Below are 57,500 nucleotides of genomic sequence, written 5' to 3'. Positions count from 1 at the left end.
AGAGAGGAAGGGGGACTCTCTCTCTCTCTCTCTCTCTCTCTCTCTCTCTCTCTCTCTCTCTCTCTCTCTCTCTCTCTCTCTCCGCTCCTCCTCCTCCATGATGTGTGTGTGTGTGTGTGTGTGTGTGTGTGTGTGTGTAAGAAAGAGAGAGAGAGAGAGAGAGACCAAAAATATTACCACAAGAGAACAAAACCAACAAAAAAAAGAAAAAAAAAACATTGCTCAGAAGCCTAACATCACATCCTTAATTACATTCCAGTTCTTCCTTTTTTTTTTGCTGGCTTTCGTCTTTCTCATTTAATTTATTTATTTTTTATTAGCTACCTCCACCTAGGAAGTTGGGGAGGTTATGTATTCACCCGCGTTTGTCTGTATGTATGGCCGTCTGCCTGTCTGTCTGTTTGTCTGTCTCTTTGTACGCGATATCTGAAAAAGTTGTTGTGGGATTTAATTAAGTCTGATGGAGAGATGGACAGTTGGTCAAGGAAGAGTTGGTTAAATAATGAGGTGGGTCCGGAGATGGATGCAGGAATAAATCAGTAATATTGGTGTTAACGGAGGTATGCGTTCTCAGAGATTGTGTAACAGGGTAGAATATGACCGTACAATTAATTGATCGTGTGAGACCGTAAATGTATTGGTCTAGTAGGAAAGAAGAACTATGGAAAGTCTTAAATTTATGCTTTTCGGGGTATGCGCTCTTAGAGATTGTGTAACAGGGCAGGATAAGACCGTAGAATTAATTGATTGTGAGAGCCCGTAAAAGTATTGGTCTGACAGGAAAGATGAACTACAGAAAATCCAGAATATAATTGGCGTTGGGAGAGGTATGCGTTCTGTGAGTTTTTTCAAGGTGTATTAGTTCATCACCTTTATTATTTATTTATTTATTTATTTATTTATTTTTGAGGGTATATGAGTGAAGATATTAAGTATAACAAACATAGCAGTCTTATTCCATACTTACGCTAAAGAGGGTTTCTGAATACCGCTCGAGTGCTATGTTGAGCAAAAGTGAGCGTGACAGGTGGAAGGTCTCTCTCTCTCTCTCTCTCTCTCTCTCTCTCTCTCTCTCTCTCTCTCTCTCTCTCTCTCTCTCTCTTTTTCTTCGTTCTGTTTTCCTCTGTTCTTCGTGATAATGATTTGAACTTCTTCTTCTTTCCTTCCTTCCATCCTTCCGTCTCTCCATCCTTCCTCCGTTCCACCCTTCCTTTCCTCCCTCCCTTCCTTCCTTCCTTCCTTCCCTCCCTCCCTCCCTCCCTCCCTCCCTCCCTCCCTCCCTGTATTATCGTTTGTCTCCTCCCTCCTTCGCTCCTAAGCACTTGACAACCTTCCTCTCTATTTCCTCTCCCTTCCTGCCTGTTTCCGCTTCCCCTCCCCCGAGAGAGAGAGAGAGAGAGAGAGAGAGAGGGAGAGGGAGACAGGAATGTGGAAAGTCATCTAAGGAGAGAAGTCTGGAAAATGGAGAGAGAGAGAGAGAGAGAGAGAGAGAGAGAGAGAGAGGAAGGAGACAGGATTGTGGAAGGTCATCTAATGAGAGAAGTTCGAAAAATGGAGAGAGAGAGAGAGAGAGGGGAAGGAGACAGGATTGTGGAAGGACATCTAATGAGAGAAGTTCGAAAAATGGAGAGAGAGAGAGAGAGAGAGAGAGAAGGGTGGGAAGGAGGAGGAAGGAGAAAGGAATGTGGAAAGTCATCTATAATGAGAAAAATCTGGAAAAATGGGGAGAGAGAGAGAGAGAGAAGTGAGAGAGCGAGCGAGAGAGAGAGATTGGTAAGTGTAAAGCGTTTGACCCAGATTCAGTTCCGTAAATGCTTCAATCTAGCCAAAAGCGAGAGAGAGAGGTGCTTTCACGCGGTGGCACCTATATAACCGGTTGGCTCCACTGCTCGGTTATACAAACATCCCTCATCTCCCTCCCTTTCCCCCGATAGGATGATGGTGGACTGCAGGAGGAGGGCAACTTCAGCCTGCAGACCACTGGGTTCACGTTTAGATGAGGCTGGGGTTGCAACTACTATTACTACTACTGCTATTATTATTATTATTATTATTAATATCATCATGATCATCATCATCATCATCACTACTGTTACTACTAGTACTACTACTACTACTACTACTGTTATTATTATTATATTATTATTATTATCATCATCATCATCATCATCATCATCATCATCATCATCATCATCACTACTACTACTACTACTGGTACTACAACTACTACTACTACTACTACTACTGTTATTATTATTATTATATTTTTAATATTACTATTACTACTACTACTACTCCCACTACTATTACTATTACTACTACTACTACTTCTACTACATTAAACCTTTCACTGCTATGGCATCTTCTCCTCCAATCCTGTGATAGATTATACAATTTTTCCTAATCATTCTTTGAAAGTCGAGGATGTTATGTATTCACCTTTGTCTGTCTGTGCTCACTCTGTCTCAAAAAGTTATTATCAGACTTGAGTGAAATTTGGTGGACAGGTAGGCAGTGGGGGAGGGAAGAGTTGAGTAGATTTTTACGTGAATCCGAATGCAGAGGTAGGAATGAATTACAAGTTTGGGTGTTGCCGGGGGTATACGCTCTCTGAATGCCCTCTAATGTTCCTGTGACTTTTTTTTCTAGATCTTTTACATGTGACCTTTTTTCTTGATATTTTTTTTTTTTACCTCACTTTTTTCTTGTCAATTTTACCTGTGTCTTCCATCGCTTTTTATCTTCTCTTTTTTTTTTGTTATTTTTGTACCGTTTTTTAAATATTTTCTTTATTTTTTATTTGTGATCCTTTTTAATCTCTTCTTGACGCTGTCCTCGCTGACCTCTTTCGTGATCTCATGTATTTTGTTTCTTTTGCCTCCTTTGACCTTTGACTTCTAGGTAAAGTTGATCTCGTATTTTATCATCCTTGTTTTGTGTGTGTGTGTGTGGGTGTGTGTGTGGGTGTATGTATGGGTGGGTGTGGGTGGGTGGACGTTGTGTGTGGGGGGGGAGGGTGAAAGTTTTGTGTGTGGGGGTGGGGGTGTCCGTGGAGGGAGGGACGTTGTGTGTGTGTGTGTGTGTGTAGACGTGCATATACGTTTGTGTGTATGCGTTCTTCATGTGCATTCACCTTGAGCAACGAACGGTACAAGATGACCAAGCATTACGTACACATTACAAATACACAAAAAAATATAATACACATACTTCATTGTGGTGGTGGTGTGGTTGTGGTAGAAAGTGTGAGGAGACATACTTGAAGGTGGTTTGGTTCTGTGGAGAGGATGGAGAGTGAGAGACTGACAAGGAGAGTATATTGTGAGGTGGAGGGGGTCGAGGGAAGGAGGGTAAAACGATGAGATGGAGGGATAGGATGGAAAGGAACAAGAGTGAGGAGGGTGTGACTGGGAGAGAGGATAGGGTGACGTGGAGGTGATTCGTATGTGGCCACCCTTCTGGGATAAAACGTTTGGCTCTAATTAGATGTATTATTAGGGAGTTCTTGGCTGAATAAAATAGTCTGATGAAGCAAGAATTAAAGTTAATACATTTTCTCTGATATAAAGGGTTAAGAAGGACATTTGTGGTGAAATCTCAAGTAGCCTTTTCAGTCCGATATAAATACACACACACACACACACACACACACACACACACACACACACACACACACACACACACACACACACACAAATAAATATATATATATATATATATATATATATATATATATATATATATATATATATATATATATATATATTCGGATAATTTTTTTGAGATTAAAGAGAAACATAGGTTGTGAAAGGTTTAATACTCGTAAAGGCAGATTACAGCCCCACCACTACACATGGTTTTTCCAGAGTTAAATATATATATATATATATATATATATATATATATGATTGATCCTTAGATATCAAGAATCAACTGACAATGCGTCACAGCAGTGGAGTTAAGTTGGTATTCCTTTCGTTGAGGTGACTGAAGTGGTTTGGCGTCAAGGTTAAACTTAATAACAACTGGTCTCTGGTTGTGTGGTGAAGGAAGCCCTTGAGGAAATGGTTGCATCCTGTCCCCGTGGGCTTGGCAGTAACGCCTCTCTCGATTTGTTGCCTATAGGTGTGTGTGTGTGTGTGTGTGTGTGTGTGAGAGAGAGAGAGAGGGAGAGAGAGAGAGAATCGGAATTTGCGATATTTTTGCTTTGTGAATACTCCCTCGCATTGTTACATCAAATACAATAGTGTCTTCCGACGTGGGATAATACTGTTGAGAGAGAGAGAGAGAGATAATAGGATAAGTATTCTCGTTGCTTAGGCCTTAGTGAGAATATTGTACCACTTTATTTATTTATTTATTTATTTTATTTATTTTATGTATTTATTTTCATTATTTTTATTCATCCATTTTTTGTGTATATTTCGTGATTCATTTATTTTTTATTTTCATTGTATTTATCCATTCATATATTTGTTTATTTTTTTTTATTTATGTATTTTCAGTTGTATTATGTATCTTTGAGTTCTTTATTATCAGCGTCCGTGTTCTCGCCCATTAAGGAAGCTCCCTCTCACCTCATCCTTAGCGATTTATTTTTCGTTACGGCTGGTTAATATCAGTGTTTATATTATTCATATTGGGATAAAAGGATTTTTGAAACACTGAAGAGAGCCGTAAGGTGTAATCAGCAAAATAAATAGCTTAGGAAAAAGTGTTTGGAGGACTTTCCGTAATCAGCAAAATAAATAGCTTAGGAAAAAGTGTTAGGGGACTTTCTTAACCGACGATCATATGGACCTTAGTATTTCCTTGTTTATTTATGTTTTCCCCGTAGACACACTGCAGGTTGCATAAATAGCAGACTAGAAAATATTAAGATGCTAATGATATCAAGTTTAAAGAGAGAATCGTGATTTGTTGTAGGTGGGGGCGCCTACCATCCACTCACTGGATGTAGTGCTGCTCTCGGGTGTCTCCCCTTTCCTCTCGTCCCTCCTTTCCTTCCTTCCTCTTCACTCTTTCTTTACTTCCTTCTTTCCTCGTCCTTCTGCCTACGGGTGACTTTACACTCTCTTTTTTGTCTTTCTTTCCTTCATTCTTTCCTGTTCTTTCTGCCTATGGGTGACTCTGCGCTGAGTAACATGCCAAATGGTTTCCTGTACACCAGGAAACATTTACTATGCTGGGTGGTAACCATATAACCAAATTATGGCGCCTGGTGGTTTAGTGGATAATTACGGCGCTCCAGTCGGATTGAGCCGGTGTAGGTTTATATCCAAGGGATGGTTGGGATTTAATGCTCACGTAATGCCACTCAGGGATAAGTGAGGCTGGTCACTCATTAAATGTCAGGACGAACTTGCCTAGCCCCGGGCTCCTACGCTTCTTATGGGGCAACGTAGGATTGGATGATGGATGGATGGATGTTTTAATAGTTGTAAATGCTTAAAAATTACGGTGTTTGTATTTTTAAAAGTCTTATTTCAAAGGCGATACGGAGGTGGAGGCGTTACAGTAGGAAGTCGGGGGTAACTTCCCGGGCAAGGCTAGGCGTCGCTAATGTTGGGAAAACCCGCTTTTGTAGCAGTGGCGCCTAACAGAACGAAAATAAAAGATAGTTTGGGTTCCATTTCACGTCATATGTGTACATTATAGGGAAATTACTACGATGAGTGACCATATTATAGCGATTTAACTTCTGTATATTAGTGTTTCAAGATTATATATACCGCTGTGCCTTATAACGAATGGATTTCGTATTTATGAGGTACCGTATCATTTATGGAGCATAATTTGTAGCTAGGTATGAAGAATGCGAGTAGCCTTCATGTCTAGCTGTATTTGTTGTTAGTTCATCCCTCCCCCACAAAAAAAAAAAAAAAAAAGTTCATTGCGTTGCCGAGCAAATGCGAGGAAAGCAACCTTGACTGAGGCGATAGTTCCGTCCTTCAAGTGTGTGTGTGTGTGTGTGTGTGTGTGTGTGTCCCGGATCACCATACTGTTAACCCCTTCACAACGGCGTATTTTGTGGGGTGGTCCATATCTAACCCTCATCTACCACTCCGCCGGGCTAATTTGAGTGTGTTGCGGGAACGGCCTAATGTTTTCAGTGTGTATCCTGCATTATTTATTCATTCTATACCGGTCGTGTAACGGATGACATAGGTTATACATCCACGAATGCTGATGCAGATTTTAGACTTTTTTTTTCATAATGTGGGTGCAGATGCGTGTGTACCCTGCATCCTTTATTCATTTCCTACCAGTGATGTATTGGATGTTATATGTGTACATCCGCGAAAGCTGATGCGGATTTTAGACGTTTCATATTGTGGATGCAGCTGTGGATTTTAAACATTTATACTTTGCGGATGCAGATGAGAGAGGGCGGTGTGAGCTGGAAGCAGGGCAATGAAATGTCGGGGGACAGGGCGACATGGAGGCTATTTGTTTGTAGCCACCCCTTACGGGATTAAGGCGTCTGGCAATAGATAGGTAGATAGGATGCTAATATTTAACTTTCACATCCTCGCGGGTGTGGATGTATATGCAAATCTTTAAAATGGTAAAACTTTTTATTATTTTGTGGCGAATTATGAAAAGCTGTTTTGTTTTGTCGTATTAATTTTTACAAGTATTCTAAATCGGAGTGGTCCTTGTCTTTAAGTTCAATATTTCCACAGAATTACACGTTTAGAAGCTGCCCCACTTAACACACCATATTTATCTGCTTGTATTTCGAGCAGAGTGAATGGATGTAAGTGTTCTGCCTTGCTCACTAGAGAGAGAGAGAGAATTGCAGTATCCAGCATGTGCGTTTGTTTTGAAGCCATATGGTAGCGTGGAGAGGCTGCGAGTCGATGGAGAGAGAGAGAGAGAGAGGAGGGGTATGAAAATGAAAGATAAGAGATGTGTGAGGTAGAGGAGGAGAGAGAAGGTGATTGAAGATGAAGGGGGAGAGAGTGGATGGAAGAAGAGAGACAGGTAGGGAGGAAAGGAGTAAGGGAGGTAGGAGAGGAAGAGAGAGAGAGAGAGGGCGAGGAGGATGGAAGGAAGAAGGGACAGGTAAGGAGAGGGGCATGGGAGGTAGAGAGAAGAGGAGGGAGGAATATAGGGAGTGAAGGAAGGAGGAAGGGAGTTATGAAGAGAAGGAAGAATGTAAGGAGGGAGGTATAAAGGAAAGGACGGAGGGAGAGAGAGGAAGAACAAAGGAGGGAGGGAGAGAATGGTAAGGGAGGAAGGAAAAAAGGACACAGGTAGGGAGAGAAAGAGGAGGGGAGGTAGGGAGGCAAGTAAAGAGGTGGGGAGAGGAGGAGGGAAGGAAGGGGAGAGGAAGGAAGCACATGAGTAAGAGAAGTAGAAGGAAGAGAGATAGGGAGAGGAGGAGGGCAGGCGAGAAGGAAGGAGAGGAGGAAAGAAGGGAGGGAGGAATGGAGGAAAGGAGGGAACTTAAAGGTGAGTTGGCAAGCCTTATAGCACGTGACCAGCGCTCATTCATTCCTTACCTCTCCTACAGACATGCTTAGGTTACCATATGTCTGTCTATCTATCTATCTATCTATCAGTGTCTGTCAACCCACCAACCTACCTGTCCACTATATCTATCAGCCTGTCTTTCTTTATCTGTCAACACACCTACCTGCATAACCTCCCTGTCAGTCTGTCTACCTGTCTGTCTAACTCAATGTATTTTTCTATCTACCCACCTGCTTACCTAACCCACCTATCTGTCTATCTATGAGTATCTGTTTATCTATCCATCTGTCTTTGAGTATAGCTTTTTCCATATGTCAACCCATCTATCTGTCTGTCTGTATATCTATCATTGTTTATCTATCTGTCTATCTCTCTATATCTGTCACCCCACCCACTCATCCACCTCCCTGCCTACCTACCTACCTACCTACTTACCTACCTATTTACTTTCTTTACCTACCCATCTACCTGCCTCAATCTAATTGTTTATATGTGAGTGTATCTCCTTATATCTATCTACTCACCTACCTATCTATCTATCTCTACCCTCCTCCCACCCACCCACCTACCTACCTACCTACCTACACATCTCTGTCTATATCAGCGTATCTTTCTGTTTACCTGCCTTCCTATCTGTCTATGTCTGTTTATCAATATCTATTGATTGTGTCAGTCTATCTATCAAGCTGTCTATCTATGTATCGGCCTGTCTCCCTGTATCTATATCTATCTATCCATCCATCCATCCATTTATATCTGTCTATCATCAGTCAGTATCTAACTACCTGTGTATATCTATCCATCTATCTGTCAGCCAATCTATCTATCCATCTATCTACCCATCTATCTCACCAAACATGTTTAACACCAAACAGTAATTTATGTCCTAATGAAGAGTTGCGCCCGTCATTAAACGACCCTCATTATGTTTTGTGCATTCATTACGTTAAGAGCTAATGGGGCGTGGGTGGGGAGGTGACAGGATGCGGAGGAGACAAAAGTGTGTGTGTGTTTGGAGGGTGAGTTTGTGTGGGTGTGTGGTGAGTGTGTGTGTGTGGAGGGGGGATGAGCTACTGTATGTTTGTGGATGTTGGGGGGATGAGTTTGTGTGAGTGTGGGTCTGGTGTATTTGTATGTATGATGTGGTATGGTGTTTGTGGTGTGGTGTGTTGTATTGTGATGTAGTGTGATTTAGGGTAGTCAGGTTTGTGTGATGTGGTTTGGGTTTGTATGGTATATATCATGTCATGTGATGTGGTGCAGTGTGTGTGTGTGTGTGTGTAAGCACGTGAGTGAGAGGTGCAGACATGGAAAACACATAATTTGCAATTTTAAAGGGTTGCTTAATTAAACTTTCATGTGATTCTAATTAAAAACTTAAAAACTGTAATTTTTATGCGTGTGAAACCCACGGCTAGTTTTTGCAGTTACAGTCCATTGCTGTTTGTTTTTATTTGTGTTTTTGCAGGAGAGGAGTCCCTTCATGTGGTGGCACTGATATAACTGGGTGACTCGACAGCCTGGTTATATGTGTCCCTCAGTTACTTCCATATCCCCCAAAAGGAGGATGGTGAAATGCATAAGGGCAAATTAAGCCTTCAGCCCACTAGGTGTATGTTTCAGATGAACCTGAGTTTGCAGCCATTGTTACGAGGTGGAGGGTTAGTGCCCCTTCCCATAAAACAAATAAATCGCCACCCCTTACAAGATTATGGCATCTGGCAATAGATAGATAGATAGATTAAAAATATAAATATACATGTGTTATAATAAGAAGCAGTGTAGATTCAGATCATCGGCAGCCAATCAGCAGCCGCGATTCAAACACACCGTACTCAGCCCAAGCATCTCAGGTGCACAGGCCAATCTAATAGACTATAAAAGACGTCATTTTGCGCAGGTAGGTACTAATTGGGTGCTTCGTAAAGTGTTAGTGTTGGAGTGTGGTGATATTGGCACTGATTTCTTCTCCTAGTGCCACAGCTGCTTAATTGGGATTGTGGGGGGGAGAGGGTGACCAGGAGAGGAAGGAAGCAAGGAAGGTAGAGGGAGAGGAAAGGAAGGAAGGAAGGGAAGAGGAGGAAAGGAGTTAGGATATGGTTTAGAAATATCTTTCCTTGATTATTAGTTAAACTACAGTCTTACTTCACGTGGCCATTAACCGAACTGAAAAGTGGTAGAGATCATTTTCAGATCTGTCTGATTGAGCAGACGCATCAACCATAGGCAAGCAACTGCCCCTGCAGGGTCATCCCACACAGTGAACTGATGTTCCCCTGTGGTTGACGGTGCCTCACTACAGTAAGACACAAGGAAATTGTGGAGGTTTCGTTCCTGAGTGGACACTTCATTTGTGTGTCTCCATCCACTTAACTGGGGCACCATAGTAGGCTCCACATCACCCCAGTATTTTTGGTTGTATGGTTACACCAAGCATTGTAAATGGTTTCATTGGGTACTGGAAACCATTATACTTGTCACAAAGTGTAGAGCCACCAGAAGTGGAACGAAGGGTAATAAAAACTGACAGTAAAGAAAGAGGGAAGTAGGAAAAGAGGAAGACAGAAATAGAAATAGAATGATTAAGGTGATGGAAGATGTTGGCTTCACTACATTGAGTGGATGATGCTTGCCACCACCTGCCACCCACATGCTGTAGGGAAGAGGCTGAGGCACAGGGGGTGAACATGCATTGGTTTGACTGAGGAGCATTTTTTGTAGTAGTAGTAGTAGATGTTCCCTAGGTAGTCTGGCCGAACAGCCCCGAGTCCCTTAGGAAGGCCATGGCCGAGACCAGGCTTTCCCACAGAGCTCTCAAAGAGTGTATGTTGTGTTGTTGGCGTAGGTGATTGTGTGCTATGCAGTCTTCCACAAAGTGCTTAATAGTATGGGGTGCTGTGTTGCATCCTGGACAGGCATCAGCGATGGAGTCATCCAGCCTCTTCTGGTAGCTTAAGAGGGCTGGATGGTGCCCACATCTCAGCCTGGCCAAGTGGACCCTGTCCTCATGAGGAAGATAGGATTCAGAAGGGTGGATGTCAGGAGGCCGTGCATGCAGCTGTGTGTTGTCTTTAAGTGACTGAATGGAGCGGCAAGTGATCTGAATGTGGATATGCTTCTGGAAGCTGGTCTGAGGTGGGCGAAGGGGGAGAGATGACAGTATTTGTGTATGGTATCGTGTGCTGGGTGTTGTTTTGATGTTCCTTGGTGTGGGAGGATGTGCTGCCATGTACTGTAGCGGATGTTGTGGGTTTGTGGAGGCTGCAGCAAGAAACTGGGTGCCTCTGATGTCTAGGTGATCCTTGACTTTGAGGACTTTGGTTTCTTGGTGTAGGTGGTCTGTGGGTGTAGTAGCTGTGCAGCCTGTGATTATTTTTAGGGCCTTGTTCTGTATGGTCTGTAGAGTGTTGTAGTGTGTTTTTGTCAGGTTAGAAGCCCAGGCAGGGCTTCCATAATTCATCACTGAACGTATGTATTGTTTGTATACTGTGGTGGTGGTTTCTTTGTTGTGTCCGAATGTTGTATGGGCAAGTGACCTCAAAGCATTGAGTCTTGGTGTTATTTTATTTTTAATGTTTGTGATGTGTTGTTTAAATGACATTGATGTATTGTATGTTACACCAAGGATTTTGTGTGTGTGTGTGTGGTAGGGGAGTGTTGTTTATGGTGAGGTGTGGGATGTGACTGTGTTCTGCTGTCCAATTTATGAGAAGAATCACTGTAGATTTGGCTGGGGCTATTTTGAGCCTGTTTGTGGTGAACCATTCGTGTAGTGTGTTGAGGTAAGGTTGAATGATGTGTGCAGCTGTGTTTGCATTTTGGTGTGTACATGTAAGTGTTATATCATCTGCATAGGAAGCTATATGTATCTGTGGTGTGTGGGGTGTGGGTACGTCGTGCATGTATAAATTAAAGAGTGTAGGGGACAAAACAGATCCTTGGGGGACGCTGTTTGTGAAGTTTCAGATGTTAGAAGACTGACCAGCAAATGTTACGTGTGCACATCTGCCTGCTAAGAAGTTTGCCAGCCATCTTTTTGTGTTATTGTGCATGTTTGTGTTGAGTATTTTTTTTGTAAGGTTGTGGCAGGGGATGGCATCAAAAGCTTTGCTAATGTCTAGTGTGACTAGGAGTGTTCTGTGTGGTGGCCTAGCTGAATTCATGCCATCGAAAACTCTCTGTGTAAGGTCTGTAAGAAGGGTGTTTGTGGAGTGTAGTGACCTAAAGCCATGTTGTGACTGGGCTAGGAGAATGTGAGGTGTGACTAGTTGTAGTATCAGTCTTTCAGTGACTTTAGAGGGGGTGCAGAGGAGTGTGGTGGGGCAATGTGAGGAGGGTAACGTGGGGTCTTTGTTGGGTTTAGGGATAATGATGATATTGCCATGCTTCCAGATGTTGGGTATTATGTTGTGTGAGTAGCTGTAGTTTGATATGTTGGTGAGTGCTTGTATGCCTTGTGGTCCTAGGTGTTTAAGGTGAATGTTGCTTATGTTGTCTGGTCCACAGGCAGATGAGTGCTTGAGGTTGTTAATGATGTGCTTCGTCTGATTGTAAGTGAAAGGTGCTTAGTCTGGGTCTGTGGGGAACTGTCTCTTACGTCTGATGATACGTCGGTCTTCCGGATGGGGGGTTAGATGGCTGACTTGTGAAAAGTGATTGATGAGCGTGTTTGCTTGTTGTTTGTTTGAGGGTATGGTGTCTGTTGTTGTGATGGCAGCGTGTGATTGTGTGGTGTTGCTGTTGGAAAGTGTGATGCTATTTAGTGTTTTGTAGAGTTTGCTGATGTTTGTTCTGTGGTCAAGTGTTTGGAGGTAATTTTTCCAGTTTAGTGTTTGCTGTTCTGATATTTTACTGTTTATCTGAGTGTTGAGTTCTTGTATTTGTTGTATGGTGTCTTGTGTATGGGGTGTTGGGGAGTGTCGCAGCGTGTCCCGTTGTCTGATGAGGCCTTGAATTTCTGGTGTGAAGTTGGGGTTGTGTCTCTTTCTGTTGCCTTTAGGGGTGTGTCTTTTGTCTGCATTTTGTATGATTGTATTGAAAGTGTGCACAGCGGTGTTGATGTTTGTGATGGGTGTACTGTTTAGTGTTTCGAAATGTTGTTCTGTTTCAGTTACAAAGGCCTTCCAGTTGGCTTTCTTATAATTAGTGTATATGTGTTTGTGGCCAGCTGGGGTGATTCTGGTTTTGGTAGTGATGATGATTGGGAGGTGATCAGAACCTAGGGTTTTGACCACTCTCCATGATGTAGTGGGAGCGAGGTTTGGGGAGCAGAAGGTGATGTCTGGAGTTAATGGGAGGAAGAGGGCTTGGTGTGGGATATGGGTATGTTGGTCTAGACTGTTTAGTATGAAAAGATAATCGGTCTGGGATTGTAGTACCAGCCCTTTGTCTGTGTCAGGGTTGTTGACATGCCAGGCCGACGACTTGGTGTTGAAATCACCACCCAGGATGATGTTGGGTATGTTAGTGATGTGGTGTATCTGTGGAGAGTAATTGTGTGGTACTGTGGGGGACAATTGGGGGGGAATGTATGTGTTAGCGATTGTTATGTGTGATTTGTTTCCAGTGCTTATTTTAATTGATTGTATTTCTGTTGTGGTATCATGTGAAGGGAGAAGTGACTTTGTGTGTGCACTGGTATCTACGAAGTTGATGGATTTGTGTACCAGGGTGATGAGTCCACCGCCACCGCCGTCGGCCCGGTCTTGTCGAATGGTGGTGAAGTTATGAAATGTTGGTGTTTTCTGTGCTCTGTGTAGTTTTGTTTCTTGTAAGATGGCAATGTGTATGTTCTGTTGTTTGATGAATTGTGTGAGTTCATGTATTTTGGTGTTTATGCCAACTATGTTTAACTGAAGGATGTTTATGTTGTGTGTATGATGTGTGTCGGCTCGCTGCAGCACGGGGGGGAGGTGGTGTGGGTGGAGGGGAAGAGGTATGAGGAGGTTGTGATGGAGGTAAGGGTTGAGGTGTATTAGGATGGGTTGGAATGGGAGGACTTGGGGGACTGGATGGTGTGGGAAGGGTCAGTGGGTTTGGCTGTGGAGGTGTAAAGGAAGTAGGAGTAGGATTGGAAGGGGGGTTGATGGGTGGGGGGAAGGAGCATAAGGAGCAGGTCCAGGTGTTTGTGTAATGTTTCCTGGATGCAAGTGTTGTGCAGGTGTAATGGGTCCAGTTCTTGCAGGAGTTGCATTGAACTGAACCCTTTGTCTGTCAGCTCGACGTGATAGGTTTTGAGCATGTTGGACATATGCATTTGTTGTTGGGTCCTGGATTGCTCCCAATGTCCCTGGCCAGAAGAAGTCGTCGAGAAATGACAGCCGGGGTGTCATTTCTCGGTGTAGAAAAAATGTTGTTGTTGTGTGTGTTGTGTTGGGAGATGTGGTACTTGCCCGGGCAATCGAAGCCACTCCCAGGTACTTGAGCCCCGTGAGGGGCCGGGGGGGTTTGCAGTGGTTTGGCCCCCATGCTGTCCTCCTCTTCTCTTCGACAGCCTCTGGGGGGTAGACCCACGGCGAAGACGCCACCGTTCCAGGTCCAGCATTTTTTGTTCCAGATGGTAGTGGCAGACAGGAGGGAAGGCTTAAGAGAAAATATGGAAGCCCAAAAATGTGATGTGGAAAACAAGAAGCATGCCTCTCTCATTACCAGCTATCATCTTTATTAATGAAATGTCTTGGTGTTAATGAATATTTATTTTTCATTATTATTACTTTTTTTTACAGGTGGTAGCAGCAAACAGGAGGGAAGGAAGGCATAGGAGGGGAAAAGAAGAAACTCCCCCCAAAACCAACACGAGAAACAAGAAACATGCCTCCCTTGCCACCAGCCAACATGCCATTGCTGTCAGCAGTGGTGCTGACGGCCATGGCAGCCATTTTAGTGCCATGTGCCAATGCCTGGCCGGGACACGTACGACGGGGAGAGCCAACACAAGCTGCTCAGGGCTCATATTTAAGAAAGATTAACATGCCTGGTGTCACACCCAAAGTGGTAAGTAACAGGGATAGGAATGATCAAAGAAAAATGCCAAGACAGTTGTTTAAAAGTGGCAGGGACAGGAATGGTTAAGGAAATGTGCTAAGCAAGGATACTGTTTAAGAATAGGAATATTCCAAAGATGCTAAGATGAAGTTGTTTTACTGTATTGTTTTGGTCACAGTTAGCATTAGACTGTCAAGACATTATTTGACAGGGAGAGCCAACACCAACCACCTCATTGGTAAGTGGCAGGGACAGGAATGATCAAGAAAGGATGCTGAGACAAGATTGCCTTATAGTAATGTTTTAGTCGCAGTTAATATCAGACTAACAGACACTTAGTATTGTATTATTAAGCATGAGGTTGCAAAAGAGAAGAAAGACATCCAGTTTTGTATATATATATTGAAGCGTATGGTGGAAGAAAAAGACCACTTGGCTAATAGTACTGTATTGTATAAAGGGGAACACTAACTTGAAGTATTTACAGGCAGATGCATACTTGTGTACAGCTGTGGCGCTCAACAGTTCAGTGGAGGAGTGGGTGGTGAAATATGACCCTCTGGCATCAGCTAACAGGGCTCACCACATGCTGCTTTTTGGCTGCTCAGATGTCGACCAAAACCACCTCAGAGATGGATACTGGTAAAGATATACAGCTAATGAATAAGATATCACAACTTTTTCTGTTATTACATTTTAAAAGTGTTGACCAAAACTGTCTTGGAGAGTGATACTGGTAAGATGTACTGTCGATTAAAAAATATATTAACTTTTTGTGTCTACATATATCGAAACATTGGACAAAGCGCTTGATCGTACAGTAATCTTCAGTATCTCATAAATGTTTATGTTTGTTGCAAGAGGATTTAATGAAGGGTTGGTAGTACAGTTGTGGACATAATATCATTCTCCATATTATATGAACACTTACAAAACTCAGAAAATATTCCGAGAATTTGCTAGGGTTCGAAGATCATGTTAATTTCAAAAGTCGTCTCTCACAGTTTAATTATTAATCATTTTGAGGTGTTTGAGTATTTATGCCTGCAATTATACCTAACCCAGTGTATTTTTCCCTCTCCTTTTAGGGATTGTGGCCACCATGGTGTGTGTGGTGGTGGCCGCATCATGTACGCTTGGGCCAAGAATGCTCCTGCCACCGCCCTCCCAGACCATGTAGGCTTCAGAGTGGGCGGCACAACAGGAATCAATTACCTCACACTGCAGATCCATTATGCCAAACCTCTGGATGATGGAGTTAAGGACAAATCAGGGCTACAAATGGAGATTACTCAGCAGAAGTGAGTTAGAACTCCTGCAAGAACCTTAAATCCAGAATCTAGAATTGCAACAAAAAATCAACTTTATTAGAGTTCAGAGTCTAGAATTGCTGCAAGAACTTTTACAAGAAATTAAATCCATAATCAAGAATTGCTACAAGAGCCTTTATTTGAATTCAGAGTCTAAAACTGCTGCAGTATGTGGAATCCATAATCAAGAATTGCTGCAATAATCTTCAGAAGAATCCATAGTCCAGAATTTGCAAGAATCTCCAGAGTTTAGAATTGCTGCAAGAACATTAACTAAAATCCATAATCTAGAATTGCAGCAAGAAACTTTACTGCTTCAAAGACCTTTAATAGAATCCGGAGTGTAGTGTGAAAGTTACTGAGTGAAGATATATATATATTTTTCCTATTTTACCTGGCACTGGGTTGGTATTTCTCTTACTTTTGTGTTTTGCTCCTTATTCATCATAGGATCGAGTTTTTGAACTAGATGGGTAAGATATAGCCTTCATTAACACCTGTACTACTCAGAGACCCTTCCTAAGTAGACTGATATATGCAGGCTGAAATAATACAGTAAGAAAAATGACATACTCTGATTGAAGGGATTAAAAATGGAAAGTTGACAAAGAGTTATGTTGATGAAAATTAATGTATGAACTCTCTTCCACAGGCAGAAGTACAAGGCTGGAATTTACCTTTTGGCAGCTGCCGGTATTAGTATTCCTCCAAACACTCCAAGTATGTATTAAACTTTTGTGTTTAATACTGCATATGACATTGTAAAGCATCTTGCATTACATAATTTATGTACAGGAAGTGACTTAGTTATTAGGGGCTTTATGCCATAGTGAGAAAATTTTGATGGTCTAAATAATGAGTGAATGGATGTATGGGCTTTTTAAAAACCCTGGGGACTTTTGAATACAGTACTGTCATTTTGTTTTTTCCTGACATGACATGTAGTACTATACTGTACTGTATTTGTAGTGTAATTTATTTTTGGCTTACTGTATATTTTGTGTATTGTATTGCTGGCATATTATGATGTACCATATATCCTGCAGAGACACATGGGGATGTGAACTGTGTGTTGGGCTTGACTGGTGAGCCTGTGGATATCAACATCTTTGCCTACCGTGTTCATGCTCACGTCCTTGGCACTGTCATCACTGGATATATGTTTGACCCTACTGTGAGTGATACAGTTATTATGTACAGCTGGAAACAAAATTTTACTGAATGTTTCACATCTCACTTTCCTTTTGCTGGCCAAAATTTCTAAGCTGAGAGAGGAACTGATATGTTTCTCTGGCCATAGGTGATTGTCTTTAATATTTCACCTCTTCTGCTTCTCAATTTCGTCAGTCGGCTAATATTCCCTTGTTGAGCAGACTTGTTAAGTTTTTCTGCCCGTATATATTTATATGTATTTTAATGTCATCTGCCTCTCACTTTTCGTTGCTGGCTAATGTTCCTAAGTTGAGCGAGGACATGGTATGTTTGTTAAAATTTGTCCAATGTTTCACATCTGCTTTTCACTTCCTCTAATGTCTGATATTCCCATGCTGAGAGAGGAGTTTTCTCTTTCCTTGTTTTCCGGACCCTGCTTGACCCCATCCTTAGGTGTGAAGAGAGTTGGATGATGATGATGATGATGATGTCATGCCTTTCACACTTCACAGACAAGGAACTTCACATTGGTGGCAAAGGGCAACCCACACTGGCCACAGGCATTCTATCCAACCTCAAAGATTCTTAGAGTGCAGCCGAGTGATATCCTCCATGCTCGCTGTACCTGGGACTCCACTAATCGCAACAGGGTTACAGTAATTGGTGAGCCTTATCCTTGTTTTGGATTTTATGGATTTAATACAGTCACTGCAGTTGTTGTTATTGTTGTAGTTGTTATTGCCACATTCCAAGGCTTGTCAGGATGTGAAATCGGTGGACTGCAGGCTGAAGTTGGTCTTTCCTTCAGTTCATCGCCTTCACTTTGGGGGAGAGGGAGAGAGTTGAGAGATGTTTGTATAACCAGGAAGCGGAACTGTCCAATCTTATTAGTGCCATCACATGTGGGCAGCCATTACCCTTGTCATAAATTTACTGCTTAAGTAGCCTAGCCCTGGGTGCCTGTGCTCCTGATGGGCCTTAAAAGACTGGATGATGGTAAAATTGGGTATTTTATTCATACTAACATTTGATGATTTGATTAAGCTAAGTGAAACATAGCAGTCAGAGGCTTCAACAGTGTCAGTAAATTTTGTCTTCTGTTGGTAATTTTTTTTTTTTTCTTCTTCTTCTTTTTTCAGTGCCAGATAATTTTGATCAGTTGAGAGAAATCTTTAACAGTCAAAGAACTAAAGTCAGGCTTACTAGAGCTTAAGTTACAGTGTACATAGAATCAGAGCCCAAGCTGAGACAAATCTTTTTTTATGTCTGAGATTCATTATTGACCCATCAGTTTCTAGCAACTCTTGGGAAGTAATTAGCTGGTTTGGGCTCTTGGTTTAACTTCCAGTCCACAGAAAACACCAACAATGCCCATGGTTAACCACAGTATGAGAAATCCTTTAGAGGAAGCATGACATAATATGATTGATTGATAAACTCTTTTGTAATGGTAAAAATATGTCTTATTGCAGGTAGCACATCAGCAGACGAGATGTGTAACCTCTACTTAATGTACTACACGGACCGTGACCGTGGATCTGAAGCTGGTGGTTGTGGTATGGAGTCCTTCCAAGACCTCACCTTGAACCTCCCTGCTGGCAGTGACACACCCCTCCCTCCCAACCCACTCCTTGAGGAATATGCTCATGGAGAAAATAAGCATAAGGTATGTTGTAAGACACAGAAGCAGTCCATAGTTTAAATCTGTGATCTGTTTGTCTGTCTTTCTGTCTCCTTCCAGATGCCTTAATCCTGGGAGGGGTGGCCAAAAATAAGTTGCCTCGACATTGCACTTTCATCCATCATTAGACAGCTCTCCATCTCACACTGCTCCCACTTATATAGCTTTCTACCCAATCCCACCACCTTACCCTTGTTCAGAATGTGTCCCAGAATACAGTATTACAACTTTTTCCATTTGATGTGAACTGTATATTGGAGGGAAGTCATCCTTTATAGATCTTACCATGACCTTCCCACCTAACCTGCTCCTTGAAGTTTATACTTAGAGAGGACACAAGTACAAGGTTCATTTTAGGGATATAGATATTTCTGTGTTTCAAAATATTGCAACTTTTTCCTTATGATTGTTACTGAGTGTGTGGCTTAATTCACTGGGTGTGCTGTTAATTAGTTTTCCATCCTTTGTATCTTTACTGTATTTGCTTTCTGTACCCTGCCTCACATTATCCCTAAGTGGAAAAAGAAAACAGGTTGATGATGATGATGATGATGATGCATTTCAGTTTGTGGGAATGCAATATAGAGGGCCATTTTATATTGCAGGAGAAGGCGTTCGCCTACAGCACAGTGAATGATGGCACAATTGAACTGGAGAAGAAAGCACAGTCCAGGAAAGACCCACAGCCATGTAAGATTTTACTCACTCTTTTGTTTAGATTCTGACTCTTTAGATTCTCATGAGACTCTTGGTTAAATTCTTCCTAGTCTCTTGTCTAGATTCTTCTCAGACTCTTGTTTAGATGATACTGAAAGGCTTTTACAAATTCATGAGGAGATAGGATAGTTAGTAAAGATCATAAAGTGTGACCTCAGGGATAAGAGACTGAATAGGGAGGCAGCCGGAGATCAGTGTGGGGAGCTGCCATTAGGTGACCAAGGCAGACAGATGCAAGCATGTTGGAGCCTTAATGAATGATATGATAGACAGTACAGTAGAAAGAATGGAATGAAAAGTGTCACTGGATTGAAGGAGTTAAAATTGATTGTGTAACTTTGATAATAATTACTACTTATATCTCCACTTACCAACCAAGAACTGGCTGCACAGTGAAGGCAGAGTCAGTTGTAATATTTATACAGTAAAGAGGGATGCCATCATGTGGTGGCACCAGTAAAACCAGTAGGCTGAACTACCTGGTTGAATAATTGGTATAAAGAACTGAGTGATGGAGGAATACTGTCTGTCATTGTGGATTATGTCAACAGGGCAAGACTATGAATACGAATATGGTGATTATGGATTCCAGCCTCAACGACCCAGACAGCCAAACCTAACCTGGGGATCCTCTCGTTTTGATCCGTCACTTTCACGGACAGGTGAAATTTGGATGCAGACGATCTAGATGTCCTTTATGCTTCCCTGACTTTTTTTTTTTCATATATATATATATATATATATATATATTTTTTTTTTTTTTTTTTTTTTTTTTTTAATATATTTGAAAACTTCCATGGCATGCTTTTTTTTTTTTTTTTTTTTTTTAAATACAGTATTTTGGTTTAAATGTTGTAGATTGCCCCATATTGTATGTTCCTGTGGTGCTGTTTAGGAGATTTTTATATTGAGGTTTTGGATTTTTTATTTAGAATGTTTTATAAGATGTTTTATATGATGATGATGTTTTATATGTTCTGTATGCTTCCGTCACACTGTTTTGAAGATATTTTTATTGTGCTGATGTTATCTTTGCGTGCATGACTCATTCCTTTCATTTTGATCCATCACTTCCACATAGAGATGAAATTAATTTTGATGCAGGTGTTTTAGATTTTCCATACACTTGCAGCCACTGTCTTGGAGATACTGTATTTTGATTTTGGTGATGATGTTATCTTTGTATGCATAATGGATTAGAATCCTAAGATGAATTATATTTTATGTGCAGTTATATTCATCACGGAATATGTTTCATAGTTTAAATGTGTTGTATGTTACAGCAGAATTTTCTTTTTATTTATTTTTTCAGGTTATTGGTTAGTGTTTATAGTTCATTATATAGTTTATTTTTCAGATCATCGATTGATGTATATAACTTTTGCATGTTTTAAATTTTCCATGTTACTGATAGAGGTTTATATCTTTGCATGTTGTCAAAAAAATGTTACTTTGGTAATTTTTGTAAATGTTGCTCATTGGTATTTATGTTGCATGACATCATAATCCAAGAATTCATTCAGGCTGTTTTTGACAGAGCAGTTTCTTAAATTGTATTCTGTACTAATGATTGTTATACTGCAAATGCACTACGTCATTTTCAAAACTGTAATTCTTGAATGATTGGTATCTCCCCTGTCATGAGGGATAAGGGAAGAACAATACTGTAGTAGCCTAGCCTTGGGCCCCAACATTTACAAGGGGGTAATACAGGATTTGATGTTACTGTTTACCAACAGATAACGGCAGATATGGGTCACATCCCCCTAGTGGCGGGAGGGAGTATGAGGACACCAGCAGTTACCCCAAGCCAAAAAAGCTTCCGGATGTACACTACATGCCGCAGGACACTCACACACCAGCTGTCGCACAACTGCCTAGAACAGGAAAGAAGCTTAAGGGCTCAGGTTGGTGACCACATCTGTCTGTCTTTAATCAGATGGATGGGAGGGGCTACAGATGAATTACTTGCATGTCACCCTGTCCTCCGTCATCAAGCTACTCTCTCCAATTCACACCCCTCTCTCTCAGTTACTTTCCATGTAATCCTTGGTCTCCCCTTCCTCATTTCATGAACTACTCGCATACGCACCTCTAGTCTGTCTTGCGTTCCACATTCTCTCCGATGCCTTAATCCTAGAGGGAGTGGCCAAATTATCTCTTGTATCCCAGGACAGTATTATACAAGGTGGTAGCCATATAAACAATTGGACATCTGGTGCTTTAATAGACAAAGGTGCTCAGATGGATGTGGCCTATAAAAAACTGCAGCTGGGGAATGGTTGAGATTTATTGCTTACATGTTACTACTTAGGTGGGAGCATCTAGCCACTCTCACCTTGAATACTTGGATTTTGTAGCATAACCTGGGGCTCCTGTGCTCCATATAGACAGTACAGTAAAAAAAGGATGATAGATAAAGAAACTAGATCTTCAAAGAAGGTGACATACAAGTGCTCCTCATTAAAGGTAGTGGATGAGTTTTAAAATATCAGCTATTTCATACCACTTTAAGTTAGTGAGAACTGGTAAATCAACTTCTCTGTCAGCATTGGAGCATTAATACTGTGTGCAGTTTTGCTTTCATTTACTGAAGACTTATAGCTTGAAAGGGTTTCCAGATGGGTTTCTTGTAACAGTGATTGCTTGTATAAGAAGAAGTCTCTGTATTAAACAGATAGCCAGATGTCTTAATCCTAGAAGGGGTGACTACGGACAAAATGCATCCATGTCATCATCCTCCACCATCAGGCATCCCTTTCTCCAGTTCACACCCTCTTCTCTTATGTACATCTAAGCCCCATCAATCCATCTCATCCTTGGTCTTCTCCTCTGCCTCATTCACATCCAGTCTCATAATCAGTCTTTCATTCTCCATTCTCTTCACGTGGTGAGACTGTGTTGTACTTTAATGTTACTGTTCCCTGCTCAGCCTTTCAGGTGGTGTTTGGTTGGGACTCTAATGATGTCAAGGAAGGGTATGAGTGAGTGACAACAGTGATAAAAGTGTTAAAGTATTGATGATGATGATGATGATAATGACAGTGACATTGATAATGATAGTGCAAATGACAATGATGGTGATGCTAATGGTGAAGACATAAAAGGAACTTGGTGTACTGTATGTTAATTTTGTCATTTCCTTCCTCATTGTTTTAGGTACGGTAGTGTGTGGGTGGTGGGGGACTGGTGAGGAGGAGGGAGGGTATAGGAGAGAGCAGTGTTAAGATGTTTAGGATGATGATGATGATGATGGTGTTGATGATGATGATGATGATATGATGATGATAAGGAGGAGGAGAAGGAGCAGGAGCAGGAGGAAAACAATGAAAACAGTGATGATAATTATGATGACATGTAACAGGAACTTACTGTATCATACTTTAATTTCTTCTCTTTCCTCCCCAGCTTTTCAGGTTGTGTCAGGCTGGGGCACAGACTTTGAGGGAGGGTATGGACAAGTATCAGCAGTATCGGTGGACTCAGGCGGTGATGTGGTTGTGTTCCATCGAGGGGAGCGGCCCTGGGATGGCTCCACTTTCCATGCTGACAACCGTTTACGCCAGCAGTCTTCACCCATCTCACGTCCAACCTTGATTCACTTGGCCAAAGACTCTGGCCATGTGCTTCATCAGTGGGGAAAGGATTTGTAAGTGGCTCTCCGTAAACCCTTCATTTTGATTATTTTAAATTTTTACGTATAGATGCATTTCATGGCATGCTGCTGATTAGTTCTTCCTTCCCTCTTACCCTTTGTGTGTGTGTGTGTGTGTGTATTTACCTATTTGTATTTACCTATTTGTAGTATACAGGAATTGAGCAATGCTCGTGTTGTCCTGTCTTCATATCCACATTTATCAAGTCTACCTTTACACACATGAATGTTTTTCTCATGCACCACCTCTATGTCTAAGTCGTTTCAAATATTTAAGAATATACCTAATTGTGATATACACGGAATGTACTATGCTCGTGGGTTTCCGTCGCTGTTTCTCAATAAGTCGAATTTAACTTTAAACTCGTTTAAGTTTTTAGACTGGACGATCTCTTTGTCCAGGCTATTCCATAAGTCTATACTTCTGTAAGGAAAGCTATATTTCTTGATATCCTTCAAGCAGCTTGACTTTTTCAATTTCATTCCATGTCCTCTTGTTGCTCTCTTATCCCATACAAACAGATCTTCTTTGTCAATTTTATCTACTCCCACCATGGTCCTGAACACCGCTATCATGTCTCCCCTCTTTCTCCTTTCCTCTAACGAAGGCAAATCCAGTTTTTCCAGCCTCTCTGTATGACAGGTCTGTCAGACTGGGGACCATCTTGGTTGCTGTTCTTTGTATTCTCTCAATCTTGTTTATATCTTTCTTTTTGTGTGGGCACCACACTACCGCTGCATATTCTAACCTGGGGCGGATCATGGCCACTATCAATTTTTTCATCATTTCCTCATCCATATAATGAAATGCTACTCTTATGTTAGTCAAGAGCTTATAAGTCTCTCCAACTATCTTGTTAATGTGCTTTTCTGGTGACAAACTATCTTGGACCAGCACTCCCAAATCTTTCTCTTCTCTCCTTTTTGTGATTAATTCATTACCCAAAAAATAATTCAGTGATGGTCTCCTGGTACTTTTACCCATTTCCAATATTTTACATTTCTTTACATTAAATTTCATTTCCCACGTCCGGCTCCAATTGTGTATCCTATCCAAATCCTCCTGCAGTATTTACAATCCTCCTCAACCTCTATCTTCCTCAAGATCTTTACATCATCAGCAAACAGACTCGCATAACTGTTCACTCCATCTACCATATCATTTACGTAAATCAGGAACATTACTGGCGCCAACACTGAGCCTTGAGGGACTCCACTTGTTACTTCCCTCCATCCAGACATCTTTTCCTTTATTACTGTCCTCATTTGTCTGTCTCTCAAAAAGTCTCTCATCCATTCCAGAAGTTTCCCCTTTAGTCCTCCTATATATTCTAGTTTCCACATTAGTCTCTTATGAGGTACCTTGTCAAAGGCCTTCTCTAAGTCTAAGTACACACAATCCACCCAACCATCTCTCTCCTGTACCACATCAATCGCTCTTGAGTAAAAGCTCAACAAGTTTGAAACACATGACCTTCCACTTCTGAATCCAAACTGACATTCAGCCAAAATATTCATCTCTTCCAGATATCTTATCCATCTGTCTTTCAGATTCTCTCACACAATTTTGCGACCATGCTGGTTAGAGACACTGGTCTATAATTCAGGGGTTCTTCCCTGTTTCCTCCCTTGTAAATTGGTACCACATTTGCCCTCTTCCATTCTTTTGGCACTTTCCCCTCTTCCAGTGAGCATACAATTAAGCTGTGAATTTTATCCGCCAGTTGTTCTCTGCATTCCTTCAGTACCCAATTAGAAATTCCATCAGGTCCTGGGGCTTTCCTTACATCTTGAGTTTCCAGTAATTTATACACTTCCTGCACCTCCACTTTTATATCTTTCATCACCGGAACATTTCTAATCACTCCCTCCCCTTCCACAAGCTCCTTTTCTTTAGTGAAAACTGACTGGAAACGTTTGTTCATTATTTCTGCTTGCATTGCCGCATCCTTAAAGACCCCTCCATCTACTTTCAGCTTGGTGATTCCTTCCTTTTGTTTCAGTTTGCCATTAACAAATCTATAAAACAGTTTGGGTTCATCCTTGCATTTGTCAATTATACCTTTTTCAAAATTCCTTTCTTCTTCCCTACGTATTCTTGTGTATTCGTTTCTTGTTCTTTTATATTCTTCCTTTGTTCTGTCATTACCTCTCTTCTCCAATTGTTCCACGCCTTATCTCTCTTTTTTGGCAATCATACACCTTCTATTAAACCACTCCTTTTTCCTGTTTTCTTTCCCTCTTACTCTTGGTACAAATTTTTCCACTCCCAAATTATAGAGGTCTAGAAAGATATCCCACTTCCTCTGTATCTCTCTTGTTTCTCTGAATTTTCTCCAATCCGCATTTTCAAAAAAGTTTCTCAATCCTGTAAAATTTGCTTGCCAAAGTTGTATCTTCCTGTCTGTGAAGCTCGTCTCTTGGCTCGACGTTTTCCTATTAACATCTGGAACTCAATGACCACGTGATCACTTTTTCCCAAAGGACAGAGATATTCCAATGATTCTATTACATCGGGTTCTTTGGTGAACAGTAAATCTAACCTTGCTGGTGTGTCCTCACCTCGAAACCGTGTCTCTTCTTTGACCCACTGCGTCATCACATTATTCATTATTATATTTAATAACATAGTACCCCACGAATCCTCGCCGCCTCCCGAGTACCATTCCTCCCAGTTCACCTCTTTACAATTAAAGTCACCCACCAAAATTATATTATTGCTTTTCTCAATTATTTTTGCAAGTAGCTAGCCATATCTGACAACATCTCATGGTATTCTGGCCATCCTTCCATGCTCTCGTCTTTGGGGGAACATACACTACCGCCATATCTCTCATAACATTCTCTCCAGTTTCTAATTTCATATATATCACTTCAGCCCTGCCTTCTCCCATTTCCACAGTATCTACATTTATGTTGTTCTTCACTGCTATCATCACTCCTCCTCCCTTTTTTTCTTTCCTGTCTTTTCTCCACAGTTTGTATTTACCATCTCCCAAATGAACATCAATATCTTCTCTTAATTTGGTCTCTACAAGGCACATGACATCAGGTTCATGTTCTCTCAAGAAATCATTAATTTCGATCCTTGTCGATATGAAACCATCAACATTAGTATATATCACCTTCAAATTATTTTTGACATTATTAATACCCTCTTCTCTCCTACTCTCTGTCCGTACCACTTCTTCAACTTCTGATCTTTCACAACCATCCCCCCTAGTGTCCTTCACTTCTATTTCCTTAAATACCATTTCCTTACTTTCATATCCAATACTCTCCAAAAAAAAGTATTACGTTCTTCCTCTGTCCTCTTATCATTTTTTTCCTTTACTTCTTCCTTTAATGATTTTAAAACTTCTCTTTCTTCTTCATTCAGATCTTTTCTTATTATAATATTTTCCATCCCCGCCTCTTTGCTTAATTTCCAGGTCACTTTAAGTATCTCATTTATTACACTTTCTGATGTAAACTTGACTCTCATTGGTCTTGTTTCCCCTTTCTTATAAGGCCCTATCCTCCTTACCTCCTCAATTTCTTTTACCCACTCGTCTCCTTCGGGGTCAATCTTGCCTAATATTCCTCTCACCATGTTCGTGTCTTTCTCGAGTCTTGCGAACCTAACCTTTTCTTCCTCTTCCCTGTTTCCAAATACTACCACACATCTGTTCCTTTCTACAGTTTCTCTCACTATTTTCTCTTTTTTCTTCAGTATTTTCACTACATTTTCTTCCATTTCTTTCTTGTTCATTTCCCTTTCTTCCTGGATGATCTCTCTTAAGCTGACCACTTCTTTCTGTTCTTCTTCTACGTGTGCCCACTTTGCCTTGTGTTCTTCTAGTACATTACTCACCTTCTCCGTTTTATTAGTACTCTCATCAAGTTTCCTCCTCAGTTCAACATTCTCCCTCTTCAAATTCTTAATCTCTTCATTGGCTGTTTCGTTGGACTGGATTAGACTCTGTATGGTGGTTTCCGTATTTCCTGGCACATCCTTTATCACTAGATTCTCTACTTTTTTTTCGAGTTCACTAATCCTCATAATTAATGTTTTCACCAGGTCCATGACATTAGTATTAGCATCAAATCCTTGAAATTCCATTCCCTCATTGTTTACATTTTCGGCCATCTTTAACGTACCGGTAAAGTACCTAAACAGCTGTTACCGAATAAGCCACAAACATTCATGTATACTATTGCCAACAAATCTTTACATTTTTGGTAGTCTACCAACTTTCATTATTTTAAATTTAAAGAAAGACCCTAGGAGACAGGACAGACAAAATTCCTGAAACTACTCAAGGTTAGGAGCGATGCCTGGGACGACCTCTCTCTCCGGCTGCTCGTGAGTGTGTGTGTGTGTGTGTGTGTGTGAACCTTTCAGTGAGAAAAAGAGGCCAGGATGATGTTAATGATGATGATGATGATGATATTACTACTTTGCAGCTTCTATGTACCTCACGGGATGACATTGGACCAACATGACAACATATGGGTAACAGACGTGGGCCTCCACCAAGTATTCAAGTTCCCAGCAGGCTATGGGAAGGGCGAGCCTCTCATTACCCTTGGCACCAAGTAAGTTTATAAGCACCTCATTGTAAGTAAAATCTGGCGATCTACAGGGTGCCCAAAAAGTCTGGAGTCACAGGGATTTATACTTGATGTTTTTTATTGCATATTGTACATCTACTGTTATTTACAAAATGTGCTCCACCTGTCCATGCTGATGCTCCACACACTTTCTGAGCTACTGTATTGTGTTTATTTGGATTCTTCATAGTGTATTAGGATCAGCAGCAGCACAAACCTCAGTAACTCTCTCAAGAAGATGATGAAAATCTCAGATTTTTGCAGGATACATCTGTACCTTCAGGAACTGTCAAATTGCAGAGTCCAGTGTTAATGACAGTTTTCACCAGTAAAGAAAAAAAATATATATATACTGTCAGTTTCAGACTTTCTGAATACCCTGTATCAGGCTAATAGCCAGACTTTGAAGGGGGGGGGGGGCTTAATCTGTACTTGCAGAGCAGCCAATTGGGCAGAGTGCTGCTGCATACTTTCTGTGGAGGTCTGGGTGTATGCATAAGTGACGTTGAGAAGCAGCACAAAACTTTTGAACAACAGAGAGTGACTCTTTTTGCTCTGATATTAAAAAGCAGACTGTGAGAAAGTGAACCTTGAGGCATGTGGGGGTTGTCCGACCCTCTCGCCTCCCCCCGCTGATGGGCCTGTGTATGTGCTTCTATTATTCTAGCTTGGCCTGAAATTGCCTGGTGGTTTAGTAGTTAGAATACCATAGTTGGAGTGATAATTTGTACTGTATACATTTTATCTGCAAGAGACGATTGGAAGTTTTGCGATCATGTAGTACTGTCAAGGGAAATAAGTTATACCATATTCTTTTTTTAATCTAACTTGGCCTAAAATTACCATCTGTCCATCTTGAATGCTGAGGTGGAACAAGGGATTAAAAATAGAATATGGTTTTAGTCACAAAGAAATGCTATGGAGAGGACGTACAACCATTGCACTGTCTGTTTCTGCTACTATACTGTGTGAAATAAACTGCAGAAGGATCAAAATCTGGGCTTCATCCATTTGTTTTATTTGTTTTTGTTGTGCCCCCAGCCTGACATAGATGTGAACCCAGTGGACTGTAGGAAACTGGTCATGTCAGTCAGGCACTCCCAGAGATCTTTTGTTAAGGTTATGTTGAAGGAGTGTATTGTGACAGTGTGGTGCATAAGGTGAGTGGTGTGGTGTAGGGGGCTGCATTCCAGTGAGGGCATAGTGGACTGTTTGGGAGCTGTATTTTGTGTTCGTGTTGCAGCAGTTGTTGTGGAACCAACAAAACGTAAGTCACAAATGCATGTTAAGCCTAGCCAAATGGAGTACAAGGGTGTTTGATATTTAGTTAAGCTTAGTAAGTGTGGTAGGTTCTATAATCCAGGGTTACTTAATATTAATATAAAAATTTTGCCCACCTAATTAGGTTTGAGCCTGGCAGTGACAAGACACACTTCTGCAAACCGACTGGAGTGGCGGTGTTGGCTTCAGGAGAATTTTTTGTGTCTGACGGCTACTGCAATGCTCGGGTCCTCAAGTATGATTCAACAGGCAAACTCCTCTTCCAGTTTGGCAAGCCTAGTGGAGGAGGCTTTGCAGGTAGGAACATGAGAATGAGGGGTTTATGAGTGAGGAGGGAAGTGAAAAGGCTTCACTGCATTTTGCAAGGGATATGTACTGTTATGAATAAAAAGGTGACCAAGAATCCACTTTCACATATATAGGTAGCACTAGAACTTCAGCAGACAGTTCTTTCTGCAATTTACTTTGGATATCAATCAGTATATCTGTCTATCTGTCTATTTATATCTATCTGTTGAGAAGAAGAGTACCTTCATGTGGTGACGCCGATTTAACTTTGGTGCTCCACTGCATGGTTATACAAACATCCCTCAGCTCCATTCATATCTCCTGAAAGGGGGTTGGTGAGCCACAGGCAGAGAATAGCTTCTTCCTGCAGTCAACTTGGATCACGTTCAGATTAACCTGCGGTAGCATCTGTTTCTGCTGCTGCTGCTGCTTAAAATGAGGGCTTAGTATATGAAGGTTCAGTTTACTTCCTTTTTTTCCCCAGGTTTGAGGATCAGCTCCCCAGCCCCAGGCACATTCAGCATCCCCCACGCCCTGACTCTAGCAGCTGGGGAGACAGAGTTGTGCGTGGCTGACCGCGAGAATGGTCGAGTGCAGTGCTTTACCGTTGACCAGGGCAAGTTCACACGGCAGTTCCAGTTTGAAGGATGGGGTCAGAGGCTCTTCTCCATTGCCTACACTTCAGCCAGAGGTGAGATGGTCATGTCTCTTGCTTGTAAAGAATATTAACCCTGTCAGTTCAGGCATGTCATTTTTATTTTCTTGTCACAGTAAAGCAATTTTATTTATCATGAGAGAGCACCCAGGTAGTGAGAGTGCTAATGGAGGCTGTGTCTAACCCCTCCAGTTCCAAAAATTTCTCCTTGCTTAAGAAGAAAAAAAGAAAGAAAAAAAGAAAACATTGTTGTGAAGGGGTTAACACTCAGGCTGCTGTGACTTGCCCAGCTGAGTAAAATTTGTCTGATATTAACTAGAATAAAATGCTATAGTTGTCCTGACCATGTGAGAGTTAATGGTACCGGTATTATAGTTGCGTTGCTCAACCCTGAGGTTGACATTATCGTACCCCGGCAACCTACCTGTCAGAAGTGCGTTTGATTTCGTATCATACACGTATCATATTATTATACACGAATATTATTATACACAAACATATTATACACGAATCACATGCATATCATATTATACTCGAAATCGGAAACACTGTTGACGAGTAGGTTTCTCCAGAGTACGATAATGACAGTCTCAGAGTTGTTCACCGAGACTATAGCACTCATGGTCGTATGGCTCACCGTCAGATGAATATTATTATCTGGTGTTAGCTGGAATAGAAGACTAGAGTTACCAGAATTACTGTCTGGAAGTGCATATGATAAAAATATTGACATGTAGTAGTAGTAGTAGTAGTAATAGCCACCCCAGACTCATCTGACTGTGAACCCAGTGGACTGCAGGCTGTAGTTGTTCTGTCCTGCAAACCACTGTGCTCCTTTTGATGAGGATTTGGAGTTAACTGAGAGATATTTGTATACCAGGGCAACTCCACTGCCCAGTTATATCATTGCCACCACATGAAGGCATCCCACTCCAGTAACTCTGACTTTTAACTGTCATCAACAAGCAGTATATGGCGTACTTGCAAAAACAGGACTTTGTGGGGTAGGTTCATTTGCCATTTTTCTGTATCCATCATCTGTGGTGTCAAATTGTGTAATGCCAAGTATGCACCTATAATTTTTCGATCAAGTGTTTGTGTACAATATTAACAGTTAAAAGTGGCAGTTTTGCATCTGTTCATTAACCTGTTCAGCATCTGTTCATCATCAACTTTTTTCTATACAATGTTCACGTTTTTAACTACAAATGGATGATGATGTGCAGGAGGCCGACTGTATGCTGTGAATGGGCCGTCAATGCTGGGGACTCAGAAGGTGATGGCGTTTGAGGTGAATTATTCTTCTGGGGAGCTGTTGGGCCACTTCAGTCCAGGCAACCAGGTGAGTAGGGCTGGTGGAGAACAGTATCTATGGATTTACCTTTATCTTTCTATCTGTCTGTGTGTCTGCCTGTCTGTAGCCAGATGCAATAATCCCAGAGGGGTCCATGTCACCCTGTACTCTACCATCAGGCTTTCCTCTCTCTAGAATACCTCACCTCCTTATCCCTTTAGCTCATTTTCAGTCTCCCCATTCACCTTACCCATGTATATTCTTCTTGTCAGTCTCTTGTCCTCCATTGTCTTCACATAATTAAACCATCTAAGGATACCTTTGTTAACATTTTCTAACATGTCAATATCACATTGCACCCGAACGTCATCATAAAGCTGGTGTGAAAGGAAAATGTAATGGAAGAAGAGGAGCAGCACAGTTCTTGGGATGAGAGTAGAGAGAGTCTGGTGAAAGAAGTCAGTTATAATGCAAAATACACAAACTTTTCCGTTAAATGAGTTAGTAGCAAACAACATAAACTGGTACCAGAGTGTGCACAGTTCCGACAGAATTGTTGCATTTCATAATTATTTATTGTGCTGAAATTGCATGTGTAAGTACTAGAGGTCTACTCTTTGGGACATTTTAAGAATTAATTTATTCTCTAATGCTGTTAATATTTATGGCATATCACTGTTTAATAAGCGGAATGTTTACCAGTTGAAGGGATGCTGTTTGACCAGGATTCTAGTATTGAGCAAGTAGTTCTAATTATGGAGGGTTACATCCCTGTGTATTGTAGCCAAGTCAGTTATTATTGGGATTCAGTTTATCGTATGAGATTCCATTAGAATCCTTGCTTGGAATGACATTTGCATAGATTCGATCCCCAAGAGGTGACTGGAAGTTTTTAATTATGTAAAGTAGTGCCATCAGGGGAAGAAGGCTCATCATCCACTCTTAGATATACTGGTTTAGGGTAGCATTGCATCCCAAGACACCAGGAGATACATTGAGATTCAGTGTTATAGTTTTTTTTTTTTTTTTACCCATATGTGATCAGTCGGTATTAATCCTACACCTTCTACTTTAGGGCCTGAGTAACCCCCATGACCTGGCAGTATCAAATGATGGGAATGAGGTGTATGTAACAGAACTGGGCCCCAACAGAGTATGGAAGTTTCAGCTTGGTAAGTTACTGTTTGACTTGATTGTTTAATAATGCTTCTTCTTTTCATTTACCTTTCATTGTATTCTTGTTTTATTTACTTTTTTTTATTTATGATGCTTCTCTTTATTGATCTTTTACTTTATACTTCTTCCTGTTATTTATCTTTTGTTTCCTGCTTCATCTTTTTATTTACCTTTAGTTGTTGATAATCCCCCTGTACCAGGTCCTCTCTCCCCTGTCTTTCTGTATCCTTGGTGTTAGGAGAATATGAAAGTTTCAGCTCGGTAAGTTGTTGTTTGACTTGATGATGATAATGATGATGATGATGATGATGATGATGATGATGGTTCTTGTTTGTAGATCCATCCATCCATCCATCATTCAATCCTACGTTGCCCCACGAGGAGCGTAGGAGCCCGGGGCATGTAGATACTTTTATAGTACTGGAAGACTGAGTAGGATAGTGTTTTGAATGATAATATTCTTTTAATCAACCCCTTCATAAATAATTGTTTATGAAGTAAATGATTAAAAAATACGGTGTTGGTAGGCTTGTGAATGGATGCAAGATTCCAGGGGTTTGAATGGTGTTTGAAAGATTGTGATATCCATTTCCATGGGCATGCTGTTGTTAGTTCTCCCACTTTCATTCAGTCCCTTTCCATTTTTCTGAATAGAACCTCATCACATCATGAGAAAAAAAAAATGATGGTAATAATGGTAAATTCTAGATGGAAATGTTAACAGTGTATGATTCAGTAATTTGTTCTTGAAGGATCCTCTCTTGGGCTGGTAAAAGAATGTGGGTGAATGTGTAGCAATTTTACAGATAGCATTTATTCCATCCATTCATCATCTAGTCCTAGATTGCTTTATTAGAGCACAGGGGCACTGGGCTTGCATTTATTTCACTTATAGAATAGAAAGATCTCGTTCACAAAGTATAGATGTGATGGAGTTAAGTATATTAATGTTGATAATCAGAGAAAAAACAGTATAGCATTGTATTTAGCAGTGACTTTAGTTTTCACAAGATCATTTGTGGATACAGAATCTTATGTAAATTTATTGTTAGAACTGTGTATGTTGCATCACTTGTACTTAAGGTACTGTGCTGCAGCTGCTTGCTCCTTGTGTTGTTGTGTATGCTGTTATACCAACACGGTTTTTGTTGATGTTCTGCAGTGCCTGTCAGCCATGAGGGAGGGAGACATGTGACACTTGTATTATCCTAAATGACTTGACTAAGAGGTGTATTCTTATTCTCTTAGGAGGTTTTCTGACACCTCTTCCTTAATTATTTATTTGCACATAATTAGTCTCATTCATATTGTTTATATCTTTCTTACTGGTATATCAAGAAAGATTGCAAAGTACTAGTAACAGAGAAGAATAAACTGGTAAGAGAAAGGTATTTTCATTTTCTTATATCAACATAGATTGCAGAAATAACCTACTGTACAAGAATAAATTAATTTATAAATTACAGAAATGAAATATTAAGAAAAAAATGTCAGGAAACCTTAATTAACAAGAATACAGACTCTAGGCTCATATTGTAAGTGGCTCTTGAGATTTAGTAACATATTTCTAAGCAACCCTTTCTGCACATTATACCTCGGTATCTTCTTGTGCGTTACTGATTCAGACTACTGTACTTTGATGTGAACCCTTTCCTGGACAGCAGTAGGCATCTGGCTGCGTGAGTCTGTATGCAGTGCTGTCCAGGTTAGGGGTGTTCCGACTGGCAGTTGAATGGCTTTTTTCATGCAGAATAATTTATCATGGCTTCTGTGATGCAATTTATATGAAAATGTAACTTGATGAGGTAATTTTTCTGACTAAAATCATGTCCATATGCCAGTTTGAAATGTATTTCTGATGGTGTCATTTGCATCACCATGCATCTTCAGGAGGTAATTTTGGTGATGAGGATAACATCATGGTGCACAAAAAGGTTAAAGCTGTATAAGTATCATGCAAGAGAATGTTTAAGGTGTAATATGCAAAATATGTTACTAAGAAAGAAGAGATACGAAGTCGTCTGTGCCACTCATAATACGTGCCCAAGCAGTGATCTGACCCTTGACCTGACGTGACTTGACCATTATGTGACGATTTATGTACTGCCCTAGATGTCAATGGACGACCCTCTCCCCTCCCTCGACCTGGCCTCCTCCAACGCATCATGTACTTCATCACCTCCTTCCTGGCATAATTCGTTCCTGTGCAGCTGTGACTTGGGAGCACCATATGGATTATTAGTTTTAGTATTTATTTTTATTTTAAGGATTCTGATGGTTTGAATGGTGAGTGAATGAAAGTGTGGCCCATTTACTTGGGTATGCTCTTGATAGTTCTCCTTCTGTATGGCTTCTTTTTTGTGGTCTAATTCATTGTTGACTGCTGTAGTTCTTTGTTTAGGTTGTTGTTTGTTGTTGGGTTCATTGTTTTAGTTCTGTGCTGTTTTTTTGTTTTGATTAGTTTTTACTGTGTAGTTAATTTGTTATTGTTGACTGTATTGTTTACTGTTAAGCTAATTGTTTTACCATTTAGTTCATTGTTTAATTTTTAGTTCATTGTTTCTTGCATGTTTTAAAAAAATAATAAAGTTTTAGATTCTTCTTATACTGCAGAATTGGTGTTTGATTACCAAGGAGAAACGGTAAAACCTGCCACCAAGCAATGTGTGTGTGTGTGTGTGTGTGTGTGTGTGTGTGGTGTGTGGTGTGTGTGTGTGTGTGTGTGTGTGTGTGTGTGTGTGTGTGAGAGAGAGAGAGAGAGGGAGAGGGAGGGAGGGAGAAGGGGAGAATGTTTTGTGACACTCATATGGGAGTATGGGAATTGAAATCTGGCCAGTGAATGACAGACAACTCCCTCAGAACAGGTGCAGGCATAAGGAGGATGGATAGTTTAAATAATGATGAAATTTTTGAGTTACAGAATTGAGGTAAGAGCACTAGGAGTGAGGTGTGGAAGTACTGAATGGATAAAAAGGAATACAGCACATTGAGATAGTATGGACATATGCAAAAAAGCGTATGTAGATGGTGTACCAATGAAAGTTTGTGAAAATGACATCAGTGATAATGTTGGTAGAGTCTGATCTTATAGGATATAGAAATGAGTGGAGCAACTTACTGGATTTATGTGATGACTCAACTGTACTGAGTAGGAAATGCCACAAGGACATTATAGAATGCATCCTCGTGAAAGCAGATTTACCGGCAGGGGATGGAATCATCAGGCAATGTGCAATAGCCATTGCCTATGGAGTCAGAGTTACCAAGCATGTAGTCACACTCTGCTCTCATGTTACTGCCTCTTAAGGTCAATGATAGCCACTGATCTACTACCTTTGCTTTTTACTTGGAATCCACCAGCTTTTTTGGGGGGATAGAAAGGGAGTTAAGGGACATTTGTAGAACCAGACAGTACATAATTTGATGTCATCTCATGTTAATGCGCCTCCTCACTAACACTGGCACCCTGGGAATATGGACGTTGTAGGTTTGGCAGCATGGGTTTGATGAATGTTTTGTATCAGCGTTTACTCAAAGAAGAAGAAAAAGCACTCATTGCATTTATACATCCATTGTACTTTGCTCTGCAGGTAGATGGTATTAGATGGGAAGAATTATGGCTTAGTAAAATTTTAATATGCATTATAGTCTACATGGAGGGGCTGTAGAATGGGAGACTAATTTGAAGAATGTATGTTAGTGAGGTGGAGAGGGAAGAGGGAGAAGGAGACTGAGGATGAAAGGGAGGGAAGGAATGGAGAGGTCTATGAAAGAGGGGGATATGAGTTGGAGAGAGGGTAATCTGATGCCAGAGGACAGAGTGGCATGGTGGCATTTTGTTTGTGTCCACACCTTGTGGGCATAAGGTATCTACAGGTAGAGTGTGGAGTGAATTGAAGAGTACAGATAAAAAGCTTATGGTTTATGGAGGATGATGGCTTTAAATACCATTTGCTGTATAGTATAAACATGGCAAACTGAGTGGGTGAGATGAAAGAAAGAAAGGCGAAAAAAGTAAAATCACTTTGAGGAGGGCAGTAATTGGGAGCACTTAACATTACTTTCCAATATTCAGAAAGGTATGATTAAGGCAATCCAACCAGATGTGGCATATAAGGGTTCAGTCCAAAGGATGGATGGAGTTTACTGCTCACATAAGGCCACCCAGGTAACCTAAACAGGGAGAATCTGAGGGTAGGCTTGTATATGAGCGTGATGGAGACAAAAATTATGTTCAACAAACACTTTGTAGTCCAGTAAAAATAGATAAAGAACTAAATGTGTTGATGAATACATGTTCTGTATCTAGAGCAAGCAGCTCAGGCAGACCCAGTCTATGACAGTGAAATCAGGGAAGGAAAAGGAATGGGATGAAGAGGTTTTGGGCAAATTAAGCAACAACATGAAGGTTAAGCAGTTGCCATTTTGCCAAGAGATGGTTACATAAACAGTGTGTCCTTCCTTGTCGAATGTACAGTTTGGAAATCTGGAATCTAACAGAGTCCTTGGAATGTAAACATAGGAGTGCTCAGAGAGGAATGGAGAGGATTATTTGGGGGGTCACATGGAGAAATAAAAAGAGAGTTTCCTGGATAAGGGTACAGACGAAAGTAGAGGATATACTTACTACAGCCAGAGAGCATAAATGGATATGAGCAGTTCACATCCTTAGTAGAACAGATAACAAATTGACAACCAGGGTAATTGTGTGGCAGCCAAGAGATGGAGTGAGAGGAAGAGGCAGATAGAGGATAAAATGACGAGATTTGGAGATTCATAGGGATTGGATGGAACAGACTAGCAACCAATAGGTCAGAGTAGATAATGATGGGAGAGGCTTTAGTCCTGTAGTGAAACAACTTGGGCTGATGATGAGGAGGATTGCGTTACCACCAGTTGCTTTGCTCAGCGTTGGAGAGATGTTTCTAAGGATTGAGGTCAGATGTATTCTTCATTATCCCATTCATTAGGAAGGGGCTAATGAAGGACTAAGTTGAATTAAATAATCTAGAATTCTCAAGAAGAACAAATGAGATATGTATCTGATTCAGGGAGTTAAGCCATTCATTCAAAGAATTTCCTTGTAGAACTGAATTGCCATAGTAGGTAAAGATGTTGAGAAAATCACTTTCATTACTCTCAGTGCCTTCAGTACTTCCACTGCTTTCATTACTTTCATTGCTTTCACTGCTTTCATTACTTTCACTGCTTCCACTACATTCACCAGTATCAGTACTTTTATTAATTTGGTTTGTTTCAACAGAGTCAGCAGTGAAACCTCATCCACTGCCCACCAATGTCTCCAGATTGGTCCCAGTTAAGGTCCAGTCAGGGGAGACCATTCAGGGTCAGTACACCATTCAGTCTGTTGCTGTTAGGTGTCCCAGTGAATGTATGCATTTCAGTATTGGAAAGTCTTTCATTTTGTTATACTTATCATAAGACTGATTTATTCATTTGGTTGGGAGAGAACTACAGGCTAGATATTGAGCTAATATTAATAATACAGTAATTATAAGACAGGTAATAATAATAATACCAGTAGTAATAATATTAATGGTAATAAGGATAATACAGGTAATAATAATAATAATGATAATAATAATAGTAATAATAATAATAATAGTAATAATAATAATAATAATAATACAGGAGGCTAATACCAGTAATAATGGTTAATCTTCTGTTTCTCAAAAGGACCACTTCTTCAGATGAGTTCACTGCGATTCAGAAATTAAGGATGACAGCATGACTGTCGCTTCATAAGTACAGTAGTTCTTTATTTGTCAGACATTTTGGATTACACGTAGCACTCCTTCAAGGGACAGATTAGGTGATATGTTATTTTTTTTTCCCTCAAAGAGTCTTTTGATGATACAGCATATTTTTCCCCCATCAAAGAGTCTGTTTAGATAATAAATTTTTCACCTCAAAGACTGATTGGTTAATATATTTTTTTCTTCACAGAGACTGATTTTTTTTTTTTTTTTTACTCCAGAGAGACTGGGTATATTATTTTTCCCTCAAAGAGACTTTTAATTTTTAATTTATTTTTTTCTCCTCTCATACAGGATCATTGAAGGCTGCCCAGGTTGCGCTAGTATCCCCATCACAGTGGTGGCCGGGTGGCGTGTGGGTAGTGGTGGCTGGTCTCCTGGCCGTCCCCGTCATCGTCCTCACAACATTCACAGTTGTCATACGTGCCAGACGCACGGGTCAGTTCAAATCAAAGTTAACCCATTGAGCCCAGGGGTGTCTTTCATTTTATTCTTGCCATCTCATGATTTTATCTAGCTTAAAACAGGCTGTTCAAACAGGAGGGGTTAGATATAGTGTAATTCAGTCCCCTCACTACTAGAGTTGGACTTAATAGTTGAATTAGATTGTTTGATGATAGTCTGATTTAAAGAAATTCCATCATAGGGAAGAGTAAAGATGAAGGTGTTGGCCGGTATCCTATCCTTATCATGTCCTAACAGTATTATCAGTCATCATACATGTCCAGCACACTGGTCGCTTCATACAAAAGCTAACCACTTCAGTCTCATTGGTAAAATCATCTCAGGGCACACCCCCTAACACACTCCTGCACAGCTGCATCAACTCCTCAGTGCTCTCAAACTTCCTTCAGAGGATTTGTGCAGTATTTATAGGCTAGTGGTGCATATTCTGTTTTCAATATATTGTACATATATTTCATGTTTATTGGTTCTTATCATATGTATGGTATTGTTTTAATAAGCACAGCAGCATGGACTTTATATTTTACCATGCCTTTTTATGAACCAGATATTATACAGTATTTCATTTTATTCTTGCTACCATCAAACAGTTTAACTCATCTTAGGAGAGGCTGCTTGAATGGTAGAAGTTATAAATGGCTATGAAGAATTATATTCCACTTGGAATGTGGGTTGAAGTTGTACATTATTCTTTTGCAGGTCGACTTCATCTACGACACCTTCACAATGGCACTGGGGTTGGGTCTGGGCGAGGGAGGGGAGGCAAACACGAGAATGGCCTCAGCCTGGGCTCACTCTTCAATAGTCGGCGAGGCTTTGAGCAGCTGGCCACCGAGGATCTTGACCACGATGCCCCTGACTCTGGAGACTCTGATGTGGAGGAGTTTTCACAAGTGGCCACCCGAGCCTGAGCCAATATCACTGCCACCACCTGCCATCAGAATTTCATGACTATAAAGCCATTCCTTGATTTTCTTGAGAGTTAGGGAGCAGACACACCCATGAATAATGAATAATCCACAAGTAAGGAATGTCCATTTAAAAAGTCCCCCACAGTCCTAATTTAACCATGTGATTGCCTAAAACCTTTTGTAGTGCCACCAAACATTGCCATACATCAGAATCTACTTGTTTAAAGTGTATTTCTAGATTATTATATATATATATATATATATATTTTTTTTTTTTTTTTCGGTATCATCTCATAATACACCTTAAACTTGTTTATGTTATGATAATTTTCTCATTCACTAATAGTCATAACTGGCAATGTTGAAACCACGAAAAATGAGTAATGACACTACTGTACAGGGTGGCCTATTTATTTCACTCATCTGTCTTCTGTGTTGTGGACATGACTCAGTCTGCTGGTGTTGGGAGTGGTTATGTCCTGGCTGCTTTGTGAAATTCACGATAAGCTGTGCAGTCAGTGGCCATAAAAAGCAGTCACTGTAAAGTATGGTTATGTGAAGTAAAAAATTATCCAAGATAGACAAAGGTAATGCTGACTGAGCTGTCCCTGTAACACACAAGAATTTGGATGTGTAATATACGACCACCTTGTACAGCACTCATTGTCAGATGTTTGATCTTATTCAGGGTGATTTGCCAATTTTGCCAGAGGGCAGTGCAGCTCTAGTAATTTAGTTTCCTTATGCAGCTCCAGTAATTTAGTTTCCTTGTGCAGCTCCAGTAATTTAGTTTCCTTGTGCAGCTCCAGTAATTTAGTTTCCTTGTGCAGTTACAGTAATTTAGTTTCCCTAGTGTTTATTTGTGAACACATTTTTCCCTTACCTGTTTAAGTCTGTGGTTCCAATTTCCATAGTTTTTCTCAACAGCACAGTGTGATAGTGAAGAGATTTTGTTTGGAGAAATTATTTGCAACTCCTCCTGCTCTTCTTTGGTAAACAACTGCAATTTTTACACAGCATTTCAGCGATGTTGCATAAAATTGTTGATCAAAATAAGCATAATTGTATCAGAAATTTACATAGATAGTCACAGTTAGACGTACTAAAGATATGTATAATGCAGTCTACTGTATATATCCATCGCGGGACAGTATTTCCAGAATGTGTTGCCTAGCCCCAGGCTCCTATGCTTCTCATTGGGCAGCATAGGATTGGATGATGGATGGATGAATTTTATATCATGAAGCTAAAATGTGAAAAGGTAAAAAATCTCTTGCATTCCATTGTTTGTCCCTCAGATGCATGTAGTTTTACTTGAGGGTCCAGATGGGTTTTGTACTTGTAGGTTTTAGAATATTGTCTAGTTAGGATCTTGCTTTTAGTGCAGATATTGTACCTGATTTAATGCATTCATATCTACAGGAACTCCTCTACAGTAGATTTATATGGAAGTTTGAGCCATAACATTCAGGGTCACCTTTGTGGCCATAAAGAATTCGAGCACATGATCATTATTTATTTATTTTGCACATTGCACTTCAGTATCTTCTTGAATGTCTGTCTGTCTCTCTCTGTCTATTGCCAGGCACCTGAATCCTGTAAGGGGTGACCACAAACAAATTGCCTTCACATTGCTCCATCTCTCCATCTCATCCTTGATCTCCCCTCCTCTTCTCTCCCTCTACCTCACTTCCATACACTCTTCTAGTCTGTCTCTCATTCTCTTGTATGTCACTGATGCATGTTCTTTCAAAACTGAAATGATATATACAGCATGCAAGAGATATATTAATGCGTAATATGTAAGATAAATAACTAAGAAAGAAGTGTTGTCAAGTCTCAAGCTACGTAGAATACAACCCTCTGTCCTAAATCAACTGCCAGGTACTGGAGTGTCCTGTGAGTGAGTAATTTTGTATCAGTCAGTATCACTTACATTTGTTTCCTTCTTGTAATGCTGGAGAGGGGTACCTTCATGTGGTGGCACTAATATAACTGGATGGCTTTGCTGCCTGGTTATATAACTCTCCCTGGACTCCTGTGTACCCATAAAAGGAGGATGGTGGGCTGCAGGAGGAGGGCATATTTAGCCTGTAGTCTACTGGGTTTACATTCAGATGAACCTGGGGTTGCAGCAACAACTCCCACAGTACTAAAATCTGAACATTGGTTGTGATGTTTATTTTTATACATGCTCATATATACCTGAATATGTAACCAGTTTACTTGATTCTCCCACTGTACAAATTAACTTCTGCCATAGTCAGTGCATTTGGTTGTTTTGTTCAGGCTAATATGAGAAGACTTTGCTCAGCTGTACAATATGCTAGCAGTCAAAGGCATCAAATTCTATCTATAGTTACCCTTTCTCTGCCTGCTGGTACTCTTAGAATTTTACTGGCACTAACATCAGGGTATTGTCGTCAGTTGAAAGATATCCCAGCAATCAGAGTGGTAATTGAATTTGTATAATTTACTGTACATATAGTAGTACATTATGGGTTACAGGTAGCTTCAGCCATTTTGTATTCCTCTTTCAGCCACTCAGTCAGGACATATTATTTTATTCTTGCATATGCCAAGTATTTTTTATTCAGTTTGGGAAGAGACCCAGTAGAAAAATGTATAAGGAAGCCTGAATCTAGCATCACTAGTTTGAAAAGTCTGTGTTAAACTGAGTAAAATAGGCTGGGGATAACAAATATAAACTAAAATAAGAATTTAAAAAAAAAATTATGTCCTGTGACTGAAAAGATCAATAAGCGTTCCTCCACTGAATTAACAGTATGCCCTGCATACTGTTATTTAATATATAAACGCAACCAGTAACATATTCATCAAGAGCCACCAATTGGATATTTTTTCTGTATAGCAGGAATTTACATCAAAGCATAGACAAATATATGCCATCATAAAGAATATTTTCATATGGTGATATTGAACCTGTATCAGGTGTTGTCAGTATTCTTACATTTTATGTACATTCAGGGACAAAAGTTCGTCTAATGCTTCATCTCCTCCACCTTCACTTTCCTGTGCTGACTAATAATCCTAATTTGAGAGAGGCATGGTTATTTTCCACTGCCCATAAAAGTTGCATAGAATTTTATATCTTTTGCTTCTTTTCTTCTGCTGACTAATATTTTTAAGATGAGAGAATTTTAGTTTGTTTCTCAACCTGTTGATGATGCTCATTGATATGATGTGTCAGGAAGGAATGTGACATAATACCATAAGTGTGATATAGGTCTGTGGAATACAGTATTAGATAGACTTTTGTCTCTGATTGTACAGTGTTTCATGCCATTTCTTAGCTTTATTTCTATATCCATGCCATATACAATAATTACCTATTTACTTAATCTTGTATTTACAATACATTCCCGACATATGCCCACTAGAAGGCATGTGGTGGTTTAATGGTTAGAATGCCTGTATTGGGTAGACTGCCTTGATACACACATAGGTTTGATCCCCAAGAGATGAACAGAGATTTTTTCAGTTATAATGGAAGTACAGCATAGCACACAATACCTTGAGCCCTAATTATTAGTTGCCATCTTTGGTATTATTTAATGTTTGGAAGGTCTTCGGATTATCACAGATTATCCAATTATATAATTTTCATTTTATTCGTACTGCTTTTAAATTATTATATTTAACCTAGTAAAGACTGTTCGAACTGGAAAAGTTAGGAAGAAACTTTGTTAATCTGTTCTGTAAAAGAGATGTTTGCTGAGTTGACTAAAATCGTCTGGAAGCACCAAGGGTATTAAAGAAATATACATGATCGGAGTGAAGGGATAAAGTTATGTTGTTACATATAAAGCTGATTTTGGTTTCTCCCCAAGTTCAGTACCAATTACAGGGTACATGGGAGAAGTTATGATATTTTCAAGCACATCTCTGACCTATATTGAAGACTGCCTACTGTATGCAGTCTGATACTGTATATATTTTGACACGGTATTATTGACTCCCAGATTTTTTATTTTAGGTATATTATTAACCACTAGAATCTGGATGTCCTTTTTTTTTTTTTTTTTTTTTTTTTTTTTTAATGCCTTGAATTCATATGATGCCTTATTGGAGTTTGTTGTTAACTTCTTCAGTGCCAGTGATGTCCTTTATTTAACTAATTAATTATTAACCCCTTGAATTCAGGTAGTTTTTCAGTTTTTATGTATATATTTATTTTAGTTTATTATTATCACTTTGAATGCAAATGATGCCCTGTTTTATGTGTAATATTAACCCCATGAATGATCTTTTTTTTTTTTTTTTTTTTTTTTTTTTTTTTTGTTAATCCTTGAATTTCAGTCATATTCTTTTCAGTTTATTATTAATCGTTGAATCTGGCTAACATTATTTTTAGTTTATTCTTATTATTTTATTTTCTTTGTCAGTTGTATTTATTCATTTTAGGAAAGACCTTTGGTAATAAGAATTTATTAAGGCTTTATTTCCTTCACTTAAGAAAAAAAGTATGAGTTCGTAAGAATTTAATGAAAAATTCATCTTAGGTTCAAAGGGTTTAAGTTTTGGCTGTTTTTACTTTTTTTTATTTTGTTTTATTTTTCAAATGTTCTACAACATCCCCCAATCCCCCAATAGGAGGATGGTGGACTGCAGGAGAGGGCAGCCTCAGCCTGTAGTCCACTGGGTTCACATTTCAGATGAAATCCTACTACTACTACTACTACTACTACTACTACCACTACTACTACTACTACCACTACTACTACTGCTGCTGTACTACTACTACTACTTCTATACTACTACTACTACTATACTATACTACTACTGCTACTTGGTATTCAAGTAGATTTTTTAACAACATTTAGTACACCATTTGCATAAAGTGTGTAAAGAAGGACTGCTAACTAAGGTGACCTTAATAGGCTATCTATTGAAATTTTTAGTCCTCTGATCTCAATATCCTGCATGTCCACACTCAGCTTATTTCTGGCCATAAACACAATTTTACAGTATCTTTCAAACACAGAACTATTATTGTAGGTACAGTATAACTAAATAGCCTAGTGACAAACCTCTTTGCTCCGGTTTGTATGGGGCAAAATTAAATTATGAATGAATGAATGATGATAAAAAAGAGCAATCTGGGACTGAGTAAGAAAGCGTCATATCATTAGGAAGACATACTTGTGTATATTATGTTTAATATAAGTATAATTTCTTGGATTTCTTGTATACTCTACACACTTCATACTTGTATACTGTATGCACCATCCACACATTTGTCTGTTCATCCATATATATAGATATTTAGTACTCATACATGTGTAAATAATTAATTGCTAATGATATATTCAAAGAAATGTATCATTGTAAATATATTTATGTATAGCCTAGTACTTTGGTAAGGGTTTGTGTATATGTACATGATGTAATGACAGCCAAAATACATTAAAAATTTGTATCCAAGATCACTATGTAATGTAGTGCAGTAATTGAAAAGTATTTTATATTATTCCCAGGATCTTCTCAACCCTTCATAGTTTCTTTTAAAAAATAAACAAGCAGTTTAAGTGGCCATGTTCTCTGTAATTACTGAATTTATATAGTTTTAATACCTTATATCACAAAATATTACAAACAAAACATAATACTTACAAGCTTAGTTCTTTGTCGCAACAGTTTTGAGTGAAGTTGTTTGCAGAGAATATGTGTGTATGTGTGTGTGTGCACTTGTGTTTGAAAGTACACATTTTTTTTCTACAAATACACAAATGAAGGAGGGAGGGAGAGGGAGGGGTAGACCGAGGATGAGGTGGAGGGATGGAGTTGAGAGGTATATGAGGGAGGGGGGGGTGAGTTGGGGGGAGGGGAGTCAAATGGTGGGTGACAGAGTGACTTGGAGGCGTTTTGTCTGCGGCCACCCTTTGCGGGATTAGGGCGTCGGGCTATGGATGGATGGATGGATGGAATTATATACCATTGTTGTTACTTCATATTTTCATAAAGTATGTTATTTTTTTGTAATTTTGAATTGGTGGTTTTCTTAATTGTATCACAGATTAGGTTATATGCTTGAGTAGAAAATTAATATGGAAGAAATTCATTAACTATCCTTGTTGTTACTTCATATTTAGTGAAGTATGTTATTCTGTAAATTTGAAATGGTGGTTATCTTAATTTTATCACAGTTTAGATTGTATGGTTGAGTAGAAAGTAAATGATATGGGACAAATTCATTAAGCACAATTATTGTTACTTCATATCTATTGAACTCTGTTATATTTCTGTATATTTTAAATGACTTGTTTTAATTGCATCACAGATTAGATTATATGGTTGAGTAGAAATTGAATGATCTGGCTCTTTGGTGCTCTGTTTAATATTTAAATCTGTGACTTTTGGTACTTGGTGGTGTAGTGGTTAGAATGCCCCAGTCAAGTAATAGCAATACGTTCAATCAGAGCAGTGACGAGGTTTTTGTAGTTATGTAATGCTGTCTTGGGAAATTTGCAGGATATCTAGCCCTAAATTTATTATGGATAGAGTGTAGTGTCCTAGCCTGAGCCCCAAATATCACAAAGGGGGAAGTACAGGATTGGCCCTTACCTTTATTTATGGCTGGGGACAGGGCGACATGGAGGTGACTTTTTTTGTGGCCACCCCTTACGGGCTTAAGGCCTCTGGCAATAGGTGTAGATTATTATTTTATTATTATTTTTATATACTTTTTAAAATCTGTGACATAGCTGCTTCAGTATGGTTTAGTGGTGTCATTATGAGTGTGAAAACTTATATCATCATCATCATCATCCCTGTCTCTTCGTCCCAGAGGTGGAATAAGGTATGGTTCCTAAAGCAAGAAAACAAATTGAGGGAGAATTAACTAAGGACACACACTCACTAACTGTTCATCTAGTCCCTGGAATCCTGACTTCATCTCACACTTTGCTATTCTGCAGTAGGGACAGTTTATCAGCAGTACTTTGAATTTCTCAGCTTTCATATACTTGTGTTTGGCCTTTGAGGTGGAGCCAGGATTCCAGGGGCTTGAATGATAGTTGTATGATTGTGTGGCTCAGCTTGCTGGGCATGCTTTTGATATTTCTCCCATGTTTAAACTGTCTCTTTCCTTGCTTGTGGATTCTGCCTCACTGCTTTCGTAGGTGGAAAAAAGGGTAATGATGATGATGATGACGACGAACCCAGAAACCTCTTTCCTCCATTATTATTATTATTTTTTTTTTTTTAATGTGAATCAGAATGGCTTTAAATTCAGTAGTTGTTGTTTTTATGGGAAAACTGAAGTGATGTAAAATGAAAATTATTTAATAAAAAAAATAATTATTATTCAGATCTGCATAATACCATTTCAGATTGGTATAATTTAAGTTTTTACATTAATGTGTATAAAGTATTAACCTTAAGGAGAGTTCTGTTGCTTTATATATATATATATATATATATATATATATATATATATATATATATAGTGTGTGTGTGTGTGTGTGTGTGTGTGTGTGTGTGTGTGTGTGTGTTATAGTAAAGAAACTGCACAACACAAATATGCCAGTTTATTAGGATGCATATTTCTTTTGTCACAGTTTTGTATCAGATTGTTTATAACTTTACTTTGCACATTTATTTCTGTACAGATGGTGTTTCAGAGGCCAATACCAGAATAGAATTAGTGTCTGCAAAGTGGTTTTGTGAGTATGTTTGAAGTGGCCATAATGATTTGTATTTACTGGGTCACCTCTCAAGATTTTAAACTTACACATTAAGTACATATATTATACCTGATTCCTGTTAACTCCTTCAAGCTGATTATACATTTCATTATTTTGTTCTTGCTACCACCAGTTGATTTTATTTAATTTAGGACAGACCTGTAGTAGTAGAGGGGTTAATGAAGGCTTTATGTAACTCCTCCATTTTGTAAGGTATCTCAAAAGCAGAAATAAATCATCTGTCAGTAAGAATGAAGACATATAACACATCATTGGAGTTAAAAGGTTAAATTGGTTTTAGTTATAGCTGGTTTGCTCTGACTGAAAACTAGTACCTTTCCTTACTGAATGTCAAGCTGTTGCAGGAAATGGGTAGTAAAATATGTTGCCAAGTATGAAAAAATATGAAGGAAATGATGTATGGATGTTGTACTATCTTATTCTTCAATTAAATAGCAGATAATTGACTAAAAGATGACTCAGATCTCTGTCAGGTACAGTCAGGCTGACTGTAGTTTTCAGTTGTGTCTCCTACATGATATTTATTTTTAGCTTTACATTTAAATACAGTAATGTGTTTTAGTCCTGTAGCTGCGACATGCAAGTAAATATATGCACGGAAAATTTGTTGACTGCGACTTGTGGCTTTATGCAGCAGCCTCCATATGATTTTAATGTTTTTTGGATTATTGACACTTTCCAAGAAACAGCCAAAAATTTGTTTGTGGAACCATGTTAAGTTGAAGACATACGGTACTGTGGTATTTTAGTACCAGTGCATTATTAACTTTTATTTACTGAGATACTGTTGCATTTCACTTCTGGTGCATATAGTTTTGGCCATTGCACACTATATGAACCATAGGCTAATGCCTTTTATTCACATATTGTTGAATTACACTTTTGATGAATATGATTTTGGCTATTGCTTTTTCATTTCGCCACTAGAGACCAACAGAGGCCATGGGTTGTAATTTAAGTGGCATGGGAAGCTTCATAACACCTCTTCCTTTGTGATTTATTGTACATACTATGTTGTACCACAGCTTTCTGTTGTTTTCACCCCCTTACTCTGAATTATGCATATTTTACTGTTCCCACCTCCAAAGGATTTTTACTCAACTTGGGAAGGATCTCAGTAGTTGAAGGGGTTAAATAAGGCCATATCTAATCTCTCTAGTTTAAAAATTCTTTTGTAAGTTGAAGAAAATTGTCTGGAGGTGCTTAAAATAAAATATAAATTAACGATTGAAAGAGTTAATATTGACATACTTTGCATCATTACCGTATGAGAGGATATTGAGGTGTAATGAAGAAAATAATCACTAAGGAAATGGTGTTATGAAGTACCAAAAGTTACTTAACATACAAACCCCTATTTCACCCATTCCTTCTCTACTTGTCCTCTAGATTACAGAAAATTTATATGTGGAACACTGAAATTTGTGAGGTTGATCTTAATGACTCGTGGATGTAATTTAATGTTAGTGGAAATGCTTTGTAGCACAATATATAGTGGGAACTGATACTATGAAGAAATAGTAGTAGTTGTAACCCCAGGTTCATCTGAAACGTGTACCTGGTAGACTGTAGGCTTAAGTTGCCCTTCTCATGCAATTCACATCTTCCTTTTGTGGCACAGTGAAGTAGTCAAGGGACGGTTTGTACAACCAGACTGGTGAGTCAGACTGTTATATTGGTGTCACAGCATGGTGTCCCTCTCCAGCATCAAACTATAGAGTAAACCCGCAGACCTTGTTAACCCTTTCAATCAAGTGACATACCCACAGTATCCTTAAGTTTGTTCTTACTGTCTCTAGATTATTATTTTTCAGCTTCAGGGATGTTTTTTTTGGACTAGAAAAGTTTGATATACTGTAGCTTTCCTGGACCTTTTCCATACAAGAAATTTTTCCTAAGCTGAATAAAATAATTTGGAGGTAGAAAGAATCAGATAGAAGAATATGTCAGCACGGTGAAGGGGTTAAAAACAGAATACGTTGAATTGAGGTTCATTACAAAGTGGGTTTGCTTATTGCCTGTCCCCAAAAGGTGGATGGTAGTCTACTAGAGAAGAGCAGTTTTAGTCTATAGTTGTACAGTTTCACACTTCATTGAACCCAGGGCAACAGCTACTACTACTAACTGTTACAGTGTGGCGCTGACTAGGAGCCGACACATGTTGGTGGTCTTTACCCTGGGTGGAATGAAGCAACTGTGGTGTCCACCCAGGAGCTAAACCTCTGCATTGTTCCCCGCACCTTGCCACGAAAAAGAACTCTGGTCTGACTCTGGGGAGGCAGTGTCTGCCATAGGGGGGTGCTGGTTCCCTAAGCAATTTATATGCAGTACTGACTTGGTAGGACAGCCCCGCAGAAGCGGTTGCTTACGTGTGGTCGACAAGTCTGCTTTACCTGATAGACTGAGTTAAGCAACAACAACTACCTTCTTGGTGTGCTGTGGGGTACATATGTTTTCAACTGAGTGTGCTTTTCCTTCAGTTAACCCCCTTCAGTCAGATGACTTTTTAAAATATCAGTGTTGCTACCTTCATGTGTCTGGTATGAACGAGGAGGGGAATGAGGCTTCAAGAGCATAATGGTTTCCCTTAAGGTAAAAAAATAATAATAATGAACCGTGGAGGTAGCAAAAAAAAAAAAACATGAATGGGTAGTTCAGTGCTATGTGTTACTACACAAAGAATTTTTTATGCAATACGTGTGAGATTTTACTTTATATTTTCTTATGACTGACTCGTTTGAAGAATTTATTTTTTAAGTAATGAAGTTGTTTAGGTTTTTATGTATCTCAGTATTTTTGTAACCCTTAATTATGGGATACAAAGGTAATAATTATGATGTAATGAAGGTAACAAGTGATCAGAAAACATGAACATTCCACATTAGCCAGGGGAATTTTTATTATACATATACAGTATATACATATATAAATATATATTGGTTACCTTTGTTACGTAACTGTCATATACAGTAATTGTTAGAGATTTGTATAATAAGAAATATAGAGTATTTTCTATACATTAATAAGGATTTTTTCATTCTTTCCCATTTCGTGTGTGTGTGGAAATGGGTGTTTTGGCAGAAGTTTCTTAGTTGCTCTTAAGATTTTGTAAAACACGGCATACATACGATCCAAGCTGATTTGTACCATAGTTTAGAGGGCAAGATAATACATAACATTATTATTACCTTGTTACTTATTCAGTGATCAGCAAAGCGCATGAGGATGGAAATGATTATGAAAGGCTTTATGTGGTACGTGGTGGCGACTGGCGGCCATCATCCACTCGATGTAGTGCTGCCTACTTCTTCCTTCACCTTTACCTTTATTTTTGTCTGCCCTCCTCTCCTTCTATTCCTCCCATCTTTCCAGACACTATTTAGTACTCTTTCCTTGCCAGATAGCTGTAGATTGAGTGACAAACCAGGAAATCATTAACAGCGCTAAGTGGTACCCACATAACCAACCCATACGTTGTCCCTACGTGTCAACAAGTGGGTTGGCGGTCATAGTGCCCCACCCCGTAAAACAATTAACTCAGACAAACTGTCACCCCTTACAGGATGGCGTCTGCTTATAGACAGATAGATAGGCAGAGATTTACGCGCGCGTGTGTGGGTTTGATATATTGATGACGCTGATGATGTGAGGGAGAGAAAACTATTATTGCGCTCCTATTATTCAAGTTAGTGCCATACAGAATGAATGGGAGAACAACACTCCTCCAAACATGATTTCGGTTAACATGTTTGGATAGTTAAAAAGATTTTGCTATGTAGGTTGTAAGTTTGACGATAATATAGAGGGGTATATACCGTAAATCCCTCCAGTTCGAAAAGTTTCTTAGACTGAATCAAATAGTACTGAAAAGCGTCTCCGTATTAATAAATGCTTGTGAGGGAATTTTATATTTACTCAAAATGATAATAATAATGATAATAATAATAATAATAATAAAACTTCACTAGCATTACCTACACCTCATGAACGAACCGACTCGACTTGCTGTTCGAAGCGACGTGCCACGTCTTCTGAGAAGTGAGCATGTGTGAGCAATCAGCAACTTTTCGACGGATTATTTTACTTATTGCAACTTATTATTCAATTGTGTGTTAATTACATCATTCTGTTATCGATATAGAGTGAATTGGTAACGTAAAAGAGACTATTAAGTATTGCGTGAAGAAAATATAAGTTGAACTGAGGAGACGGGCTTGCGTTATTGTTTACGTCGGAACAGTGGGAGAGAGACGCATTTGTGTTTGTTTAGTATTAACTGGGAAAACCTGCTCAAAACTCAAAAACATATGTATAATAGTGTGACCCCTATTAACATGGAGTAGTGTACAGTGAAATTTATAGTGATAACAAGAAAATCGTGCAGGGGGACGAGAACGTGTTGCATCAGTACTATGTATAGTGGAATATCCTGCTCAAAACTCAGAATATAACAGTGAGGTTACTTTAAACGTGGAGTAGTGTGAAGTGAAATCTAAAGTGAAAAGTGAATAAGGAAATCGAGCAGAGAGAGAAATGAAGGAAATAACTATGGAAAGTGCAGCATCAGTACTCATTTAACTGGAGAGAAAAAGCGCTCAAAACTCGAAAAATATATATCAAGTGTTGTTCCTATAAACGTGGAACAGTGATAGTGAGATGTACAGTGATTAAAGAGAAAAACTTGCAAGGAGAGAAAAGTTTATTTATGAAAGTTGCATCAGAACTGTTGTATTTAAATGAAAACGTCGCTCAGAACTCAGAAAAATATATGTGGTAGTGTAGTTTCTATAAATGGATTAGTATAAAGTAAGATCTAATGATTAATAAGAAAATAAAAAAGTCGTGTGAGAAGTAGATACCGTACTGTAGTCATGGAAAGCGTTGTATCAGTGCTCTTATATTTTAAAGTGAAAATCCCAGCTTATAAGTGAATACAGATATTACAGTGTGACTCTTATAAACGAGAATCAGAATCTATAAAGATTTACGGAGATTAAGAAAATCGTGAAGGGAAAGGAAAGGAATATTAAAAGAAGGTAAGTCATTTTCATCGTAAAAATACTCAGTTTCAGCCCATATTCCTTTTCGATTATTATTTTTGATGCATCCTACTGCTGTATTTCGTTCCATCAAATGCGAACAACTTTCAGTTACTTAGAACTTAAGCACACGGGCGGGGCAATTCCGTGTCTCCTTACATTCTCACGTTCTTAAGGAAAGTAACTTTAGTACAGTGTGCAGCACAGATAACTGCTTGTTGATTTCAGACTATAAGATATGGAACAAACAAATCTTAGCACATATTTTAGGGTATTTAAGGAAGCTGCTTGGACGACCGCTGCAGCTTATTTACTGAAATTGCGCCAACCTAACCTAAAAACTTAACCTATTTCTTCGTCCCCCAGACCTCCCATGAAATTAACCACCTAGAATTGCCACTCTACCTACCGTTGGAAGCTCCCAATTCCCGTCAGACCAGAGCTTCTACCCTAACCTATCTAATCAACCTGTGAAAGATTTGAACTGGAAATTTGGAAGACCTGCGCCCGTGTGGAAGTATTAACAACTTTTTCTTACAGTACCTCAGTGGCAGATAGCAGAGTTAGCCTCATCCAAAAGTTATGGGCTGAAACTGAAATTATAGCACAAAAATAAATTTAAATCCAAAACAACTGTTGGTTAAGACTGATATGATTTACAGTACTGCCGTATTAAACTATATCATGGTATTTTAAGTCTCAAGCCGGTCACACTAAGAGATGCAGTTTGTCTCTCTTGTTTTTCCTCCCCTCAGCTATATAATTAGGGACATAATGCTGTGTTGTAGGGGAAGGTTCGGACTCGGTAAACTGAAATTGTGTGCCTGGTAATTCTACAGTATACTAATTTCGCCTTAATTTAGTGTGGAGTTTATCCTTTGCCGCTCATTTTGTGTGTGTGTGTGTGTGTGTGTGAGAGAGAGAGAGAGAGAGAGAGAGAGAAAGCATATTTTATTGTTAAACTATTGCAGCAACTCAATATTGAAAGTGGGGAGATGATATTAGTAAACCAGGTTTCAGTAAAATGAGTGTAATGTATGATCATTGTAAAGAAATTGACATATTTCGTGTTTAATCATTGATAATTATTATTATTATTATTATTATTATTATTATTATTATTGTTATTATTATCATGTTACGTATATTATTTGTATGTTACTGAAGGACTTTAATGAATATGTAAGCCTGGTGTTATTGTGTATTGTTTTATAAATGGGTTTGCTTTTATCTGGCGAAACTGGGCCGCTCCCGTAACTTGAATATATACTAAGTTCTGATTTCCTGAAATTTGATAAGCATATGTTATGAAGTAATTACTCTACTTGGATAATATAGGCTAGGCAAATCCTTCCTCCAATTTCAGACGGATTTTTGCGACGTTACGATCAGAGATATTTTCACCAACTTTGATAACACATACTGACTTGGGGTGATGCCATTTTCGCGAGCAGTGAAACTCAATATGAAGTTGAACTTTGATCAGAATTAGTTTTGCTTCTGATGTATTTTGACTGGATGCTGACTTGCTCCTGACTTCGTACTGTAAACACACCAGCATGTCGGCTTCCCAGATGAAATATAACCTCCTTTGGTGAAGTAGGCCAAAACAGTTCCGTAGACATCTTAATGTATATGGTATAGATGGCAGAGTTAACACGGCATGATATGATGAAATGAAACTGACCACACGATCACCTGACTTCCTGTTTTGCGACCTCCATATTCATTAGTTAAAATTGGTCAAAACTTATTCTCGCTAAGACCAACCTCCGATATGTGCCCATCAACTGAGCTGAAAGGAGTTTGGGATCTACGTCAGGTTAGAACAGACGCAGTGTAGTGGATGCACGAAATCGTGAAGAGTGGGAGTGGAAGTTAGTTATCTGAGAAGATCGTGTGGAGTTAAATGGGGAGACAGAGTGGAGTTATGCGAAGAGACAGACTGAAGTTGGGAGCGATGTTGTGTTGGTGTGGATGTGATGGAATGTGTTAGATATACTTTGTGATGGTTTGGTCGTGTGAAGAGAATGGAGAATGACTGACTCGGAGAGTGTCTGTGAGTGAGGTGGAGGGGGAAACGGGAAACCGAGGATGAGAGGGGGGGGATGGGATGGAGAGGTACGGTATATGTATGAGGGAGGTAGGAGTTGGAGTGGGGGAAGTCTGAGGGCAGAGGAGAGGGTGACGTGGAGGTGATTTGCTTGTGGCCACTCCGGAAATAAAGCGTTTGGTTGTAGATAGCTATAGATAGATAAATAGATTTATGGATAGGTAGGTAGGTAGGTAGGCAGGCGAACATAGAGGGATGAATAGAAAAATAGATACAGGTAGATAGGAAACTTGATGGATAGGTACCGTAGATAGATAAACAGACATAGAATTATACAGTAACTTCCCACATACATTTAGACATAGAATTATACAGTAACTTCCCACATACATTTAGACATAGAATTATACAGTAACTTCCCACATACATTTAGACATAGAATTATACAGTAACTTCCCACATACATTTAGACATAGAATTATACAGTAACTCCCCACATACATTTAGACATAGAATTATACAGTAACTTCCCACATACATTTCAGTTAACCAGAAGCATTGTAGTGACACCTGTAATGTTTTGTAATGTCCTTTGATGATAAATAAATCAGTAAAGGCCAACAGTTGCGTAATTGTGAGAGGAACGTTATCGCAGGTGTGGGGAAATTATATACCGGCATTTTGAAAAGTTTTTTTTTTTATTGGGTACGGTATATGCTGTTCCAAATGTGTGAATAATTGTTTAATCAAGTTGAGGCAGTGTAATAAACATCATCATCATCATCATCATCATCATCATTAGCCTATTGTCATTATCACCATCATCATCATCATCATCATTAGCCTATTGTCATTATCACCATCATCATCATCATCATCATCATTATCATCATCACCACCACCACCACCCAAACCTCATCTCTTACCTGAGACAGAGGTGAGGTAAGGTAACAGAGAGTAAGAAGAACCCTAACAGAAATACAGTAGATCAAACAATTATTTACGTAATTAAATGGGCCACGCACTCATCCACTCACCATTCAGTCCCCAGGAATCCTATCTCCACCTCACAAACATCCATACACTCTAGGTACGGTACCGTAATATTGTTGTCAGTCTTATTTTAATTATCGTACATTTGAGTCATAAACACGCCAAAGTAATGTAAGTACCGAATTTGCTTTATACATTCCGTTTGAAAATGAAAAAAAAATAATAATCTGCTTACGTATCCATAGTTACGAGAGAATTTTTCCGCAGGGTAAAAGGGGGAGAGGGAGGGGGAGACCGAGAATGAGATGAGCGATGGAGTGGGGAGGTATATGAGAAAAGGGATGTAAGTTGGGGAGCGGGGAGCGAAATGGCAAGGGGCAGGGCGACATGGAGTCGATTTGTTTGTGGCCACCTCTTCCGGGATTAAGGTGTCTGGCAATAGATAGATAAATAGATATAATTATGAACCTTATCCGGGTTATATTTCATTCACAAATACGTCGCAGTTATGCAGCTTCAGAAGAATATGATTTATAAATGGCGTTTGATGATAAAGAAAATCTACATACATATCCATTCAACCAGGGTCCTCTTTCATTTGATTCTGAAACGAAATTATGGTAATGCAATAAAGAACGCCTGATTTGCTTGATAAATATTTAATCAGTCGGTTATATTCGTAATGATAGAAAATGGTAATTCAAAAAGACTGGCAGTTTCACCTATTCGTTCTAATAATTCAAATTCAGGACGGAACTACAGTAATGAGTTTGATATTGTATTGCATGTAGCTTGTTGGTAATTTCGGAAAAAATATAAAAAAAAAATGATGCGGGTTATTTTTAGCTTACCCTCAATTTCTTCTGTCCAGTTCCGTTTTCTCTTATTTAATTCATGGTCCGTTTTCTTTCTTAGGCGTCTCTCTCTCTCTCTCTCTCTCTCTCTCTCTCTCTCTGACTTTTTTCCCCTCATTTCACTGGTCACTTTTGATTAATATTTTTGCGTTCAACCTAACTTTTGACACCTGCGCATCCCATAAAGGTAGGATTGCGGTGGTGATGATGATGATGATGTCTTTGAGGTTTTATTCTTTTCATTGTGATGGTTGGAATTTGGCTGTAGCTGTTATTTATTTGTTTATTTAGCTCTGGACCTTACATTACGCCGTGTAAGTTGCCACGAAAAGAGGATAATGATAATAATGATGATGATGAAAGGTGATGATGATGGTGATGATAATGAAGAAAATGATAATGAAGATGATGATGATGATGATGACGAAGATGATGATGATTGAAGACGATGATGATGATGATGACGAAGATGATGATGATTGAAGACGATGATGATGATAATGAAGAAAATGATGATGATGATGGTGATGATATTCTCGCGTATTATATATACCGTAGGGTGTCCATATTCAACCAGGCTAAGGTTATGAGTCTGATGTTAGATTGCTGTTAACTTGAAGCCCTAACACCCTTTCCTAAGCGATTTATTTTACTCCCATAACTTGAAGCCCTAACACCCTTTCCTAAGCGATTTATTTTACTCCCACAACTTGAAGCCCTAACACCCTTTCCTAAGCGATTTATTTTACTCCCACAACTTGAAGCCCTAACACCCTTTCCTAAGCGATTTATTTTACTCCCACAACTTGAAGCCCTAACACCCTTTCCTGAGCGATTTATTTTACTTCCACAACTTGAAGCCCTAACACCCTTTCCTAAGCGATTTATTTAACTCTCACAACTTGAAGCCCTAACACCCTCTCCTAAGCGAGTTATTTTACTTATTACCCCTTACTGTCCTCTTTTGTGTCAGTTAAATCACTCTAATTCACACCCTGCATATCAAACATACAAAATTATATTATTAGCCTAACCACCCGTATCCAAAAATAAATCTCTCAGGAAAAGGTGCTAGGAAGCTTTCTTAACTGACGGGAAGACGGAGCTTAGGTATGAGTCTATCTGTCTGTCTGTCTATTGCTAGACGCCTCAATCCTGTAAGGGGTGGCCACAAACAAATCTCCTCCATGTCGCCCTGTCTCCCGCCATTTCACTGCCCTCCTCCCAGCTCACACACCCCTCTCTCATATACCTCACCACTCCATCCCTCCATCTCATCCTTGGCCTCCCCCTCCCTCTCCCCGCTCCACCTCACTCACATACACTCTCCTCGTCAGTCTCTCACTCCATCCTCTCCACATGGCCAAACCACCTCAGTGTCTTAGTCACAAATCGACCCTCCAATCTGACTACACG

General features: G+C 39.5%; 1 protein-coding gene across 1 annotated transcript; it reads left to right on the top strand.

Annotated features, from left to right (window-relative positions):
* Window positions 1-14,297: 14,297 nt before the first annotated feature.
* Window positions 14,298-39,433, top strand: LOC145396048 (peptidyl-glycine alpha-amidating monooxygenase B-like). The gene is made up of 18 exons (XM_080269512.1): window positions 14,298-14,472; window positions 14,951-15,105; window positions 15,552-15,764; window positions 16,426-16,493; window positions 16,820-16,947; window positions 17,438-17,588; window positions 18,398-18,591; window positions 19,212-19,296; window positions 21,063-21,230; window positions 22,732-22,972; window positions 27,425-27,556; window positions 28,977-29,149; window positions 29,625-29,831; window positions 31,022-31,137; window positions 32,165-32,261; window positions 37,529-37,612; window positions 38,337-38,480; window positions 39,207-39,433. Exons 1-18 carry the CDS (start codon window positions 14,314-14,316, stop codon window positions 39,416-39,418), a joined length of 2,727 nt encoding a protein of 908 aa, XP_080125638.1. The 5' UTR covers window positions 14,298-14,313; the 3' UTR covers window positions 39,419-39,433.
* Window positions 39,434-57,500: the final 18,067 nt, after the last annotated feature.

This window comes from Coenobita brevimanus, chromosome 34, assembly GCF_032717465.1.
Source record: "Coenobita brevimanus isolate Jiangsu-jjx chromosome 34, ASM3271746v2, whole genome shotgun sequence".
Classification (NCBI taxonomy): Eukaryota; Metazoa; Arthropoda; class Malacostraca; order Decapoda; family Coenobitidae; genus Coenobita; species Coenobita brevimanus.
The sequence above is the reverse complement of the archived record's forward strand: the minus strand, read 5'-3'. Positions and strand labels throughout refer to the sequence as shown.

Coding starts and splice junctions, on each gene's coding strand:
- LOC145396048 (XM_080269512.1), top strand. CDS start 14,314: ATGCCATTGCTGTCAGCAGTGGTGCTGACGGCCATGGCAGCCATTTTA. Junction 17,589..18,397: donor CAACAGGGTTACAGTAATTG/GTGAGCCTTATC, acceptor GTCTTATTGCAG/GTAGCACATCAGCAGACGAG. Junction 19,297..21,062: donor CAGGAAAGACCCACAGCCAT/GTAAGATTTTAC, acceptor GTTTACCAACAG/ATAACGGCAGATATGGGTCA.